The 53,917-nt window shown below is 51.1% G+C and overlaps 2 protein-coding genes across 4 annotated transcripts; both read right to left on the bottom strand.

The window, feature by feature from the left end:
- Window positions 1-13,823: 13,823 nt before the first annotated feature.
- LOC120499980 (interleukin-10 receptor subunit beta-like) lies at window positions 13,824-24,604 on the bottom strand. Of its 2 annotated transcripts, none has more exons than XM_039704307.1 (8): window positions 24,520-24,604; window positions 24,351-24,471; window positions 22,181-22,304; window positions 20,713-20,882; window positions 19,176-19,363; window positions 16,922-17,072; window positions 16,528-16,685; window positions 13,824-14,715 (listed from the first exon to the last, which is right to left on the bottom strand). In XM_039704307.1, the coding sequence occupies exons 2-8, from the start codon at window positions 24,397-24,399 to the stop codon at window positions 14,521-14,523; spliced, it is 1,035 nt and encodes a 344-aa protein (XP_039560241.1). In that variant the 5' UTR covers window positions 24,400-24,471; window positions 24,520-24,604; the 3' UTR covers window positions 13,824-14,520. The 2 variants fall into 2 exon arrangements, with proteins under 2 accessions (XP_039560241.1, XP_039560242.1); XM_039704308.1 differs by having other exon boundaries at window positions 24,573-24,601.
- A 762-nt stretch (window positions 24,605-25,366) lies between these two features.
- IFNAR2 (interferon alpha and beta receptor subunit 2) lies at window positions 25,367-36,583 on the bottom strand. 2 transcript variants are annotated; one of them, XM_039704305.1, is made up of 9 exons: window positions 36,440-36,583; window positions 34,832-34,928; window positions 32,372-32,413; window positions 31,955-32,084; window positions 30,833-31,002; window positions 29,390-29,562; window positions 28,969-29,131; window positions 28,172-28,290; window positions 25,367-26,812 (listed from the first exon to the last, which is right to left on the bottom strand). In XM_039704305.1, exons 2-9 carry the CDS (start codon window positions 34,860-34,862, stop codon window positions 26,129-26,131), a joined length of 1,512 nt encoding a protein of 503 aa, XP_039560239.1. In that variant the 5' UTR covers window positions 34,863-34,928; window positions 36,440-36,583; the 3' UTR covers window positions 25,367-26,128. The 2 variants fall into 2 exon arrangements, with proteins under 2 accessions (XP_039560239.1, XP_039560240.1); XM_039704306.1 differs by lacking the exon at window positions 32,372-32,413.
- Between the last annotated feature and the right edge of the window lie 17,334 nt (window positions 36,584-53,917).

Genomic DNA, 53,917 nt, shown 5'->3' on the forward strand with positions numbered 1-53,917 from the left:
GGAGAAACAACAGCCCAGGAGAAACAACACACCAAGGGAAACAACAGCCCCAGGGAAACAACAGCCCAGGGAAACAACAGCCCAGGAGAAACAACAGCCCAGGAGAAAGAACAGCCCAGGGAAAAAAAAACCACCAGGAGAAACAACACCCCAGGAGAAACACCCTCAGGAGAAACAACATCCACAGGAGAAACAACAGTTCCAGGAGAAACAACAGCCCAGGGAAACAACAGCCACAGGAGAAACAATACCCCAGGAGAAACAACAGCCCCAGGAAAAACCATAGCCCAGGAGAAACAACAGCCCAGGAGAAACACCCCCAGGAGAAACAACAGCCCCAAGAGAAACAACAGCCCCAGGAGAAACAACAGCTTCAGGAGGAACAACAGCCCAGGACAAACACCCCCAGGATAAACCACAATCCCCAGGAGAAACACCCTGGAATAAACACCCCCAGGAGAAACAACACTCCAGAATAAACAACACCCCCAGGATAAACAGCCCAGACAAACAACACCCCAGAATAAACAACACCCCCAGGATAAACAGCCCAGATTAAATAAAACTCCCCAGAATAAACAATACCTCCAGAATAAACAGCCCAGACAAACAACACCCCAGGAGAAAGAACAGCCCCAGCACAAACAGCCTGGGATCACCCTGTGAGAAGCAAGGCTCACTCTTTAGGACTCTGAGAAGTGGAACAAGGGACGAAGGCAGTTCCCAGTGTGGGGTGCCTGGCACACTGCCCGGAGCACAACATGCATATTCATGAGGGTTGTACATATTCAACATTCCCTGGAGTTCACAGGCTCCAGGAATTCTTTACCCAGTTCGGCCCTGGCCTCACCTTCCCAGAGCACAATGAGATGGGGCTTGGAGAGCTTTGTGGTTTATTTCACAGATAGGACTTTGAGAGTTTTGTATTTTATTTCATATATGGGACTTTGACAGTTTTGTATTTTATTTCCTTATAGATGGGATTTTGAGTTTTGTGTTTTATTTCACATATGGGATTTTGAGAGTTTTGTATTTTATAGGACTTTGACAGTTTTGTATTTTATTTCCTTATAGATGGGATTTTGAGTTTTGTGTTTTATTTCATAGATGGGACTGGGAGAGTTTTGTGTTTTATTTCCTCACAAGGTTCCCTGGTCTGTGCTTTGACAGCTACTGATAGCCCAAGGGGCAGTGGTGGATTTTTCTTTGCTCTTTTGGTGTTATTTGCATGGTTCTTTTCAATATTATCTTGTCATACAGACATTTTAGCCCTTTTTACAAGTACTTTCAACCAATATTAGCTATTTCACTCTTGAATAGATATTGGTTAGATATTTTACTCTTGAATAGATATTTCACTATTGTCAGTTACAAAAATAAAGGCATTAGTTATTATTTCACAACTACAATTATTATTTTATTAATTTAATCGTTATTTTATTTTAGTTTTAATTATTATTAATTATTATCAATGTTAATAGTTATTATTACAAATTAGTTAGTTATTGTTAGTGTTATTACTAACTACTACAATTACTTCTGCAGAAGTTAGTGTTATAATACACAGCATAATATTTTGCAAAAGCCTAAACTATAATATATATTTATCACACTAAGATATACAATCCACACAGGGATTAGAGTATTAACTATAAAAGGCTGACAAATTATACTATATCAAAAGCAGTTAAAAAGAGATTACAAACTGTAGTCTATCAAAATAATTTACAAAAGCCAATAATAGCAAAATACAATAACTACCTAGTTATTTATAATGCATCCCAGGATAAATACCCTGGGATAAATCCAACCCACAACCACTGAAATTATTCCTATTTTCTTCTTAACTTTAATAAACATCACCCATTTTCATGCTGCTTTATCACCAGTGCAATCAGTGTTATCTCCTTATAAATTATCCTACAACTGCCAGAACACAGAATTACATCCTCAGGATTATTGTCCTTCCTAGCCTGGCAAAGGTTTTATAATTCATGGGAAGAAATTTTTAAAGTCTTGACAAAAGTGGTTAAAGGAGCACAAAACCAGCAGAACTCCACGAATCATAACATGAGCCAGGAATGGAAATTAAGGGAAAATAAAAACCACACAGGTGAAAAGTGGAGTTCAGCAATAATCAGGTTTTCAGCAGCTCTTTTTTAATCAACACACATCCACACCTCAGTAAATAAAGAGATTTATAGAGACGTTTAAAATTGTCCTGGCCAAAAAAAAGGAGGCACAGACTTGAAGCAGTAATTGTTTATCCTCAACTCCTACTTTGTGTTTCAGAGCAGTCTGATATTTTTTTAAATAAATCTATTTTCAAAGCAGCTGTTCTTATCTACATATTGGAAAATAAGAGCTATTTTTTTTAAATCCAAAATCCCAGAATGGTTTGGGTTGGGAGGGACCTTAAAGCCCATCCTGTTCCACCCTGCCATGGGCAGGGAACCTTCCATAATCCCAGGCTGCTCTGAATTTCAGTAATTTTATTTAGAAATGTTTTCCAAGATTTACTTGTCAGGAAAGTGCCACAAAATGCCTGTGCTGATGTGCACAAAAGAACTGGGATATGGAACAACTGAAGGAAACCAAGGAAATATTTAAGAACAAACCTTTAATTGTTTTGTCTGGGCATTAAACTGGCAGCTGAGAAATGTGGGTTAATGAACTCTGAGAAATTAGTTGGAAGTTATACTGACAATTCCCTCAAATGCTCTGTGTGTGGCCACAGCTGCAGAAACCAAACAAACCAGAGACTAAATTTGGGAAGGACCTGGGGACACTGAGCACGGCCAGAGGGGCAGCGAGGCTGGAGAGGGGCTGGGAACACAAACCCTGAGAGGAGCCCTGAGGGAGCTGGGGGTGCTCCCCTGCAGAAAAGGAGACTCAGGGGTGCCCTCCTCACCCTGCCCAGCTCCTGGAAGGTGCCTGTGCTCAGCTGGGGCTGGGCTCTGGCTGCAGCAGCACTGCCACAGCCAGAGCTCACAGCCTGCACTGCACCCAGGGAATCCAGGCTGCAGAGCAGCAAAGAGTTTTTCCAGCCAGGGGATAAAGCTCTGGAATGGCTGCCCGGGGAGGGGGTGCAGTCCCCATCCCTGGGGGTGTTTAAACAATGTCACCCCAGGCTCAGTGCCCTGTGACCCCAGTGCCAGCAGCCAGGGATGGCACCACTGGGACTGTGTGACAATGTCACCCCAGGCTCAGTGCCCTGTGACCCCAGTGCCAGCAGCTAGGGCTGGCTCCAGGGCTGGCACTCACCACTGGAACTGTGTGACAGTGTCACCCTGGGCTCAGTGCCCTCTAACCCCAGTGCCAGCAGCCAGGGCTGGCTCCAGGGATGGCACCACTGGAGCTGTGCTGACAATGTCACCCTGGGCTCAGTGCCCTGTGACCCCAGTGCCAGCAGCCAGAGCTGGCACCAGGGATGGCACTCCCCACTGGAACTGTGTGACAGTGTCACCCCAGGCTCAGTGCCCTGTGACCCCAGTGCCAGCAGCCAGGGCTGGCTCCAGGGCTGGCACTCACCACTGGAACTGTGCTGAGAACGTCACCCCGGGCTCAGTGCCCTGGAAATGCCAGCTCAGGGTGAAGTTGGTGTTCACCACGTGCACCCGAACGTCCTCTGGGCTCGGCAGGCTGCTCTGGCCTAGGGGAAACCAGCAGGCACAGAAAGCAAATGTTACAATCAGAAGAAAAGAAAATATAAAGAAAAAATTAAAATAAAATGTTAGAATAAAGCATTACGCCAAAAATCAAATAAAATATTAGGATAAAATTAAAATAAATAAAGTATTACAAAAAAGGCAAAATGAAGATAAAATATTACAATAAAAAAAATTAAAGTATTAAGATAAAATGAAAATAAAATGTTAAAATAAAATAAAGTATTACAATAAAAAGCAAATAAAATATTAGGATGAAATTAAGATAAAATATTACAAGAAAAAGCAAAGAATATATTAAGATAAAATGAAAATAAAATGTTAAAATAAAACAAAGTATGATAAAAAGCAAATAAAACATTAGGATAAAATGAAAATAAAATGTTAAAATAAAATAAAGTATTACAATAAAAAGCAAATAAAATATTAGGATGAAATTAAGATAAAAGGGAATGTTTGGAAAAACAAAATGACTGAATTCTACAAAATCCTTTTGGAGAATTAAGTGGGACCCAGAGGCTGCAGATTTTGGGAAATAACTCCTGCAAGCACAAACACATGAAAGCCAAATCATCCCATAAACCCTCGTGGCTCCCACTGCAGAATTTATTCCCACAAGGAGGAATTTGTTGCTCTTCTGACAGAGTAAGACAAACCCAGGGAATGCCAAAGGATGCTTGCGCAGAAAATAACAAAACAAAGGAAAAACCAGATTTTTTTTCCCAGATATTTATCCAACAGATGGCTACAATTCAACCAAAATCCTTGTGACAACAAAGGCCCCACAGACTCCAAGTGATAAACCCACTACTACATTCCAATTATTAGAGTATTTTTGTTTGCCTTGGGCAGAAATTCAACCATCTCGTGTGTTTTTCCCATTTTTTCATGTCCTTACTTTACAGAGCACGAGGCTTTCCAGGAGTCCCTGTTAGAGCTCAGAGGGCACAAAGGAGCAGTGGGAGCAGCAGGGAGATGCTGCCGTGCTCTGAGCAGAGATTTTCTGGGGTTTAACCCAGCCTATGTTTTGGACAGCTGGGAAATATCCTGTGTTGTCATTTCCAACACAGCTCCCAAGCAAGAGAAAGCTGAATGGCAGCAGCAGTTCCTTAAGTTTTCCTTTTAAGCCAAATTTCAGCTTCCTGAAGGAATTTTATTGTTCTCTTTTGTACTCATTCCAAACGGTTCAACTTGCTTGAAGCAGTGTAAAAAAATCACAATAAATGGCTGAGATTAATGAAAGGAGGTCTAATTTATGAGACATGACCTAATCTTTTCCTTCTAAGTGGCACTGCTGTGCCCTGAGACTTTTGGGGTTTCTGAAAACACCCAACAAAACAAGGCTGTGTAATTTATGGGTGGAAGTTTGGGGTTTTGCTGCAGGCCTGATATTTTAACCCTCCTCTCTTTGCCCTGCACCTTTTCCTGTTCAACACCACTGGAGTACTGATCCAGCTTCTCGGGATACCTCTGGATCCTCCACCTAGAGACAGGAATATGTGATCCAGCCATCCACCCTCTCACATATTTCCCTGTTTCCAATGAGTTTTGTGCTTGCTTCCCTAAATTAATTCCACAAATCATTAATTTCACAATGAATAGCTATGCAACAAGGAAGGAGCAGACTCAGTGATGTTTAATCAGCAGGGAAATTTTGTGATTTAGGTAGGAGCTCGATATGCAAAGAAAAGCCTAAAAATCAACACCTCTTCCTGGCTGATTTTATCAATGATTAAAAGGCAGACATTTAAAACTAATTCCTGTTTGTCCACCTGAGCATGATGACACTTTGGTTCTGAGAAACCATTACAAGGAATTAGATTTTTGTGGAAAGAAGAGATTAAAAACCAGAAATGCCTTTAGCACATCAGCCTGTCTCCCTCCCCTGTCAAACTCCAATAAATTAAACCAACCCAAACTGTTCTAAGACAGAAAAATCACTGTATTAGTAACACAGCAATTCGTTCATGAGATGCTCAGCAATGTTGACAGCTGAAAACAAGAATGATTATATAACAAAATCTATCCAGCAACAGAAGAAAGCAAGAAATGGCAACCCAGCAAAGCCCTGGCCAGGGGAAATCCCAGGAGGAGCACATGATGCTCGGTGCTTACGACACACCGGGGTGCAGGAGCCAGCGGAAAATTTCACTCAACATTTCAGCAGAAGAAGGAAGAGGAGGCCCCTTACATGTGACACCAGGAAAGGCTCTGAAGGACCTTGATATGCAAAGAAACTCAGAGCCAGAGTTTGAGCAGCAGCACAGAGAACAGCTGGGCTCGGCTCAGGGGAAGGGAGAGCTGAAGCAGAGCTGCTGGAACTCCCAGAGTTAGAATCAGCCACTGGTTGGGATCTCAGAGCCCACCCACACCCAGGCTGCTCCAGCCCCAGTGCCCAGCCTGGCCCTGGGCACTGCCAGGGATCCAGGGGCAGCCCCAGCTGCTCTGGGAATTCCATCCCAGCCCTGCCCACCCTGCCAGGGAACAATTCCTCATTGCCAAGATCCCATCCAGCCCTGCCCTCTGGCAGTCTAAAACCACTGTCCCTGCTCCTGTCACTCTCTGTACAAACAGTCTCTCTGCCCTCCTTTGTAATGCTTCGCAATCCTTCCTCTTCCAGCAACTGGTTTTGGGCAATAGTTGTTTTTTGCTGTGTAAGGACAAAAGACAAGGCACAACCTCCTGCCCTGCGAGCCAAGAGCCCCATCCTGCCATCTACCTCTCATTTCCTCATTCATCCTTTAGGCTCTGCCAGACTGTGACTTCCAAACAAACAACGGGAATCCAAAGCTGTTCCACCCACACCGTGGCTGCAGCCGCTGCAATCCCCAGGGATCGGGTGGGACTGGCGTGGAGGAGAGGGACAGTCCCCAGGGGCATGGGACAGCACCCAGGGAATGGCTCCAGTGCCAGAGGGCAGCAATGGATGGGATCTTGGCAGTGAGGAATTGTTCCCTGGCAGGGTGGGCAGGGCTGGCACAGGGTGCCCAGAGCAGCTGGGGCTGCCCCTGGATCCCTGGCAGTGCCCAAGGCCAGGCTGGACACTGGGGCTGGAGCAGCCTGGCACAGGGGAAGGTGTCCCTGCCATGGCAGGGTGGCACTGGGTGGCATTTGAGGTCCCTCCCAACCCAAACCATTCCATGATTCCATCACAACCCTGGGAACACGACACATCCTCACCGACACCGTTATCCCGCCCGCATCCCCGCAGAGCTCCGGGACCGCGCGGGCCCCGCTCGCCCCTCGGCCCCGGGGAGAGGCCCCGCACGGGCCCCGCTCCCTGAGGGCCCCCGGGACCCACCTGCGCCCGGCAGCGGGACCAGCAGCAGCGGCAGCACGGCCGCCAGCCAGCGCCCGCCCGGCGCCCACAGCCGCCGCCGCTCCGCCGTCCATCCACCCCACGGCTCCTCCGTCCGTCCATGCCCGGGCTCCTCCGGCTCCTCCGTCCGTCCCTCCCCGCGCCCCGCCGCCGCTCCAGCCCCGGGCTCCGCCATCCAGCGCAGCGCTGCCGGAAGCGCCGGCGGCCGCGCCTGCGCGGAGCGGCCCGGGCGCTGTGAGGGCGGCCGGGGCTGTGCGAGGGATGGAGGGCTGTGAGGGCGGTGTCGGGGCTGTGAGGGGCGGTGTCGGGGCTGTGTGAGGGATGGAGGGCTGTGAGGGCGGTGTCGGGGCTGTGTCAGGGATGGAGGGCTGTGAGGGGCGGTGTCGGGGCTGTGAGGGCGGTCAGGGCTGTGTGGGGACGGTGTTGGAGCTGTGTCGGGGCAGTGTCAGGGCTCTCTGAGGGCTGTATCGGAGCTGTGTCAGTGCAGTGTCGGGGCTGTGTGAAGGCTCTGTGAGGGCAGTGTCGCGTTGCTGTTAGGGCTCTGTGAGGGCGGTCAGGGCTGTGTGAGGGATGGAGGGCTGTGAGGGCGGTGTTGGAGCTAGGAGGGCGGTCAGGGCTGTGTGAGGGCGGTCAGGAGCGGTCAGGGCTATGAGGGCGGTGTCGGGGCTGTGAGGGACGGTCAGGGCTGTGTGAGGGCTGTGTCGGGGCTGTGAGGGCAGTGTTGGAGCTGTGTCAGTGCGGTGTCGGGGCTGTGTGAGGGCTGTATCGGAGCTGTGTCAGGGCTATGAGGGCGGTGTCGGGGCTGTGAGGGACGGTCAGGGCTGTGTGAGGACGGTGTTGGAGCTGTATCGGAGCTGTGTCGGGGCTGTGTCGGGCTGGTGTCGGGGCTGTGTGAGGGCGGTGTCGGGGCTGTGAGGGACGGTCAGGGCTATGTGAGGACGGTGTTGGAGCTGTGTCGGGGCAGTGTCAGGGCTCTCTGAGGGCTGTCTGTGGGCTGTATCGGAGCTGTGTCAGAGGGCTGTGTTAGGGCTGTGTCGGGGCTGTATCAGTGCAGTGTCGGGGCTGTGTGAGGGCGGTCAGGGCTGTGTGAGGGCTGGAGGGCTGTGAGGGCGGTGTCGGAGCTGTGAGGGACGGTCAGGGTTATGTGAGGACGGTGTTGGAGCTGTGTCAGTGCAGTGTCGGGGCTGTGCCGGGTTGGTGTCGGGGCTGTGTGAGGGCTGTGTCAGAGGGCTGTATCGGAGCTGTGTCAGTGCAGTGTCGGGGCTGTGCCGGGCTGGTGTCGGGGCTGTGTGAAGGCGCTCTGAGGCCGGTCACGGCGCTCTGGGCGCGGTGTCGGGACCCGCCGCCCCTCCCGGAGCTCCCCGTGCCGCCCCAGGCCCGGCCGGTGTCACCGAGGCACGGCCCGGGCTGGAGGCACGCGCGGCCATCGCCGGCCCCGCACAGCCCTGGCACAAACTGAGGCTCCTCCAACCCAAAGCATTCCATGGTTCTGTGATTGTCTGGGAAGGGAGGAATCTCTCTTTACCTGCAGTTTGTCCATTTCTCAAAGGTCCAATTGAATGCTGCAGTGAACATTACATGCAGTGTGAGTGTTACAGCTCTTGAGCTGGGGCTTGGGCTCAGCTCCCTTTTGCCAGCCACAAGTATCTGGGAAGGGAGCAATCTCTCTTTAGGTGCAGTTTGTCCATTTCTCACATGTCCAATTGAATGCTGTAGTGAACACTAAATGTGAGTGTTACAGCTCCTGAGCTGGGGCTTGGGCTCAGCTCCCTTTTGCCAGCCACAAGTTCTGACCACAAGGCCAGAGAGCCCCTCTTCTCTTTTTTGTGTCCTGTTTACCCTGGGCCAGCTGCAGGCTTGGGGAGGCACAGTCAGGTGTTCACCTTTCACTTCCCACCCCCCCAAACAAACACAGACCCCTCAGCGGGCAGAGCAGTGTTCTCAGAGAGGATTTGAAACTCTGGGGGGCAAAGGTCTGTGCCCTCAGCATCCTGGCTGTTACAATCAGGACAGGCTTTGCTTTCTAGGGGGAACACAGACTGACTTTTGGATTTAAATGTTCCTTAAATGTTCCATAAAAATGCCTGATGTGCCATGGGGTGCTGCATGTCTGCTGATCTCAGATCCCGGAATCCCAGGATGGGTGAGCTTGGGAGGGAGCACAGAGGGTCCCTGGTGCCACCTCCCTGCTCCAGCAGGGCCATCCCAGAGCCAGGGCACAGGGCTGGCTCCAGGAGGCTCTGCAATGTCCCAGGGAGGAGACTGCAGCCCCTGCCTGGGCTCTGCTCCAGCTCGGCCCCTGCCCAGGGCAGAAGTTGTGCCTCCTGGGAGGGGAATTGCTGGGCTCAGGCCCTGCCCGTGGCTCTGGGGCCATTGCTGGGCCTGGGGCAGAGCCTGGGCCTGCTCTGACCTCTGCACAGGGACAGACACAGGGACAGACAGGGACAGACACAGGGACAGCAGGGACAGCCAGGGTGGTGTCACCTCCTGCCCCAGGAGCTGTGAAGGGCATTGCTGGGGTGTCACCTCCTGCCCCAGGAGCTGTGAGGGGCATTGCTGGGGTGTCACCTCCTGCCCCACAGCGTGAGGGGCATTGCTGGGGCACTGCTGGGCCCGAGGCACGCTCAGCCTCGGGGGTGTCACCTCCTGTCCCCAGCAGCTGATCAGCAAACGTGATTATGCCATTTCTTTATGTAGCCACACCTCGGGGCCACCGTTTTGAACCGAAACTGCCGAACCAGTCTGGCACTGCTGGAAACACTTTATAATCCCATAAATATTTACAGTTTGTCTTGTGCTGAGTTTGAATGCAACTTCCTGAGCGGTGTCACAGAGGAAAGGAGCAGAAGCTGGCGCTGCCCAGCCCCTGAGCAGAGCAGAGCTATCTGCGGAGCACAGGCAGCCGGGGGGGACACTGGGTGTCCCTGTGGCCATTGATGTCTGTCCCAAACGCTCCTGTGACAGGGGAAACCAGGCCTGCTGCAGCCTGGGCTCTGCTGGGTTTGTTTCTGTTGGCTGGCAGACAATGCAGACATAATTTGGTGGGTTCTGCTCGTGTCAGCCCTGGAGCAGGATGAAAGGGGCACACGCAGCACTTCACTGTGTGAGAAGTGTAGGAACAGTGGTCCTGGAAGGAAGGACCCCGGGAGCCCAAGGAGGGGTCACATCTGTCCACCCTTCCCAACGGATTTGTGTCATATCCCCCTTCCCAGGCAACATCACCTGCGGGGTTTTTGTTTGTTTCACCCTTAGAAAACTTTCCTTGTCTGTGTTTTACTGCAGCCCCGAACTGCTCTCAGCTCCCTCAGGGACACAGAGCAGGGGTGATTCATCCCCTCCCTCAGAAGCCTTGCCCATTTTTAACACTCTGCCATCACACCTCTTTCCCCAGATCACAAAACATCTCCTGTCTGCTCCTTGTCTCCTCCTGGCTCCCAGCCCTGCTCACAGCCCTGCACAAGTGCTGAGCAGCAGGAGGGATCATCTTTTGGGTCAGGCATTGGAACAATTTCCCCAGGGAGGTTTGGAGTCACTCCCCTGGAAATGTCCCAGAGGTGTCTGGATGTGGCCTTGGGGACAGGGTTTGGGGTGCTGCTGGTGCTGAGGTGTGACTGGATGATCCCAAAGGGCTCTTCCAGCCTTGGTGCTGCTGGGATTAGGTTTGGAGGGACAGAAAAGTGCTGGGTGGCATCGACCAGGCTGAGAGAATGAGGAAAGCCTGCCATAAACCTCTTTTTACAGCCTGTGTGCTTTCCAAATGTGTAATTCTGAGCACATCTGCAAGTTCCATCTTCATGGAGAACATTTAGAACCCCAGAGTGGGTTGGGCTGGAGGGACCCCAAATCCCACCCAGTGCCACCCTGCCATGGCAGGGACACCTTCCCCTGTGCCAGGCTGCTCCAGCCCCAGTGCCCAGCCTGGCCTTGGGCACTGCCAGGGATCCGGGGGCAGCCCCAGCTGCTCTGGGCACCCTGTGCCAGCCCTGCCCACCCTGCCAGGAACAATTCCTCATTGCCAAGATCCCATCCATTGCTGCCCTCTGGCACTGGCAGCCATTCCCTGGGTGCTGTCCCTGCAGGCCTTGTCCCCAGTCCCTCTGCAGCTCTCCTGGAGCCCCTTCAGGCCCTGCCAGGGGCTCTGAGCTCTCCTGGAGCTTCTCCTCTCCAGCAGTGAATTCCACAGAGATCAGTGAGCTCTGCTCTGCTCAGGGGAGCTCCAGAGCCCGGGTTCACCCTGGGCCAGCAGGGCTGAAAACCCAACCCAGTGCACATCCTCTTGTCAGGGTGGGAGAACCTCTCTGAGGAACTGTACCATGGCCTCAAAAACTGGCACAGACCCAGAGGGGCAGAGAGGAGGGGTGGAAATCAGAGAGGAGAGTTGAGTGACTGCAGGCAGAGCTGATGGGAAATGGAAGCAGTTGTTCACCAGGTTCTTTGGTGCTCTCTCAGCCCTGGGGCTGGTGATGCTGGAGTGAGGATTTCCTCTCTCAGCCTCCCCCAGGGGCTTCTCTTCTGTCTCTGGGATGCCACCACCACTCCGTGCCCTCAGTGTCTGCAGTAATGGCCCGAGGGAATGCACAATGGACTTGGAACTCCAGTCCCAAGGAAGGAATATTTCCAGTGCATTGCTCACAGGTGGCCAAGGCCTGTGGGTTATTCTTCCTGTAAAGCTGCTTTTTGCAGTCCTGCTTTTCACAGCAGCACAGTCTCAAGGGAAGAGCCTTGCTCTGCACCCCACTTATTCAATAATAATTTTCTAGGATGAGGAATCCTAGAAAATGACATTTTGCCAGTGATAATGGATCTTTCCCAGTGTGGCTCAGAAGAAAAAGGCATGAAGTTACAAGCACAAGTGTTTCTGGTTAAGGATCAATGTAAAAGCTTCTCTAGAGCTTGGTATGGATTTTTCTGAAAGCCTCTCTGGCTCTGCTGTTCAGCTGGATTCCTTCAGGATTGGGGGGACCTGCTGGGCAGGGAAGACCCCAAAGTCCCCAACAGGGAGAGATGAAAATGTGGAGCTGGGGGGTGGCTGTGCCCCTGACCCCCTGGTGCCCCTGGGCTCTGGTTCCTCTTTCTCCCTGCACTCCCTGACTGGTGTTCTCTGAACTGCTCCTTCCTGCCTCCCCTCATTGCCCTCTCCTGGAATCTGCTTTGCTGACCACAAACCCAGACTCTCCTCCTTCCGTTTCCCCACTTCCCTACTCCTTCATCATTCTTTTCTTTGCATTTCAGGTCTGAAATCTTTCCCCAAGCACTCCCAGGCCTTCAAGGGCTGTGTTTTGTCTCTGCCTTTGCCAGAACACGCCGTAGCAGTGAGCAGCCTCCAGCAACCCTCTGCACTTCCAGTTTACATCAGCACGTGGTCAAAGTTCACCCCATTTATTGATTTGTGGTCATTGCAATGTCCACAAGCTCAGCTCGAGATGAACTCCCCAGAGAATTGCTGTTCCCCTCTAAACTACTGCTGCTCCTCTAAATGATTTCTCCCCTGTGGGGCCGCACAGCCCCTGTGGGGCAGGCAGAGGCTGCCCTTGTCCCCAGGCCTGGCTCATGCTGTGCCTCTGCACAGGAAGAGCCCTCACCTACAGAAGCTTTGCAGGAAGATTTCTGCAGCAAGCCAAGGTGCACGGCAGTGTTTGTGAAAAAACACACCTGGGTTGATTTTAGCAGCCTGGAAGTGTCCAAGGCTGTGGGGCAGGGACACCTTCCCTGTGCCAGGCTGCTCCAGCCCCAGTGCCCAGCCTGGCCTTGGGCACTGCCAGGGATCCAGGGCAGCCCCACTGCTCTGGGCACCTGTGCCATGCTCTCCTTGGAGAAATCCTGCTCCCATCTGAACTCCCCACACCCCTGAGCAGCCCGAGCTGCCCTTTCTGCTCTGCCCTGCCCTGCCCCAGCTGGAGTGGCACAGCCTTATCTCTGCCTTATCAGCCCCAGCAGGGCCTGGAGCTGCATTCCAGCACTGCCAGGAACTGTCCTGGGCAAAGCAGCTCAGCAGCACGGAGGGAGAGCAGGGATCCCCAGCCCCTCCTCAGATCCGTGTGCACTGGGCATTTGCCACTCTGAAAGCCAAAATAAAAGGGGAGAAAAGCAGGGAAAAGAAAATATAGAAAGAAGCTGTGGGAGGATGGACAGGGAACACACAGGGAGCTGGACTGGTGCCCTGGAGTGGTGATCCAGGCACAGGATCAGCATTCCCAGAGCAGCCTTGGGGAGAGGGGCAGAAAAGCACCAATGAAACAAAATACCTTGAAAAAAAAAATAAATTCAATGAATTCCATATTCCCCCTGAAAGCAGAGTGTGACCAAAATTAAAAAGTGCAGAAAAAGCAGGTACAGATTCCATAGAATCCCAAAATCCCAAATCCCCGGGGCTGGCACAGCCCTGCCAGCCCAGGCAGTGCCAGCTGTGCCCCATGGGCACCTTGTCCCCAGCCCAGGGCACTCAGTGCCACCTGCAGGGGACACCTGCAGGGATGGGCACTGCCAAGCTCCCTGGGCAGCCCTGCCAAGGCCTGAGCACCCTTTCCATGGGCAAATTCCTGCTGCTGGCCCAGCTGAGCCTGCCCTGGCCCAGCCTGAGGCCGTTCCCTCTGCTCCTGTCCCTGTTCCCTGGAGCAGAGCTGCTGTCCCCCTGGCTGTCCCCTCCTGCCAGGGACTTGGGGACACTGGGAGGGTCCCCCCGAGCCTCCTCTGAGGGGAGCTGGGAGATGCAAATGGATGGAGTCAATTCCTGATTTACTCCTGCAAGCACTCCCACAAAGGAGATATTTACCCATGGAGTAACCAACATCACCCCCCAAAACCAAATTCCCACATCAAGCTGAGACACAACTTCACTTTTGGTGGCAGAATTTAATTTAATTTCTCACTGTGATGCAGTGACACAAACCCAGTCCCTGCCCCTTGCCCCCTGTGCAGGCGAGGCTGCCTTTGGAGCAGGGAGTCACAGCTCCCTGCGTTGGGAAAATTAAGAACACACATCAGCAGATAATTAAAATGAACCTGATTTAACTCCCACTTCAGCTGCCAAGTTTCCCACAGACATCAGTTCATCCCACCCTAAAACTTCACAACTTTGCATCAGGGAAGAATAAATTCCATAGAAAGATGATGCCACTGGGATATCCTTAAAAATACAAAATTTCTCATTAGAAAAAAATAAACCAGATCAGGTCATTCCTTACAAAATACTATTTTCTTTTCTAAACGTTTTGATTACTTTTTGCAATAAATAGTTCATCAAAATTAAATTAATTAGTATTATATACAAATATGACATTTCCTTTTTAGTGTCATAATCAGTGCCAGAATTGCTACAACTCCTCAGGGAGCCACAACCAACAGTGGCAAAAGTTATGGATCTTTTAATTCCTCATTTAGAGCCAAGTTTCTTGTACTTATAAAAATAAAATGCTTCTGTCAAAAGTCTGTGACCCCGTGTTTGGCTGTGGGTTTTTCCTGCTGGAGAGCAGCAGTGAGATAAACCCAAAGTCCATTTGCTTCTCCTTTTCCCAGGAAGAACGAGGAGGATGTTCAGGCTTCTCCTGAGGCTGCTCCTGAGGTGGAGTGTCCTTGTGCAGGGTCCTGAGGGAGCCCTGGTGTCCCCTCAGCCCCTGTCCCTTCAGGGAGGGGGTGGGATGGCTCTGAAATCACTGTCAGCTTGTCACAAACCAGGAGCTCTTCTCGAGGAGGGAAGGGCTGCGGAGCACTGGGGGGCTTGCTCAGGAACTGGGAAACAAAGAGGAGAGAGGATTAGGGCTCTGCAGCTGTCCCATCCTGTCTGCCCAGAAACACTGGGATTATTGACAGCACTGGGGTTGTTCTGCACCCATCAAGTGGCTTTCCCAGGCCTTACAAGTCCCACAGGGCCAACAGTGTCACACCCTCCCTAAAATCCTGTTCCAGGCTTGGGAGCAACATGGAAGTGCCTCTCAAGAATAACCCCAGGGCTCAGAGTCTTCTTTGGGACAGAAAAATTTAAAAAAATCAAAGTTTTGATTGGGAACAAACACCAAATGGTAGCTGGAACGTAGGGGAAGAGAGATTTGTCAAGAACCCTGCCCTCTGGCACCCCTCTGCTCACCCCAGTGCCCTCAGATGAAACAATTCTGAGTTTGGAATGAGAAACCAGCTGCTGTCAGGACAAATCAGCAAAAATCAGCACAAATATCTTCAGAGAGATACAAAAATCAGCACAAATATCTTCAGAGAGATACAAAAACCAGCACAAATATCTCCACTGTCAGACCCTTTCCCACCACACTGGGATTGGGAATGTTGTGGCCCAAACCTCCAAGTGAAACATCCCCCAGTGAAAGCTCTGCCTTGGCCAAAGCACATTTTGGGGAGGCACAGCTGCCCTTTGGTTCCTGGACAGCACCAGCCCAAAGCTCTCCCTGTCTTTAGAGGCACCTGGAGCAAAGGAACCTCGAGCAGGTCCTGAGTGGATCTGGTGCTGCTGAGCTCCAGCATCTGCAAACCAAGGGCTGCAGGGACAGCACCCAGGGATGGCTGCCAGTGCCAGAGGGCAGCAATGGATGGGATCTTGGCAATGAGGAATTGTTCCCTGGCAGGGTGGGCAGGGCTGGCACAGGGTGCCCAGAGCAGCTGGGGCTGCCCCTGGATCCCTGGCAGTGCCCAAGGCCAGGCTGGGCACTGGGGCTGGAGCAGCCTGGCACAGGGGAAGGTGTCCCTGCCATGGCAGGGTGGCACTGGGTGGGATTTGGGGTCCCTCCAACCCAACCCAGCTGGGATTCTGTGATTCCAGGACACTCCTGGTGCTGAGCACACGTTCAGCCTAAAGCAGGAGCCCAAGTCAGCTGCAAACCTGGGGGTGCTGAGCTGACAGTGAAGTGAGAGCCCCAGAGGAACTGCAGGACTCAGGGAGCACAGGCTGGTACAGGAGTGGTTTGTACATGCTGGTTTGTGGGAAGGGACCCTGCTGCAGCCTCTGTGTCCTCTGGCTGTGTGACAGGAGCAGTGGGTCCCCATCAGCATTGGCTGCTGTCACTGCTCTCCTTTTAGCTGGAATTTTCAGACTCCACAGAATCACAGATTCCCAGAATGGTTTGGGTTGGATGGAATCCCAAAGCTCTTCCCATCCTGCCATGGCCAGGGACCCCTTCCACAGCCCAGGTGCTCTGGTTCAGCTGATCCAGCCCAGTTCCTTCCTCAGACACTTCCCTGAAGTTACAACTCGTGATTACACTCGTGGCAGGACTTTGCTGCAGGAGAAAAAAGGAGCTGGTTTAAGTCTGAAAGGAGGCAGGAGAGACAGAGATTTCTGTTGCTCACTGGCTAAATGGGGAACTGAAGTTGACACCTGGTACTCTCTCACTTCAAAATCAACAAACCCATCCTGTTTCTGAGCCATAAAAAGCTGGTGATTACAAATTACAGATCACTGACCATCAGGCGCCAGTGAAAGGAGGCAAAATAAAGGAAGCTCTAAATGTTTTGGCACTGAGAGAAAAGAACAAGTGAAAAAACAACTGGCTGTGTTGGAAAAGCTGATTTTCATGTGTTAGGCAGGAGACAAACCTCTTTCAAGTGTTGTGGGAAAACGTAGGAAGGGAAGAAAACATGTTTGGTGAGTCTGTACAGATAAAAACTGGAGAAGAAACAACCAGTGACAGCTGTGCCCACGACCAGCATGGACCCCACCAGAACAGTCACAATTATCCACACAGGGGTTACACCTGCCAGAAACAAGAAAAAAAAAACAATTAAAACTGTCACTATTAATTTCTGAGTAATTATTTTCAATTCTCACTTTCTCTGGGCTGCCCCTGGATCCCTGGCAGTGCCCAAGGTTGGACACTGGGCTGGAGCAGCCTGGCACAGGGGAAGGTGTCCCTGCCAGGGCAGGGTGGCACTGGGTGGGATCTGGGGTCCCTCCAGCCACCCCAGTGTGACTGCACGAGTGCCAGGTTACCATTGTGGGTTGTCTGCTCGCAGAGCTCCCTGCTCAGCTGGCCTGTCTTGTTCCACTCGGGCACCAGCGCCTGCACGCGCACGCAGTAAACCGTCCATGGCTGCAGGGGGGCCAGCACCTCCGAGCCGTGCCTGCTGTGCACCTCGGCCACCTGCAGGCACAAACACCGGGGAGGGCTGTGAGAGCAGCTGCCTGCCCCACAAAGCTCACACTGACATAACACTGTCGGTTAAGGAGGAAGGAGATGGGTATAGGAGGCAGCAGCCAGTGTCTGAATCAGGCACGGGCACTGTGCCCTTGGTGCAACAGCAGGATGGGGGAGAGGATTGTGAGTTAGAAATATGAGGAAAAGATGTGGACAGCTGCAACACAGTAGCCACAAGAATGCTAAGGTAGGCGTAGTTAGGTGATAAGTAACTAACCAATGACTAACCAATAATATTAACACCAATATAAATGTATGTGCCTGTCAATAAAGTTCTGAGATTTGCTGATCACTCATATTGAGTGCTGCATTTCTTCCACCGTTTACCACAAACAGCAAAGGGGAGAGGGGGATCAGAGCCTGGCTGTGGAATCAGCTGGGGAGCAACCAAGCATTTGCAGTTACAACTACAGTTACAATTACAATTACAGTTACAACTACAGTTACAATTACAATTACAGTTACAATTACAATTACAACCCTACTGAATTACAATTACTCACCGTACACCACTGAACTTTGGGCTGCTTCCAGCAGCAGGAACGAAGTTTTAGGCTAATGAGGGATGATAAGTGAGATCTGGTGGCAGGCAGAAACTGTCACCCAACCAAATGAGATCAGCTAGGAGCACAGCTACTCACAAACACCATCTAAGTTCAGAGGGAGCAAGTGGGATGGAGGAACAGCGCAGGAGGAAAAGGCCTCAGCTTGTGCCAGGGCAGTTTGAGATTAGGAAACATTTTTAAACATTTTTTAAACTGCAGGGGAGTTTTAGATTAGGGACATTATGAAAAATTCCTTCACTTGTCGAGCCCTGGAATAGGCTGCCCAGAGAAATGGTGCAGCCCCCACCCCTGGAAGTGTTAAAAAATGTGCAGATGTGGCACTTGGGGCCAGTGGTGAACACAGGCTGCTGGGCTAATGCAGGAACTGATGACCACTGAGGGCTCCTCCAGCCTGCCCAACTCTGTGATTCTGTGGTCTGTCATCTAGGCAAAACCAAAAAAAAGGAAATAAATAAAATATTTCTGGGAGCTGTGAGGTGGCTGAGCAGATGAATCTGCTGCTCAGGATCAGTTATGTCCCTGTAACTGCAGAGCATCCCTCAGGAGCAACAGGAGCCTCCCCAGGCAGGTTTCAATGCTGGAGAAGCACCCACCTCACACAGAACCTGTGAAATTCCCCAAGCTCTGCCTCTGGGATGCCCAGGGACTGTCCCAGACTTGCACTGGGAAGACTCCAAGTGCAGTTTGTTCCTCTGGTGAGTGCACTGGGAGCACCCCAGGTGCAGGGACACCTGCAGCCCTCAGGAGCCCGGGAGTGCAAAGCTGCTGGGTGGGAAATGGTGGCCCCTGACTTCTGGAACTGAATGGCAAAGCACTGAGCAGGTAACAGACACAAATCAGAATTACACCTGGGGGACTGCATTACATAAAACTGCACTGATGGACAAAGCACTCATTAACTGGGACTGGGGCCTGCTGGTCACAGGCTTCCTGTTTGCCTGAAACAGAGGCCAAAATGCCCTAATTAATACATTAATAATGATCTTTCTCCATGCACTGTGCATGGAGGAGCACAACTGCCTGTGGAAGAGGCTGTGCATGACAGGGAGAAAAGGAACTGCAGTGGATACAAACTGCAGGGCTGCACGTGGCCACAGTGCATTTTTAGTATTTTAGGGGGTAAAAAGCCCAAAGGCCCACTGCGAGGGAAAAAACAGAGTTATTGATAATTATGGAAAGATAAAGTTCTGTCCATGCTGCTGTGTAACCACAGAGCTCCTGCATTTACTGAGTCCCAGCTGTAGTGAACAGACTTGATTAACTGTAATTAGTAGGGATCTATTTTTACTCTTAGAATCACAGAATCCCAGACTGAGCTGGGTTGGGAAGGGACCTTAAATGCCACCCAGAGCCACCCTGCCATGCTCTGCCAGCCTGGCTCCAGAGCTCTGTAACCCGTGCCAGACCCTGCAGGAGCTCCCAGGACATCCCCAGGATGGCATTTCCAGGAAAAGCACAGATGAAGGGCAGGGAAGCAGCATACCCCGGAAGCAGAGGCCGGGTCTGTGTCTGTGCTGCCCCTCTTCCAGTAGAGGATCCTGTACCTCCAGGAGCCGTAGTAGAGCCGCAGGGGCCAGCGGTCCTGCTCGTGCTCTGCAAAGGGCCCCGACACATCCACGTGCAGCGCCCCCGCGTCCGAGCGCAGCCGCACCTCGGGGGCACCGATGGAGGCTGGGGGGAGAGGGGAGAGGGGAGAGGGGAGAGGGAAGGCAAGGCAAGGCAAGGCCAGTTGGATATTCCCCCACAGCCCATAAGTCACCTTGTAAATCATGCATTAGAAAGAAGTAACTTCTTTCCCTGGGTCAGTCATAAATTAATGCTTTCCTCACAAAACTGCTCTGCAAAGGGATTTTATTTTTGCAGCTAAACACCAGGTACCAAAGCAAGCCCCATTCCCACACCCTCTAAAGGAACTCAGTTCCCTTTGGCCAGCTGTGGTGACTCCAGGAGAGGAAGGACCATTTCCATGGGTGTCACTCACTTCCCCTTCTGGGCCAAACTGCCACAACATCTGTCTGTCCTGAGCACACCCTCTAGAAAAGTGGTTTTTTCCTTTCTATGTGAGAGTGGGTTTTTTGCCTTTTTTGGGTTTTTTTTTGGTTTTTTTGTTTTGTTTTGTTTTGTTTAAGTAAGAAAAAACAGAAATTAAATTTTTTGTCTGGCAAAGCAATGAATAGGGAAGTAACTGAATTTATATACAGGAAGTCTGGCTCCTTGAAGACAACTTCTCCCTGTCTGGAAAATAGAAATGTTCCTCATTTTAAGAGAAAATGATGCTTTGTTTAAAAATCTCCTCCAAAGAGGTGATCAATACTATGACAGTGAATTTACCCTGCTTTCTGTCAGTGCTACAACTAAGATTTTATAGTTCAATGTTGTTGGAACCCTGGAACTGAGAATTCCAGACTCTCTGTGCTGCCAGGCTCTGACCCAAGGAGAACACTGAACTGACTTGAGGCACTGGAGAAGCTTCCCAAATGGAATGACAGAGCTGGGATTGTGGGTGTGCAGTTTGGATAGAAGTGTGTGATATCACAGGGTGGGGAACTCAGAGTTTGAGGGTTTAGAATACGGGAATATGGAGGTTTTAGGGTGGAGGCTCCTCCTTCTTCTTCACCTTCTTCTCCATGGGTTTGGGTGGTTTTGTGTAATTGGATAAAGAACCCATTGTGGGCATGGGTGGTTGGTTATTGGGTTAAAAGTGGAAATAATTTAGGTGTCACTTCTTAACTGGGTAGTTTAGCCTTAAAAGACCTTGTAGAGAAAGACAGTGAGCCATTTTGTACCTTGTTAGTGAAATACTGCACATTATTCTCACTGCTGTGAGTCTAACACAGATAAGAAAAAATAAACATCTAAGCCTGAAACAGCACCTCGAGTGCCTTCAATCCCAGCCTAGACAGAGGTAGAAAAAAGAAGCCAAGCACCGGCACAGCATCATTAAATGATAAAACACTCTCTATCCTCCAGCGTCCCTCCCAGAGCAGGCAGTATTTTGGGAAGAAGAGGGAAAGGCTCACTGTCATCCATGGGCTTGAAGGCGAGGGTGACCCAGGGGGAGCGCAGCCGCCCCGCCTCGGCGCGCAGCCGCAGCACGTAGCTGCCGTAGGGTGACAGCGAGGACACGTCACACTGGGGCAGCCTCAGCTCCGTCCTCAGCGTCTCAAAGGTGTCCCCGGGGTAGTAGATGCTGCAGGGAACAGAAACAGAGGGTAATTCCAACTGGATACATGGATTTAAGGCAGCAGAGCTGTTCATGCAAGCAGTTTGCACTGGTGGGTGTAAAAATGTTTCCTGTGTAAGACTCGCACTAGGGATTTTACACCCATTCATAATTCCATGATAAACTTAATGATAAATGAAAGGATTAAATTATAAACTTAGGGATTCTAACTCTGTAAAAAATGCCCATTTCCTGGCAGGGTCCCCAGAGTGCACTCAGCAGGCAGGAGTTCAGAGAACCAGCAAACACAGCCAGGGCCACGCAGGGCACGGCTGTCCCAGGGGACTCTGCTCAGAGCTGTGTCCAGGATCTGACACGAGGAAAAGCCAGAGGAAGCAGGGCTGGGAGTGACCAGGAGCTGCTCATGGAACAGAACCACAGAGGGACCCAAATCCCAGCCAGTGCCACCCTGCCATGGCAGGGACACCTCCCCCTGTGCCAGGCTGCTCCAGCCCCAGTGCCCAGCCTGGCCTTGATCAACACATGATTTAATAGATGATATTAAATATATTTTCTTCTTTCTGCTCTGCATCAAAAGCCTGCCCAGAAATGTACTGAGCAAGGGACCATGGCTACAGAACCCAGAAAAATCTTCTCTCAACTAAGCATGAAGAGAAGGCTCTGGGCAAGGCTTAGAGCTCCTTCCAGTGCCTGGAGGGGCTTCTAAAGAAGAGGGAGAATTTTTATATGGGCAGAGAGTGCCAGGACACAGGGAATGGCTCCAGTGCCAGAGGGCAGCAATGGATGGGATCTTGGCAATGAGGAATTGTTCCCTGGCAGGGTGGGCAGGGCTGGCACAGGGTGCCCAGAGCAGCTGGGGCTGCCCCTGGATCCCTGGCAGTGCCCAAGGCCAGGCTGGGCACTGGGGCTGGAGCAGCCTGGCACAGGGGAAGGTGTCCCTGCCCTGGCAGGGCTGGGATGGGATGGGACGGGATGGGAGCATCTGAGAGATCAGGGAAGGACAAACACTCAGCACAGCCAGGTCTCTTCTATCACAGAAGAGAAAACCACACACAGAGCCAATAAGACCCAGTGTTAGAATGTGTTTGTGGTTCCAAACCAAACAGGACAAAGCTGCCTTGGGTGTGAATGCCCAGGAAATGCCTCTGCCCTGTCCCTCAGCTCAGCAGAAAGCTGAAATAAAGGGACAGCTCCTGGGACAGCCAAGTCCCTGAAATAAAGGGACAGGCTGTGCTCTGCAGAGGACACCAGTCCCAAGCACACAGAGCTGTGGGGGAGTGAAAGCCAGCCCAGCCCAGCCCCACCTCTTGGACTGCACGGTGTAGGTGAGGTTCCCTCTGGGGAAGCTTGGTGCATCCCACTGCAAGGTGCTGTGAAGGTTGACTGAAGTAATCCTCACGTTCTGGGGAGCTGGGACCATTCCAGAAACTGTGGGAGGAATCAGAACCAACATTTCAGGGTTTGCTCCAGCACCTGTCACTCACCCAAAAGTTAAACGCAGCCTCTGCCTTGCCTTAGGTGTGTATTCAAAATATTCAAACCAGAGCCCGATTAAATGAAATTAAATCCTGATGCCTCTCCTGCCTCCTTATGCAACAAAACAAATTACTGGCACCAGTGACTTCCAGTAAGTGCCTGTGACACCAGCATGTCTTGTGCATGACTGAGCTGGTGCTGCCCATGAACTCTCCCCAAGACTGTCAAACCCCAATTTTTGTAAGCAGCACTGTGGGAATAACAAGGGCGTGGGCACTGATAAACTTCAGCACCTCAGAAGGCAAGAGTTATTACATATAATTAAATGTAATTAAGTATTATTAATCAGCATTATTCAGAAGTGACAAAACCCCAGTTGTGTTCCTTTCTTGGAAGTGAATAAAAGAAACCCTAAACCTGGGTGAAGCATCAAGGAAAAGCCTATTACTGTTATGATTTAATTATTCTTACATAACTGTAGGTATTGAGACCAAAATAGCAAAGATTCCAGCTCATTACTGCACCACAAATGAGCAATGCAAACAAACCCCACCACAACAGAGTGCTTAAATGTCACAGGAGGCACACCTGATGAGAGACTCTAAGATAAATAACACATTTTCCACGTCTGTGGTTCACAGAATCATCAGGGCTGCAAGACACCTCCAAGGTCACCCTGTGTCACCCCAGCAGCCCACAATCACCCCTGAGCTGTGTCCCCAGCTGATACAGAAATGAATGAAATTCCTGTGTCAGTCACCCCCCTCTGGCAGGCAAGAGTTTAAAATCTGAACCTGGCTTAAACAAAACTGGTTTCAGACTCTAGTCCTACAGTGTGACCCTTGCACCCAACAAATAAACCAAACACAGTGCACATTACAAATACAGAAGTTCAAAACACAGCAGGGTTTGGGCTGGGAGGGACCTCAGAGCCCACCCAGTGCCACCCTGCCATGGCAGGGACACCTTCCCCTGTGCCAGGCTGCTCCAGCCCCAGTGCCCAGCCTGGCCTTGGGCACTGCCAGGGATCCAGGGGCAGCCCCAGCTGCTCTGGGCACCCTGTGCCAGCCCTGCCCACCCTGCCAGGGAGCAATTCCTCACTGCCAAGATCCCATCCAGCCCTGCCCTCTGCCACTGGGAGCCATTCCCTTGATCCTGGCATTCCACTCCTTGTCCAAAGTCCCTCTGATTTCTCTCAGAGCACTGCCCCTGCTCTGAGGATGAGGTCTGAGGCAGGCATGCAAATTCCCAGGAAAAATCACATTTCCTTGCCAGGCTCCCTTTCCTCACAGTGCTGCCTACCTGAGGAGCCTCCAGGTAAATTGCTTCACTGGGCACTGTGGATCCAAAGAGATGAGGAAATATTTCTGGGGTTTCGGGTTTGTGCACAGCCCTGCCAGCCCAGGCAGTGCCAGCTGTGCCCCATGGCCACCCTGTCCCCAGCCCAGAGCACTCAGTGCCACCTGCAGGGGACACCTGCAGGGATGGGCACTGCCAAGCTCCCTGGGCAGCCCCTGCCAAGGCCTGAGCACCCTTTCCATGGGCAAATTCCTGCTGCTGGCCCAGCTGAGCCTGCCCTGGCCCAGCCTGAGGCCGTTCCCTCTGCTCCTGTCCCTGTTCCCTACAGACAGTGACACGGAGCTTTCCGGCCCCGGTTTCACCCCCACGCCCGCCTTTCCTCGCCGGCACCTGCAGTGTCCCACTCCCGGCAGGACCGGCCCCGTTCCCCATCACAGACTGAGCCCCGGGCCAATAACACCCGCAGAGCCGGGCGGGCTGGCCCCGCTGTCCCTTCTGTCCCCACAGGGCTCTCCCGGGGCCGCTCGGCTCCTCACAGCCCCCGAGGAGCCGCGCCGGGCTCGGGGCAGCGCGGAGGCGCCGCCGCCTCAGGCGCCCCTCGCTGCCGCTCCCCCCGAGGGCACCGCCGCTCGCCGTGCCCGCGGCCCGGCGGCACCGGGAGCTCGCTCGGTCCCTCCCCGGCAGCCCCGGTGGACTCACCGAGGAGCAGCAGCCCGCTGCAGAGCGCGGCCCGCAGCGCGGCGGCCATGGCGGCTCCCTCAGCCGCGGCGGGGCGGCCGCGCCATGGCAGCGGGAGCGGGGCCGCCCCGGCACCCCGAACCTTCCGCTTCCTCACGGGGCGGGCACCGGGAACCCTGGCACCCCGAACCTTCCGCTCCCTCACGGGGAGGAGCGGGCACCGGGAATCCCGGCACCCCGAACCTTCCGCTTCCTCACGGGGAGGAGCGGGCTGCGGGCACGGCGATGGCCCTGGGCCTGAGGGTTCCCCCTCACACGCCGGTTCTGTTCCCCCCTCACATGCCTGCTCTCTTTCCCCCCCTGACACGCCGGCTTTGTTCCCCCTCACAGCCGGCTCTCTTTCCTCTCACACACCCGTTCTCCTTCCCCTCACACACCGGCTCTCTTTGCCCCCTCACACGCCGGTTCTGCTCCTCCCTCACAGCCGGCTCTGCTCCCCCTCACAGCCGGCTCTCTTTCCCCCGCACACGCCGCCTCTCTTTCCTCTCACACACCGGCTCTCCTTCCCCTCACAGCCGCCTCTCTTTCCTCTCACACACCGGCTCTCCTTCCCCTCACAGCCGGCTCTCTTTGCCCCCTCACACGCCGCTCTGTTCCCCCTCACACACCGGCTCTCTTTCCCCCTCACAGCCGGCTCTTTGCCCCACACACGCCGGCTCTCTTTGCCCCTCACACGCCGGCTCTGCTCCCCCTCACAGCCGGCTCTGCTCCCCCCTCACACGCCGGCTCTCTTTCCCCTCACAGCCGGCTCTGCTCCCCCTCACAGCCGGCTCTCTTTGCCCCTCACTCGCCGGCTCTCTTTGCCCCCTCACACACCGGCTCTCTTTCCCCTCACACGTCGGCTCTGTTTACCCCTCACACGCCGCTCTGTTCCCCCTCACACGCCGGCTCTCTTTGCCCCCTCAAACACCGGCTCTCCTTCCCCTCACACGTCGGCTCTGTTCCCCCTCACACATTGTGGCTACTCACGGCGGGGATTTTAAATGTCATAAAAAAATTTTTAATATGAATCAGTAATTGTACAAAATTATATAAAAATAAATTCAATAAGTGCATTAATGCCTCGATCTGCTCTTTTGTCAGCTGAGTATTCCTGTCTCTGCGCCCATTATTCCACTTGATCAGTGTTCTCTGTACAAATACAGCATCCAGCCAGCAGAACAGGTTTCACAAAAATCCAGTAAGAGAGATAAAGAATAAAAAAACTGTAAAAGTGGCCTGGATGGGAGACCAGCCTTCCTCTGTGCCAGGCTGCTCCAGCCCCAGTGTCCAGCCTGGCCTTGGGCACTGCCAGGGATCCAGGGGCAGCCCCAGCTGCTCTGGGAATTCCATCCCAGCCCTGCCCACCCTGCCAGGGAACAATTCCTCTTTGCCAGCCCTGCCCTCTGGCACTGGGAGCCATTCCCTGGCTCCTGGCCCTCCATCCCTTGGAAACTGTCTCTTCCCAACCTCACAGGGAAAAATTTCTAATTTGAAAGTGCCCTCTGTCAGTTTGATGCCATTTCCTCTTGTCCTGTCCCTCCATCCCTTGTCCAAAGCCCCTCCTTTGGAGGCCCTTTAGGCACAGAAGGGGCTCTAAGGTCTCTCTGGATCCTTCTCCAGACAGAGATGCCCAGCTCTTTCTGCAGGAGCCCACACTCACAGGATGTTAACGAAAGGACAAGATCTGTGCGTTCAGTCCAGAAATAAGAGTTGAACAGCACTAGTTCCCAGGTTATAAAGTAAAAGCAGTTCTCCCTTCATCTCCTCATGTACCCCGTTACTTGCTCTGTGTCCGAGTCCAAAGAGTCGCTCTCCTCAGAGCAACAGGAGGAGTTCTGCCACTCATGGAAGTCATTGGAGCAAGGCGCTCCCTGCCCGCTTCCCGTGTCCTCCAGCAGCTTTTCCCCCTCAGCATGAGCACAGTGCCAGTCACCCGCATCCTCCTGGGCTGGGGGAGCAGCTGCAGGGCCGTGCCCGTCCTGCTCCAGGGCTCCCAGCAGCACCGTGTCCAGGCTGATGGTGAAGCACTCGCTGTCCCCCTGGGGCTCACAGCTGTCCCCAGACAGAGGGCTCAGGAACGTGCTCCTCGTGTCTCTGTCCCCTTCAGGGTGTCCCTGGGGCTCCTGTGGCTCAGCAGCTGGCGTGTCCCCAGCCTGGCTGCTGCTGGGCTCACAGGTGCTGCCCACTGAGTACTGCCCCAGGCTGCTGGGGGTGTCACAGCCCTGGGGGACACTGGCCCTGCCCAGCCTGTCCCGCCACGTGTAGTTGTGGTCATACAGGGCACTGCTGTCACTGTCACTGCTGTCGCTGTCACTGTCATCACTGGCAGTGCCTCTGCAGCCCCTGGCCTTGCTTTTCACCTCTCTGGGGATGATCTCCACAGAGGCCACTGTTTCTGACTCAGACACCCAAGGGGAGTAGGCCAACTTCCTGATGTATGCCTGGAAAAGTAAAAGGAATTAAATCAATCAGCCACTTTGCACATCTGCACACAACACCATGAAAAAAACCCCAAATAACCTCCAGCCACGAGGCTGTCAAACATATGACTCCTTCTGTGCCACAGTTTGGGCTTTTTCTGCAGAGTTCAGGGTATCTAGGATGTTCCTTCTTTTCCATTCCTGAACATCACAGAACTCCTGAAAGGTTTGAGTCGGAAGGGATCTTAAAAAAACATCCACATTCCAATCCCCTGCCAGGGCAGGGACACCTTCCCCTGTGCCAGGCTGCTCCAGCCCCAGTGCCCAGCCTGGCCTTGGGCACTGCCAGGGATCCAGGGGCAGCCCCAGCTGCTCTGGGCACCCTGTGCCAGCCCTGCCCACCCTGCCAGGGTGAGCCGGGTCTTGTCACTCTCACAACTCCTGCAGTCACCTCTATTAAGGCTGAGCCATTTTCACGTCCTTTAGAAATGATCTTTTGAAGCAATTTTCACCATTTTAACATCCCAAGCCCTCTCCTCCCTCTGCACTTCACAGGATTACTCAATATTTGAAGCATTCATCATGTTGACAATAAAAAATAAATAAACCTCAGACACTCCTTAGTAACTGTCAGCAATTGTTGGGATGTGAAAGCGACACAGCAAAGGACAGAAACATGAGGAAAAAGTCTTAGAAAAAAGTGATACCCATCTGCTCTGGCTATGTTTGTAGAAAATAAAAAATATTTATGCTGAAAAACCCTAAAGAATTAAATGTAAAAGAAGTCAGAGACTGTAAAAAATAAAACAACCAAAAAAAAAGGATAAAATAGGGAAACAAGAAATCTTGTTATTTGTGGTTGAATTTAAATGGATAACTGTATTCACAAATAATTGTGCCACTAAATTGCAATCTATGGAAATAAAAAACTGGCTCTGGACTGGCTCCCTCTGTGCTTGATCACAGAGAAAGTCCAAGAGAGATTATTTTATTATTATTAAACAGTGGACAACTCCTCCTCCAGTCTCTCCTCACAGGGCAGCTTCTCCAGCCCTCTGTTCCCACCCTGGCTCTGCTCTGGGCCACACCTTTTGTGCCCTGTGGGGACCAGAACTGGGTGGGATGTTCCCCCTGAGCAGGGTGGGATGATCCTCTCCGTTAGTAACTTGTCACAGAAATAGCAAGAAATGGTTTTGAATATTTGTTCTGAAGATCAGACAAAACTCAGCAGCCTAGAGAGCATGTTTGCCTGAGGTAAACTGCAAATGCAAACGTTCTGTGCTCCTAGAGAACTTGTAGCTGAAGCACAGGATTGGAGGTTGCAGCTGTTAAACTTGCCCCTGCCAGCCAGAAAGGGCAGATCTGAGAGCTGTTACATACCAGGGTCTGAGGAAGGGAAAACTTGGGGAGGATAAAACCTGCTGCATGCACACACTTCAGGACTGCAGCAATTATCAGTGAGACACAGACAGCACCTGCCACTGCAGCTTCGTGATACCCTGGAGAGAAAAAATCAAATAAACACACATGGAGGAAGGGTCCCACCACCACATTTCAGATCTCACAGTCACAACAGCTATTAGGAATCACCAACAATTTTGGTTAGAAGGGATCTGTGAAAGTCAAATTCAAAACAAGACCAAATCCCAAATCAGCTTCAGGAATTACAAAAGAAGTGACTCCATCTTTCTGCAGATCTGTATGGCTCAGGGGATTGCCAAAATATTTGCTGCCCCAAAGTGCTGGGGTTTTATATTTCACTCCTAAATACCCACAATGGTTCTCTCTTGGAATGTTTCTCTCTGCCAGGGAGGCCCTGAGGGACAGCACCCAGGGAGCAGCTGGAGCTGGGCCTGGAGGGATTTAGGGTGGATTTTAGGGAAAGGCTCTTCCCCAGAGGTGCTGGCACTGCCCAGGCTGCCCAGGGAATGGGCACGGCCCCGAGGCTGCCAGAGCTCCAGGAGCCTTTGGCCAGCGCTGCCAGGGGTGCCCAGGCTGGGCTTGGGGGGTCTGGGCAGGGCAGGGCTGGCACTGGGGGGTCCCTGGGGGTCAATCCCACTCAGGACATTCCATGACTCTGTGATCACTTGCTTTTTAGGACTGAACTCTACATGTCCCTACAGCAAAAGAACACTTTGCACAGCCAGCCCAGCCCCCCTGCCCCACAGCCCCATTACCTTGCTGAACCTCTGAGTCTGTAGTGACACATTTCCAGGGGGAGGGGACAGAATTCTTGTTCAGGGATGCAGTGACCCCCACAGACACACAGTAATTCCTGCTGGGATACAATTCCTCAATGACAACACTGAACACCTCTTCAGTGGTTCTCTGCCGTGGCCTCTGCCATGAAAAACAATGGTTTGAAGTCAGTGATTGGCTGAAAAGAGCCCCTGCTCACCCCTCCAGACCTGCACCCTGCACTGAAAGCAAGCTCAGATTCTGCTGCCCATGGTCTCTCTTTTCTTCTAAGAAATCTGTTTCTAGGTTTGCTTTTGCTTCCATCCACATATTTGTTTTTGGGAACCTGTTAACCATCAGAGCCATTTTATACCCTCTGTGTTCCTCCCCTAAAGCACAACTATTCCCAAATTTCCTGACCTTGTGCTCTCCGTCCTGTGATTTCAGGGTGATATCAAAATCCATCTCTTCATAGATATCAATTAAAGACAGCAGCTTCCCCTTGTGTCTGAAGTGAGAGGCTGGCAGCTTTATGGTGACATTGAGGCAATTTGGACAGGAAGTGATATTCACTTCTGGTGGTCCCAGAAATGCTGTTGGAAAACAAGAAAGAGGAAGAAATTATGGAAAAAATACACATTTTATGCAGCACCAATTCCACTTGTGTGATGCACACAGAGCTGGCTCAGCACACTCCAGAGAGGTCAGTGCTGTAAATCCACAAGGCCTTACAACATTTAACTTCCACACCCAAATCATAATTCCCCACATGGCCAGACTTTAAATGAAAAGGAGTGGAAGGAAGAAACAGAAAGGGAACAGAGGCTTTGCTCCAGCTTCAGAGATGGGATCTTTGTAGCTACACGAGATTAAAGCTGAGGTTAAAGTACAGAATAGAATCCTGGAAGGGTTGGGTTGGAAAGGACCTCAGAGCCCACCCAGTGCCACCCTGCCATGGCAGGGACACCTTCCCCTGTGCCAGGCTGCTCCAGCCCCAGTGCCCAGCCTGGCCTTGGGCACTGCCAGGGATCCAGGGGCAGCCCCAGCTGCTCTGGGCACCCTGTGCCAGCCCTGCCCACCCTGCCAGGGAACAATTCCTCACTCCCAAGATCCATTTAAGCCTGCCCTCCTTCAGCTGAAAGCCACTGCCCCTTTTCCTGTCCTTTTTGCCAAACCAACTGCTGAGGGACTGCAGGGCTCCTCCTCAGGATGTTCTCCTTCAGTTTTCCTTGTCCCACTCTCCTCATTCCCTACAGCATTCCCTCATTTCTGACTCTGGAAGGGGACACAGCATCTGCCTCTCCTGAGCCCAGAGGAAACATCATCAGCTCATCCTCCACAGCTCTCCAGCTGTTCCTCAATATCTGTTAGCTCCAAACTCTATTTTAACAGAGCCAAGGGTGAAGCCACCTCTGGCAATAAAGACAAATATCTTCAGCAGGGAAAAGGGCAGACTGAGGGAGAAACAATCAATCTCTTCCCTACACCTGGTGCAGACCTGGCACTTTTTAACTTAACATTCACTATCTGAACACACAATGCTGTTCTTTAAGTTATGTACCTTATACAGTCAAGAGATTTTTACTTGCTGTTTGTCAATGCACAGCTGTATTTCCTTTATAATTATAATGCATTTATTTCAAAACCAGAGCCTCATTCCTTTACCAGAGCTACTAATCAGGACTACTCATTCTAGAAACTTATGTATGTACTTAGGGCTTTGCAACAGATAGATGAAACACTACACACAAATAGCCACCAACACAGTCACTGTGGAGTCCTACAGCAAAGACAGCAGAACATAATTCAGGATCAGCTGCTAATGAAAACTACACAAACAAGAAAAGCAGAGAGAGAACTTACTCTCAGTGAGTGGCACAAAACGCAGCACAGAAGAATTGAGCACCTGAGCTCCTCCAATTCTCTGAACAAGTGCAGAATACTCAGTGGATGTGTCCTTGAACTCCTCTGTCAGCTCACAGGAGAGCTGGGCAATGCCCAAACACTGCTGAGCACTCATCCAGTTCTGGCTCCTGCAGAAAAGAGCAAAACTGTCTCAATTCTCTGATGTGAGAAGGCATGGGAGTGTGAGGACAGCATTTCTCAGGGGAAAACAAAACAAAACAAAACAAACCCACCAAAAAAACCCCCAAAACAAACAAACAAACAAAAAAAACCCACCCAGAAAATCAGAAAAACTAAGAAAAAAAACCCCAAGATAACAGAGAAAAATCTCAGCCTTACTATTTTCACAGAATCCCAAAATCCCTGGGGCTGGCACAGCCCTGCCAGCCCAGGCAGTGCCAGCTGTGCCCCATGGCCACCTTGTCCCCAGCCCAGAGCACTCAGTGCCACCTGTAAACCTCCCCAGACAGCTCTTTCCAATGCTGATGTGTTTGTGTTGTGCTTCCTGACCAAACTGCAGCCAAACTGTTGAAATTTCAGTTTGAGCATTCAGAATTTCTCAGGTGAACTGGTGGGATCTGAGCTGGTTTCACTCTGCTCCTGCTTGTCACTTGTGACAGATTTTGGATTCCTTGCTGAGAGAGGGGGAGAAGGAGGAGAACTGCAGGATTGAAAAGACTTCTCAGGGGAAAAAAAATCCAAAACATAAAAACTAAGGAAAAACCCAAGACAACAGAGAAAACCTCAGCCTTACTATTTTCACAGAATCCCCAAATCCCTGGGGCTGGCACAGCCCTGCCAGCCCAGGCAGAAAATCAGAAAAACTAAGAAAAAAAACCCCAAGATAACAGAGAAAAATCTCAGCCTTACTATTTTCACAGAATCCCAAAATCCCTGGGGCTGGCACAGCCCTGCCAGCCCAGGCAGTGCCAGCTGTGCCCCATGGCCACCTTGTCCCCAGCCCAGAGCACTCAGTGCCACCTGCAGGGGACACTGCAGGGATGGGCACTGCCAAGCTCCCTCCTCTTTGGGTCAATAAACAGTAAAAGCAGAATTTGTGCCTTATTTTGTGTGACTTGCCTGCGGTCTGTGTAGAGAACGTTGTAGGATGCTGGCACAGCTGGGTCATGTTCTGCCTGCCAGGACAAAATGTGCTGGAAATTGTGGGAGTCCATCTGGAGGTTGTAAGGAAGCCCCTCCAAAATTCTTTCTAGAAAGGAAAAAATAACAAACCACCCCCCCAACAAACAACTCTGAGTTTTGCAACCATTGTAATAAATAAACCCCTTTAGAGCAGCTCAGGATTTGCCCCAAAAAGCAGCCACAGGGGAGAGCTCAGCACAACAGACACAGCAATGCAAAGCACTGTGCACATGGACTACATTTCTCTAAATTCTTTCTCCAAAAAAGCATGAAGTTCCAAAATGATGATTGGTGAGGATGTGCAAGCTATGAAATGTGTTAGGAAAAGCATTTCAAAGATGGTAACACTCTTACCAGGCAGGCTGCAAACAGCTGTAGACAGAAAGGTGAGGCACACTGGAAAGTGAAACTCTGTATTAATGCACTGCTGGAGCCACAGGACCTGACTTGTACTGCAAGTATTCATTTGCAACAATTGGGTTCATACCCAGTAAGCCCTGGTGGAACTGTTCATTTCTTCCACAACTTCCTAGACTTTCCTACACTTCCCTCCTCCCGTGTGTGTCCATGAACCTGGGGCTCTGAGGAGAAGCTGGTTCTGGATCCCTATGCTGCTCCCTCCATGTGAGGTTCAAGACTCAGTGTCAGCAGAAACACCCAAGATGTTCCCATCAAATGATGTCCCAGAGGACTCTGACTATTTCAAACACCTTTTCAAGCCATCCCAAGAATTTTAGAACTGATCTGGGGAAATATTCCATTATTGCTTGACTCACCCTCATAGATCCCAGACTGGTTTGGGTAGGGAGGGACCTCACAGCCCACCCAGTGTCACCCCTGCCATGGCAGGGACATTTCCCACTGTCCCAGGCTGCTCCAAGCAGGCCTTGGGCACTGCCAGGGATCCAGGGGCAGCCCCAGCTTCCTAGGGCAATCCTGCCATTCCAGAGGTTCCTACATCCTCCTGTAAAACCTCCCAGGAGGCTGTGATCCACCCTGGCTCTCACTGACCCAGGATTCTTTTCCTTGACCCACCCAGCTTCTCATTGCTCCCATCTTTTTACAACACTGCTTCAAAACACTTGGAGTTTGTGTTCTCACTCTATTTTTTTTCTCAAGACCCTTCAGCCTCCCTTCTGCTTTGAGTGCAACAAGGAGAAACTTCCTGTTCTTGTTTTAAGGCACTTTGTGGTCATGCCTCTGACTCAGGAGATGCTGACTCCCACACTCAGTTGGCCAGAGCAGCCATTACTTTAATTCCAAACACATTTCTTCTCTGTTTGACATGAATTCCATGGGAAAATCTGGAGAGTTCCTTGTCTTCCCTAAAACTCTCTTTTGTCTCGACCTGCTGTGTTAAAAAGATGTGCCACAGTCAGCATGACTGTGAAAAGAAGAGAAATCTGGGCCTTGAATTAGAAAATTTAAACAATCTTTATGGAAATCCACAAATAATGGATTTAACTGCAGCTAAATGTAGAACAATGGATTTCTAACGAGGCAGGAAATCACCCATTTGAAAAAAACATCCAGTGGGGATAAATAAAGCAACATTTTAACTATTATTATCTGAACACAAGCTCAGATTTGTAATAAATTGTGTCTGCTCAATTGCTGCTGCATTCCAGTTAGCATTATTTGATTTTTCAATGCCCCTTCTCTACCCAAACCAAATTCCTTTCAGTTCAGAGCTCAAACTGCCTCTGAACTTTGTTTCAACAAACAAGTTTAGCAAAGGAAGTTGAACAGTTGCAAAACTGTTTGTGTTGCACTCTTCAAAAGGAGACACAGCCAAGACAAATAACTGAGAACAAGTCACTGGGAAGACTCAGCCTGGGGAAATACACATGGTCTGGGAACTGCATGGGGAATATTCTTCAGCATCTTGGACCATTTGGAGTCTCCACTGCCCCTGGCAGTGCCCCAGGCCAGGCTGGACAGGGGCTGGAGCAGCCTGGCACAGGGGAAGGTGTCCCTGCCCTGGCAGGAGGGATGGGATTTCAGCTCCCTCCCAGCCCAAACCAGCCTGGGGTTCTGGGATGATGATCTGACCCTTTTTACAGAATTAAAGGATCCCAACCTAACAAAGCCCTTCTCACAACAAGTACAGCTCAGCCAAACTGAGCTTGTTTCACCTGCTAACCCAGAAACTGAGGAGTGCTGGAAAAACTCAGAATAAATTAAAAACCCTCACATCTAACTAAGAGTTTCTGAATGGGCAGGGAGGCAGAACCATGGAATGGAATGGCCTGGCAGGGACCCCAAATCCCACCCAGTGCCACCCTGCCAGGGCAGGGACACCTTCCCCTGTGCCAGGCTGCTCCAGCCCCAGTGCCCAGCCTGGCCTTGGGCACTGCCAGGGATCCAGGGGCAGCCCCAGCTGCTCTGGGCACCCTGTGCCAGCCCTGCCCACCCTGCCAGGGAACAATTCCTCATTGCCAAGATCCCATCCATTGCTGCCCTCTGGCACTGGCAGCCATTCCCTGGGTGCTGTCCCTGCAGGCCTTGTCCCCAGTCCCTCTGCAGCTCTCCTGGAGCCCCTTCAGGCCCTGCCAGGGGCTCTGAGCTCTCCTGGAGCTTCTCCTCTCCAGGGGAGCCCCCCCAGCTCTCCCAGCCTGCTCCAGCCCCTGCTCATGGTTTAAGCACAGAATGGAGCATGCAGGGGTAACACAAGAGATCCTCATTTGGGAATTACTCTGGGGAGATGTCCACAACACCATGATGGTCTCTTACTTCATTAACTCAGCAGGATTATTAATGAATTAATGAGCCCCCTGCAGTGCTGCTCTCTACCCCAAAGGCTGAGGTACTTACCAAGCTGACAGAGAGGCATTGGCACATCCATTGGGGTTCTCGTGGGGATTAACAATCAAACCTCTCTGCTTGCAAAAGGAACATTTTGCTTCTGTTCCTACAAATACATGAGAAACAAAAACATTTTACTAAATGATCACAGCAAATTAGCTCAGTAAATCACTTTTAATTAACCCAAAGTTTCTGTACAGAATTGTTTTACTCTCTCCAGTGTCTGAGGGAAGGCAATGGTACTGAAAGAGTTACTGGGAGACACCAATCTTTATCATTTCATGGCATTTTTAAGGCAACAGCACTTTCCTTTTTCCACATGGAATGGGCTCCTACCGTTTCAAATAAAGCAGAAACCACTGTATAATTATTTCTATTAACTTTGCATTTAGATAGTACCTGAAAATTCAAGTGGCTCTCAGGTTCAGGCTGGATTGAGTTATATTTGCTTCCAATCAGAAAAGAAAAAAAAAGCATCTTTGAGGTTTTGAAAGTCAGTGGCTCATACTTCAGAAAAGCTCTCCCCCACTTTTCTGAAACAAGCAGATGGTCTATCTACTTAAATAAATCAGCTTATGGGAATACTGGGAGAGGCTGACAGCAGGCAAGTCTGCAGAGGAACATTCTGAGGGACCTGTGAGCCCAGCCAGGCCAGGCAGGGCCACCTGCAGCAGTGACAGGAACGTGCCCAGGCTTTGGGATGTCCCCAGACAGGGAGACTCCAGCCCCTGCCTGGGCAGCTGCTCCAGGGCCCTGCCCCTGCAGGGAAGGAAGTTCTTCCTCAGGCTGGGCTGGAATTGTTGTGTTTTAGCTCCTGGCCATTGCTCCTTGTCCTGCCACTGGCGCCACTGAGCAGAGTCTGCACCATCCTGAAACCCCTGGAGCGCCACAAAATCCTGAATCCACCCGAGCCAGGGAGCCACACTGTGCCTGTAGCATTATTGCCACCCTCAGACTTTAGATAAACCACTTCTAAGGATATGGCAATCACTTAACCTCAAAAACCCAAGGCCACTACCAACAGCCCTTTTCCCAAGGGCTGCCACAGTGCTGGGGAGGAAACAGCCTCAGGCTGGGCCAGGGCAGGCTCAGCTGGGCCAGCAGCAGGAATTTGCCCATGGAAAGGGTGCTCAGGCCTTGGCAGGGGCTGCCCAGGGAGCTTGGCAGTGCCCATCCCTGCAGGTGTCCCCTGCAGGTGGCACTGAGTGCTCTGGGCTGGGCACAAGGTGGCCATGGGGCACAGCTGGCACTGCCTGGGCTGGCAGGGCTGTGCCAGCCCCAGGGATTTGGGATCTGCCCGAGGGACACATCGCTTCCCCCATCCCCAGGCACTCCCAGGCCATCGCCGGGGTCAATGCAGCGAGCGGGACGCTGCCAAGGGCGAGCCCGGCGGGGTTTTGGGGCTCCATGTGCGGTTCAAGGAGCTGCACCCGGGCCCAGCAGAGCGCTCCCGGGAGCCGCGGAGCCCCGCAGCAGTCCCGGGCAGCGGCCCAGCCCGCTCCCCTCAGCGGGGCAGGGAGCGCGGCCCCGCTCCCCTCAGGGAACCGCGGCACTGTCACCGCAGGGCCGCGCCCGGGGGGACACGACAGCGCGGACACCGCCACCTCCCAGCCGTACCTCGCGGCGGGGAATGCCCAGGGGCTCCGCTGCGGCTCCTCATCGCTGCTGACCGCTCCTATCGATGCCATCGAGCCCCATTGAGCCCAGCGCTGCCGCCCGCTCCTCAGCCGAGCGCAAAATGGCGGCGGCAGCGGCGCGGCATTGGCCACGCCCCCTCCACGGAGACCACGCCTGTTTGTCACTAAACCACGCCCATATCCAGTCAAACCACGCCCCGACCAGGCTCAGGTCACGCCTCCTTTCAGCAAGCCCCGCCCCTTTCCCCGCAGGCCACGCCCAGCGGCGCCAAGGCGGCGTCTGAGGGCTGGCGCTGTGCCCAGGGTCTCCGAGAGGCCTTTGCTGCCTTTAGTTCGATTGATGCCCTTTATTTCGGTTTCTACCTTTAGTTCGGTTTCTGCCTTTGTTTCGGTTTCTATCACTCGTCCGGGCCCGCTCCACCCCCGGCTCTGCGGTGTTCGCCGTGCGAGAGAGCTGTGGGAGCGGTGGCTGCTGGCCTGCCTCGTTTATGGAATCAGGGTTGGAAGGGACCTGAGATCCCACCCAGTGCCACCCTGCCATGGCAGGGACACCTTCCCCTGTGCCAGGCTGCTCCAGCCCCAGTGCCCAGCCTGGCCTTGGGCACTGCCAGGGATCCAGGGGCAGCCCCAGCTGCTCTGGGCACCCTGTGCCAGCCCTGCCCACCCTGCCAGGGAACAATTCCTCATGGCCAGGATCCCATCCATTGCTGCCCCCTGGCACTGGCAGCCATTCCCTGGGTGCTGTCCCTGCAGCCCTTGTCCCCAGTGCTGTCCAGCTCTCCTGCAGCCCCTGCAGGGCTCGTTCCCCCCGGTGTATGCCAGCCCGGGCTGTGCTGTCCCTGGGGGCTCAGTCCCTCCCAGGCCCTTCCCTGCCCATCCAGCTGGGTGAGAGCAGCTCCAGCCCTGGCAGTGCCCTGCAGAGGTGTCTGAGCAAACAGCTGAAATGCTCAATTTCCTCTCCTCTGCAGCCTCTGCCCTCTGTTTCTGCAAAACCAAGCTACAGAAAACAACCTGGAGAGCTCACTGCGATTTCCCTGGCGCAGTGAATCCAGATTTACAAGCAGGAATTGTGGAGTTGTTTTGCTGGGAGGGTCCCTGGAGCTCAGCTCAGCCTCCCCGCAGCCCGGGCTGCTGCCCTGGCTCTCACAGGCAGGGTTTGCTCTCTCTGCAGGGCAGTGGCACAGGCGTTTCCTTCTGTGGTTTAGTATCTGATGTCTGAATTTGGAGCAGGCGTCTGATTTCTGCTGAGAATGTCTTCTTGCACAGCCTGAAACATCCTGTTTTCTGCTGTTCCTGCACCACACGGGCCTTTTGTCTGTGCTGGTGTCACTGGGGAGTTCAGCTTGCAGAACAATTGCCACAGTAGTTGGTAAAAGTGGCAAAGAAATGGAGAATTAAAATTACATATTTATATTTTTTTGATCTTTTCTGTGTGGGCTCTTCTTAAGCTTCAGTGCATCCAAACCTAGGAGAGACTGTTCCTTCCCACTAATTTTTAAATTGTGTACGGTGCTATTTTTAATTTTTTTTTGCATGTTCATGTTTTGCAATCTTGACTCAGATAGAAGTAAAAAATATGCAAGATTTGAGAAGTATTTCTCTTAAGTTTTCCCAATTAAAAAAACTGGAATGTGTCTTTTTTTTGGCCAGAAGGTGATGCTGTTTCTCTAGGAAAAAGTACTGGAAAAGCCATTGGGAAGTCTGGTGGGAAATACTTGTGTTAAAGTTCAGTATACACCGATTTATGCTCTTTGTCTTGGCAAGTTTTCATCAACCCTTTGGAAGATTATTTAATAAACTCAGTCTATGAAACCTCCCAGTATGTCATGGATCAGCACAGTGAAAATGAAAGCCAGTAATTAAATAATAAAAATAATAGTAGCAGTAGTAATAATAATAATAATGTTTTTATTTTATTTTATTTTATTTTATTTTAATTTAATTTTTATTGTTTTATCTTTTATTATTTTATTTTATTTTTTTAATAAGAAATATCCTCTCACACACTGAATCCCCACCCTGGCAAAAAGAAGTTAAGGCTCCAGTGGTTTCCAGGGCTCTCAGACAAATATAAACCCAGGAAGATGCAACCAGTGTTACCCGAAGCAGATCCTGCCCAGCTGGGATTTCACAGCCTGTGGGCTAAAACCCCCACGGGTTAATCAATACGGATGGCAATTGTTCTCAGTGCACACAGCAGATGAAATAATCATTTCTATTGCTCCTGCTCTGCTCTGCCTCCTCTCTAAGGTGGAGCACAGAGACAGCAAAATGATACAGTGGTGCTGGTGGATTTATTTTGTTCCATAAGAGAATGTGGGAAATGAATTTGTAGAAAAATTGAAAAAAAATTGTAGAAAGTCAAAAAATAATTTAATCATGACTGGGAGGAGGATGCTGGAAAATCCCAAACACCCTGGTTTGGGGGACATGTGAAGATGGACATCAGGGGGTTTTATTTCTGTTTTCCCTTCTGTGAGCTTCTGGGAAGCTGGTGGATTTCCTGTCCTGGGAAGGTTTTCCTCAGGATTCGACAGACTGACATGGAATGCACATGAACCAGCCCGTGGAGGCTGAATAAAGGGGATGGAATTTCAGAATTTCAGCATTTCTGTAGCCCCACAAGCATTTCCTTGATCTTACTCACAGGAATAGTCCCAGTGAAATAAATGAGATTATTAAATGAGTGTGAGAAAAGGGGCTTGGAATGGTAGGGAAAGCGTAGAGAAAGGTGCAGAAGGGGTGGAGAACTTTAATTTCCAGTGGGAATTTCAGCCTCCAGAAGCTGCTGGGCCCTGGGCATGGTGTGGCACGAGGATTTCTGCCTCTCCTGGTCTCTGGCTGCTCCTGCTCACTTTGGGGCTGGGTCAGGCTTTGTGCCCCACAGGAGTTTGAGCAGATGGGAAATGAGCTGTGAGCAGGGCCCTGTCAGGATCCCAGAATTCCAGAATCAAGGTGGGAAGAGCCCTTCAGGACCATCCAGTGCCACCAGCATCACCCCAAACCCTGTCCCCAAGGCCACATCCAGACTCCTCTGGGACAATTCCAGTGACTCCAAACCTCCCTGGGCAGCTCAGCCCAAGGCCTCACCACTCTGAAAGGGAAAAATAGTTTTTAATCTCCAATCTGCCCCTCCTTGTTGTCATTTCAGGCTTCTCCTTTGTGCTGTGGTGGCCTGGCAGGAGCTGCAGGGGTGTGGGCACGGGTTTCATTTCTGTGGCCATCTCCTTCCTGGGAGTGGAACAGGAACCTTGAGCCCCCCTGTTTGAGCTGTGCCCTCCCTCGATGCTTTCCCGGCTGTAAATAACCAATAATGACCCGGCAGAGCCTTTTTTCCTGAGGAAATCATTGTCAATATTCTAATAATGTCATTAACGACGCCATTTGCAGCTCAGCTGGCAGCAAACAACTGCTGCCCTCGTCTCTCCGTGGGATGGGAACATCCAACTTGCCATGGAGATGAATTTCTGTCAGCTCTGCAATGGGAATTCCAGGAAAGAACAGGTGGGAGTGTGGAAAGAGCCCCAGGGATGGCAGGAGAGGGGTTGGTGTTCCTCCCCCTGGCCAAGCCAGGGCAGCCTCAGCCTGCTGAGCACACACACCCTGAGCAGGGGGTTTCATTTCTGGATGTGTCTGACCTCGTCCACACCCTGGAAAACATCCCTGAGGGGCAGGGCTGCCATGGGGGGATCTCCCCTCCAGCCCTCGTTTCTCTGCAGTGGCTCTGGGCTTTGGATTTTTGGTTGTTTGTTGGGTTTTGTTGGTTTTTTGTGGGTTTTTTGGTCTGTTTTGGGGGTTTTTTGTTTGTTTGGGGTTTAGATTTTTTTGTTTTTTGTGTTTTTTGTTTGTTTGGTTGTTGTTATTGTTGTTGTTGTTGTTGGGGGTTTTTTGTTTGTTTTTTTTGGTTTGTTGGTCGTTTTGGGTTTTTTTTCCTTGCAGGTCATTATCCCTTTATTCCCCCCAAATCTGAGGTCTTTGCCACCCTTTTAAACCTTGTAGCCCCCCATGCTTGTGGAGAGCAGCAAACTCCCCACTATGGCAAGATCTGCTGGTTTCCCCTTCCCCTTGCTGGGTTTTTTGGCTGGAGGGAGCATTTTGTGTTTTTTGGTCTGTTTTGGGGGTTTCTTGTTTGGTTTTTTTTTAGATTTTTTTGTTTTTTGTGTTTTTTGTTTGTTTGGTTGTTGTTATTGTTGTTGTTGTTGTTGGGGGTTTTTTGTTTGTTTTTTTTGGTTTGTTGGTCGTTTTGGGTTTTTTTTCCTTGCAGGTCATTATCCCTTTATTCCCCCCAAATCTGAGGTCTTTGCCACCCTTTTAAACCTTGTAGCCCCCCATGCTTGTGGAGAGCAGCAAACTCCCCACTATGGCAAGATCTGCTGGTTTCCCCTTCCCCTTGCTGGGTTTTTTGGCTGGAGGGAGCATTTTGGCCACAGCAGGACCCAGACTGCCCTGGCCTTGGCTCTCAGTGGCTGCAGTGATCCAGAGAGTGACCTGGGAATTTCACCTTTCCCTTTTTTTAACAAAACAGGACAAACACTTACAGGCCTTGAGTGGAAAATCATTGTTTAGCCTGATCCCACTCCTTATTTTGAGGAAATACTGCAGACTTTTGCCAGAAGATGGCAATTGGAAACACTCATTGTAAAACCCCTCCTTTAATTTCACAATCTGAAACCCCTCCTCATAAAAGGATTTATTGTAGCGGGGAGGTGTTGCTAATTATCATTAGACCCCTGCTTTTGATTAATGCTGCTAATTAGTTTCTGCCCTTGACTTTTTCCAATTAAGGGGTGGATGCCTTGGTGCTGAACACGTGGGCAGATTCTCTAATTAGAGAATTTTCTTTGTAGGTAATGACTGGAACTTTCAGGAGTTGCTCTGGGGCTGCAGGGAGCAGCAGGTGGGGGGCTGGGAGCCTTCTGCTGCTGCAATTTGTGAGAAATGCATTTGTAGAGATGTTTTAGGGTTTAATAGAAGGTTCACACAGTGGGTATTCATATAAAAATTCTGAGATGAGGAATGTTGATTTAGAAAAGCCATGGGATAGGAAAGATGCTGTTGAGAGAGAAATAAACTTAAAAAAAAAGTTTTAAAGAATGGTCTTAGAAATAAGAGTAGGTACTTTGGAGAAATAGAACTATGAAAGGTGCATTGTAGTGGGACCCAGGAGGGGTTGTTTTAGATTATTAACTTTAAGGCATTTACAGAATGGTGTGGCTAAAGCTGATAGGCCAAGAAACACTAATAGTGCATTGTAATTAGGAAATAATTGGCTTCTGATTGTGATGGCATGAATTGTAACATCGGTGTTGTCTCACCCTGAAAATGAGACTGAAAATGGAATAAAAGTTTGTAAAACTCCTCTCAGTTGCCCCATCTCTGGGGCAGAAAGGGTGTTATCCCAGAAATTGGTGTTTGTGTGAGGATAGAACTGGAGTAATTGTCTTGATTTACATGAGCAGGAAGTGAAATAATCTGTGATTCTGTGAGAGAAGGAATTCTCCTGTTCTGCTCTTCCCTTCCCTTCTGGAGGAGGGGCTGGGGGCACTGCTGGTGCTCTGGGGGGTCCTGGGGGTGCTGGGGCTGGAAAAGGGGCTCAGGGGGGGCACAGCTCCTGACAGGAGGGGCAGTGAGGGGGGCAGGCTCTGCTGCCTGTCCCGAGGGAAACACGAGAGGAAACAGCCTCAAATGGCACCAAGGAGGGGCAGATTGGAGACTGGAAAAGAGAAAATGGCACAAAAGAAAGGCCAGGCACTGGGCTGAGCTGCCAGGGAGGTTTGGAGTCACTGGGATTGTCCCAGAGGAGTCTGATGTGGCCTTGGGGACAGGGTTTGGGGTGGCACTGGGTGATCCTGAAGGGTTTTCCCAGCCTTGATTCTGGGGTTCTGAGAAGATCCAGGACTTTTTAAACTCCACCTTTAGGGCAGGTTGGATAAGTCAAAGCTTGTGGTGCTCAGCCTGGAGAAAAGGAGGCTCAGGGGGGACCTCACTGCTCTGCACAGCTCCTGCCAGGAGGGGCAGGGAAAGGAGGAGAGGAAATGGCCTCAGATGGCACCAGGGGAGGCTCAGGTTGGAGACTGGGACAGAAAATTTCCCTGGCAGAGTGGTCAGGCCTTGGGCTGAGCTGCCCAGGGAGGTTTGGAGTGACTGGAATTGTCCCAGAGGAGTCTGGATGTGGCCCTGGGGACAGGGTTTGGGGTGATGCTGGTGGGGCTGGGGTGGCACTGCTGGCTCCCTGGAACTGAGAATTCCAGAATTCCAGACTCTCTGTGCTGCCAGGCTCTGACCCCAGGAGAACTCTGCACTGACCTGAGGAGCTTCCCAAATGGAATGCCAGAGCTGGGATTGTGGGTGTGCAGTTTGGACAGAAGTGTGTGATATCACAGGGTGGGGAACTCAGAGTTTGAGGGTTTGGAATGCAGGGATAGATACAAGGCAAGATGGAGGGTTTGGGGTGGAGGCTAAGAAAAACAATCCATTACTGGGGTGGCACTGGGGGATCCTGGAGGACTCTCCCAGCCCCAGTAATTGTGGGATTTACACCTTTAGCAAGACAGCCCTTAACTGAAATTTCCCTTTCCACAATCCACTGAGCTCTGGGGAGCAGCTGGAAAGTTGTACCCAACTGTCCTGGACTGAAAGCCAGGCTTCTGCTGAGGAAGGCAGGAGACCCCCTTGAGATGGAAAATGTAAACCCCCTCTGAATTATTATAAATACGAAATTAAGGGGCTCTCGGGCAAAAATATGGGAGCAGGAATAACAGGTCTTTACTAGGACAATTAAAAATATAAATGGAATAGTACAAAAAAAGGAAAGGAGGATTGGCTGTGGGGGAGATGAAGAAAACTGCCCCATGAACAGCAGAGAACTGCCCCAGCTCAGAAGTTGAAATAGAATTCACAGCCCCATTTCCAGCCTAGGACACCAACTTCCCGTGTGGCAACAACAAGTGGGAGCTGCAGGGAACTCCTCTGGGATTTTTGTTGATTTATGTTGAGGATTTATTAAAAAACAAGCAGGTTTGGGGCCAGTTATAGTTATAAAGCAGTTATCATTCTAAAGCATTCACATAGTTATAATTTATTTTATAATTATAATTATAATTATAATTATCATTTTATATAATGTATATTATATAATGTATATTATATATTGTATATTATGTATTATATATAGTATATAATATATTATATATTTTATCATATATATTATATATTATATTATATATCATATAACATATAACATATATTATTTATTATATATATTGTATATTGTATATTATATATAATATATTCTATATTATAATTATATAATATATAATATACTATATATTATCTATTATATAATTATGTGTATACATTATTATATTTATGTATCTATATATTATTTACTATATAAAAATATTACGTATTATATTGTATATTATATTATATAATATACTATATATTATCTATTATATAATTATGTGTATACATTATTATATTTATGTATATACATATATTATATTATATATTATGTATTCTATAATTATGTATAAAATTATTACGTACAATTATATATAAATTTTATATATTATAATTATGTATTAAAATAATTCTTATATGATTATTTATTTTCATAATTATAAAGCCTACGCATCATGCTAAATGCACTCTGTTTCATTTAGTGCAGTCAGATGTTGCAGACATGCATTTTCACAGCTGATTTTGGTGATATAAATTTGGGTGGGCATTCCTTCAGAGCATTTGGAATTCTGCGTGTGGAATCCCCACGTGCAGAGTGCTCCTGAGCTGATGCTGCCCTGCAGAGGAATTTCTCATCCTGACACAAAGCCAGGAAGGCTCCTGGTCCTTGTGTGCACAAACACCTCCCTTCACTCTTCTGCATAACGGGGGAAATCCAGAGAGGATTAAAATAAATGAAGGGACAGATCGTTTCCAAAGGCTGGAGCTTTGCAGATCCTGCACTTCCAAAAGCATAAAATAACCCCATTTCTTAATCTTCATTTTAGAGTAACCCTAAGAACATCTCTTTGCTTTGAAAAGAAATTTTCCCCTAATTTCTGTTTACTTTTGGTGTTGTGTCCTTGGACTTGGAGACCTTGGGCCTGTCCTTTCTCAGTTTCTCCCCAGTTTCTCCCCAATTTCTCCCCAATTTCTCCCTAATGTCTCCCTAATTTCTCCCTAATTTCTCCCTAGTTTCTCCCTAATTTCTCCCTAATTTCTCTCTAATTTCTCTCTAATTTCTCTCCAATTTATCTCTAATTTCTCCTAATTTCTCTCCAATTTCTCTCCTTCCCTGTGCCCCAAATTCCTCTCTGGGATATGACAATGATAATTGTGCCTTTCAAAGAGGACTTTTCTCTTTCAGCACAGTTTGATCCCAGTTCTGCTTCGTAAATAATTTTTTCAGCTGTTCCGTCAGGTGAGGTCTGCCTAAAAATGTAAAAATTTGGTAGAAATAAATAGGATAAAAAAGGGGATAAAAAAATGGGATAAAGGTATTTCTCAGAGTCTGTGGGAGAGTTACCCTGCACGTGTAATCAAGGCATTATATTTATAATCTGTTTATTTTTAATCCTCTCCACATCTATAAGTGGCTCAAATAACTGTGGCCTCTTGAGTTGTTCAAACCAAGGAAAATTTATCTCAGATTATCAATAATTTTTTCATCACTGAAACTGTCACAACACATTGTGAAAGCGTGGATTCAAAACAAGCCACGCCAGGTGTTTGGGAAAATGGGTTGGGATGGCTTTGTACTTGGAATATTTCATAGGATTCAAGGAAAAAAAGCTCTTTTTGGAGGGAGAATATATTAATTTCATTAGCTGTATTTCATTTTTGGGCTTATTTCTGGATTCAAGAAATAAAAGCTCTTTTTGGAGGGGGAAAATATTAATTTCCTTAGTTGTATTTAATTTTTGGGCTTATTTCTGTTGTGAGATTGAATTCTGTTCTTGGGAAAAAAATGTGCTTTAATTAAAAGATAAAGTAGAAATAATTTTTATTGCATTATTTCTTGTTGTGCTGTAACTACTGGAACAAATCGTGCTCAGCATTTGTGTTTCCTGAAAAAGTTACCTGGCTTTAACCTGGAGGTCTGTTAAAATGCAGTTACTCCTGAAAAATCACCTTTTTTCGTTCCTTTATTCTGTTTTCCATGGATCAGTCTGATAGTTCTGTCTTAGCTTGGATTTATCAGAGGGATTTGATGCAATTGATCTCAAACATTTAATGCCAAATGCCAGATTTGAGCCTTAGCAGAGGATCCTCAGCACTTCTGCTGTCCCAGAGCTTTCATTCCAAGCTCTTGCCTGGGTGAGTTGATTTGACAATAAAAGGGACAAAGTTCACGTGCCTTAAACCAATTAACCTTGATTAAATAGATTTTTATACCCAGATTTACCTGTTTCTCCTTGATTTTCCTTTTCAGCACCTCTTCCCAGTGGGATACACCCAACCTGCTGCTGCCAACCCTGGCTAAAAGCCTTGAATCCTCTCACAGGAAATCCTAAATTCAACCTTTGCCAAACTCTGCCTTCGCTGTGCCTGTGGTGCAGCCCGCATTTCCAGGGGTGAAGGCAGAAAATGGGAAATGAAGGTGCTAGTTTGATTTTCTCCCAGTGAAATAGCACCTTACTGAGGTGCTGTTGGGTGTCTGGCTTAGAAATTAAATTATTTCCCTTCTCTCAGCCTGGAATCATTTGACTGAATGAGAGCAGGATCCAATCCACTCCACAGCAGGGTTTGGGGTTTGTGTGGGGACATCCCTCTGGTGCTGGACATTTCATCCCATCCTGGACATTTCATATCATCCTGGACATTTCACCCCTTCTGGACATTCCACCCATTCCTGGACATTTCACCCATCCTGGACATTTCACCCTTCCAGGACATTTCACCTTTCCTGGACATTTCACCCCCCTCCTGGACATTTCACCCCTTCCTGGACATTTCATATCATCCTGGACATTTCACCCCTTCTGGACATTCCACCCATTCCTGGACATTTCACCCATCCTGGACATTTCACCCTTCCAGGACATTTCACCTTTCCTGGACATTTCACCCCTTCATGGACATTTCATCCCTTCATGGACATTTCACCTTTCCTGGACATTTCACCCCTTCATGGACATTTCATCCCTTCATGGACATTTCACCTTTCCTGGACATTTCACCCCTTCATGGACATTTCATTCCTTCCTGGACATTTCACCCTTTCCTGGACATTTCACCCATTCCTGGACATTTCACCCTTCCAGGACATTTCACCCCTTCTGGACATTTCACCCATTCCTGGCCGTGCTTCCCCTGCACAACTCTTGTGTCACTTCCACTCCAGCTGGTAAATGTCCCTGGAAGCCTTGGGAGGGCTTGATCCCCTTTTTATCCCGCTGGGCAGGGCATGGAAAAGAGAGAATTCAGCAACAACTTCTGGGTTCTGTTCTCTCTGTGTCACTCTCTTTGACTCATAAAATCATGGAATCACGGAAAGATTTGGGTTGGAGGGACCCCAAATCCCACCCAGTGCCACCCTGCCATGGCAGGGACACCTTCCCCTGTGCCAGGCTGCTCCAGCCCCAGTGCCCAGCCTGGCCTTGGGCACTGCCAGGGATCCAGGGGCAGCCCCAGCTGCTCTGGGCACCCTGTGCCAGCCCTGCCCACCCTGCCAGGAACAATTCCTCATTGCCAGTACCCCATCCTCTGGCACTGGGAGCATTCCCTGCTCCTGTCCCTGCATCCCTCACTGCTGGAGCTGCCCTGTGCCCCTGGGCTGTGCCCTCCTGCTCCTTGGCACTGCTCTGTCCCGGGGTTCGTGGCTGGGTTGTGTCCTGCAGCTTCTCTCCTGCTCAGGAATTCTCTTTGTCACCCTGTTCTTCGAAGTTCTGCTAAGCCTTCTGATGTTCACATTTCTGTAATGGAGTTTCTCACGCATTTTTCATGTCAATAATGATTGCTGTTCCTTCCTTTCTGGAGGAGGAGACATTTGATGGGCTGTTGGTTTCACCAGTGTGGCTGGAGAGGTGGCAACTTCATCCTCCAACCCATGGCCAGTTTTAAAACTCTGTAAATATTGGAGACAGAAATAAACTACACTCTTTTTACCTTGAACATCCCAACTTCTGCTTGTCGCTCATTTTGTGTCCTCTTGTGACAGAGCCTCACCTTCCTCCCGTGAGCCAAAAGCTCCCCTAGAGGCTGGCAGTGCCACCAGAAGGTTCCGTGGAGCTGGCTGGGTTTCCAGCCTGGCAGAGTCGCCCCTCACTTCCATCCAGCCCCGTTAAATGCAGATTTTCAGGAGGGCTGAGCGGGAGCTGGAGCACAAATCCCGGAACAATGGGGTGGGATTTGTGCGGCTCGGGAGCTGTCCCCTCGGCGGATGGCAGAGCATTAACTGCTCCTGCCTGAATGTGTTATTGACTCGGGGCAAACAGCTCCTTTCAAAGGCCCTACAAAGTGTTAGTGGCCAATAATCCACGGCAAACACACAAAGAACGACACTGTGACAGTCGGGACAAAAGGGACAGAGAGGGGTACAGATAATGAATCATTAATGACCTGTGCTGCTCCCAGGAGCTGCCTCAGGGACACCAGGGAGGGCTGCAGCTCCTGCTCGGGCTGGGGACACCAGGCTGGCTCTGGGGAAGCTGAGGAGTGGCTCCTGTCCCTGGGGATGGTTCCTTTCCTTTCTCTGGGGATGGTTTCTCTCCCCAGGGATGGTTCCTTTCCCTGGGAATGGTTCCTGTCCCTGGGGATGGTTCCTTTCCTTTCTCTGGGGATGGTTTCTCTCCCCAGGGATGGTTCCTTTCCCTGGGAATGGTTCCTGTCCCTGGGGATGGTTCCTTTCCTTTCTCTGGGGATGGTTTCTCTCCCCAGGGATGGTTCCTTTCCCTGGGAATGGTTCCTGTCCCTGGGGATGGTTCCTTTCCTTTCTCTGGGGATGGTTTCTCTCCCCAGGGATGGTTCCTTTCCCTGGGAATGGTTCCTGTCCCTGGGGATGGTTCCTTTCCTTTCTCTGGGGATGGTTTCTCTCCCCAGGGATGGTTCCTTTCCCTGGGAATGGTTCCTGTCCCTGGGGATGGTTCCTTTCCTTTCCATGGGGATGGTTCCTTTCCCCAGGAACAGTTCCTTTCCCTAGGAATGGTTCCTCTCCCTGGGAATGGCTCCTCTCCCTGAGAAGGGTTCCACTCCCTGGGGATGTGGCTCCCTCCTGCACTCCCAGATCCAGAGATCTTCCCAAGGCTCCAACCATGGCCTGGAAAGGGGAAAGGAAATCCTTCCTTCCTTCCTTCCTTCCTCTCCACCCTGCTGTCCTCTTCATCCCATAAATCTGGGCTCTGCTCACCTGCATTTAACAGAGGAGAGAAGGGAATATTCCTCATTTTTAAATAGCACAAAACATCAGCAGCTAATTAATTTTTACCCAGCATGACAGAAATGTCCTGATCTAGCGTAACAGAAAACCCCAGACACTCCAAGGGAGTTGGCAATTCCTCAAAAGCAAAGGTCAGCCCCAATCCCCAATGCCTGTTTTGTAGGGAAAACAGAATCCTGAGCCCATTATGACTCTGAGCCATCCCCGAGGGAGACTGGAGCTGCCACATTCCCACATTGTGGAGAGCAGTGCAGAATCCCAGAGAGGAGAATCAGGGAATCACTGAAGGTTTGGGTGGGAGGGACCCCAAATCCCACCCAGTGCCACCCTGCCATGGCAGGGACACCTTCCCCTGTGCCAGGCTGCTCCAGCCCCAGTGTCCAGCCTGGCCCTGGGCACTGCCAGGGATCCAGGGGACCCCAGAGCTCCCTGGGCAGCCCCCCAAGGCCTGAGCACCCTTTCCATGGGGAAATCCCTCCTGAGATACCCCCTGTGTAACTCCTGGCTGCTCCCTCACATCCGTGCCATTCCTTCATCATTTCCAGTTTGTAAATTTAGGATTTCTGAGCTGGCCAGCGTGAGGTGAGTGCAGGAAAGGACTGAGGGCCGTTATTTGAAGGCAAACCCACGCTGGTTCCCTTGTTTAGGAATTCAGATGTGCGAGGGATTTTGAGACTCTCCTAAAAACGATTTTATTTAAGCTGAGAAAAAGGTGAAGGACAAAGGCGAGACAGAGCCTGCGAGTCTGAAAGGTGGCAGATGCTCAGTGTGAAACAGGGGCACCGCTGCAGCCAGGGCTGACAACCAACAGCTCTGCAGTTTTGGGATGAATTGCCAACGGTGCTGGAGTGCCCATCCCTGCAGGTGTCCCCTGGGGGTGGCACTGAGTGCTCTGGGCTGGGGACAAGGTGCCCATGGGGCACAGCTGGCACTGCCTGGGCTGGCAGGGCTGTGCCAGGATCCTCAGGGATTTGGGATTGTGTGACAGGGGCACAGGGGGACTCTGGGGCTGTGGGCTGGGAGAGGAGGAGATGTCCTGTGCTGAGGAGAGGAGCCCCTTGCTCCACCCCTGCCCGTCTGCCTTGCAGCTCCTTGGTTCACTTTGCAGCTCCTGGCTCCTGCTGGAGCAGGGACAGTGCACAGCCAGGCCACTGCAGGTGGCACCTCCCGGCAGCCTTTTCCTGGCAGCATTCAGCTGCACAGCCACCCCTGCTGTGTCCCCTGTCCTCGTCCTGAGGGGTGTCCCCAGCGCCGGGGACACTGCGGTGGCAGCAGCGATGGGAGGGGCACGGGGCAGAGCACGGTGACACCCCGGGCTGGGCACGGGGACAGAGCACGGTGACAGCCCGGGCAGGACAGAGCACAGTGACATCCTGGGCTGGACAGAGCACGGTGACACCCCGGGCTGGACAGAGCACGGTGACAGCCCGGGCTGGACACGGGACAGAGCACGGTGACATCCCGGGCTGGACAGAGCACGGTGACAGCCCGGGCTGGACACGGGACAGAGCACGGTGACAGCCCGGGCTGGACAGAGCACGGTGACATCTAGGCTGGGCACAGCACAGGTGACAGCCCGGGCTGGGCACGGGGACAGAGCACAGGTGACACAGCACAGGTGACATCCTGGGCTGGGCACAGCACAGGTGACACCCTGGACTGGTGCAGGGACAGAGCACAGGTGACACCCCGGGCTGGCCATGGGGACACAGCACAGGTGACATCCAGGCTGGGCACAGCACAGGTGCCACCCCGGGCTGGGCACAGGGACACAGCGCAGGTGACATCCTGGGCTAGACACGGGGACATAGCACGGGTGACACCCCGGGCTGGCACAGGGACAGAGCACAGGTGACATCCTGGGCTGGCCATGGGGACAGAACACAGGGACACAGCACAGGTGACATCCTGGACTGGGCACAGCACAGGTGACATCCCGGGCAGGCCATGGGGACACATCACAGGTGCCACCCCGCCTGGCACAGGGACACAGCAGAGGTGCCACCCCGCCTGGCCGTGCCCCGCTGATCCCGTTTTTCCGGGCTGGCTCCTGGCCAGAGCGGCCCCGGGGCCGTGGGGCGGCTGCTGAAGCTGAGCCCAGCCAGGTCCATCTGTTCTGGGGACATCGGAGCTGTCCCCTCCCCTCGGCAGGCGGGCACAGCTCCCACGGCTGTGCCAGGGGATGGACGGGCAGTGCCCGGTGCCAGGGAACATTCCTGCTCCTTCCCTGCCCCCTGGAGGCACTGCCAGGGCTGCAATAAACCTGGATAGCGGGTTTGTAAAGGAAATAAATAATAAAGAAACTGGGTAATGCGTTTGTAAAATAAAGAAATAATAAATAAACTGTATAATGGATTTGTAAAATAAAGAAATAACAAAGAAACATGGATAACGGGTTTGTAAAATAAAGAAATAATAAAGAAACTTGGATAACAGGTTTGTAAAATAAAGAAATAAATAAACCTGGATAACGGGTTTGTAAAATAAATAAATAATAAAGAAACTGGATAACAGGTGTATAAAATAAATAAATAATAAATAAACTGGATAACGAGTTTATAAAATAAAAAATAATAAAGAAAAGGACCAGGATTTGGCCCATGTGCCACCAGAACATGGCAGTGGCTTGGGATGGCACCCAGTGGCCACACGAGATGTGTCCTCATCCCTTTCCCTTGCAAAGGGAGTGGGGTGGAAGCTTCCACCTTAAACCTCGTGCTGGTGAATTATCAAGGATCAAGCTGCCTTTTCAGGAAGGATTTTTTTTACTCGGGTAGAATTTGCCTCGTAGAAAGGGTGCTCAGGCCTTGGCAGGGGCTGCCCAGGGAGCTTGGCAGTGCCCATCCCTGCAGGTGTCCCCTGCAGGTGGCACTGAGTGCTCTGGGCTGGGGACAAGGTGGCCATGGGGCACAGCTGGCACTGGCTTGGGCTGGGAGGGCTGTGCCAGCCCCAGTAATCCCAAAGTGCCTTTTCTTCTACACTTTGCCTGGATATGGAGAACAGGAATTTAGCTCGGTGTCCCTTGATGTTTCATACACCCTCATCCTCGGTGATCTGGCAGGAAACAGAAGCAAAGCCCAAGAGCTCACCTGATCCTGCCCCATCTTAGCTGTGATTCCTCAGCACCAGAACAACCCTGAGACTGAGAAATGGGGAGCGGGAGAAGCTGAGAGTGTGGCTGAAGTAATTTTATGTATATATATATATATATGTGTGTGTATATATATATGTGTGTGTGTGTGTGTGTGTATATATATATATATTTAAAGTACTTCTATTTTGAGGAGAAGCTGAGAGTGTGGCTGCAGTAATTTTATGTATATATATATATATGTGTATATATGAGTGTGTATATATATATATGTGTGTATATATATGTGTGTGTGTGTATATATATATTTAAAGTACTTCTATTTTGGAAAAGTGTTTTCAAATCACTGTCTGAGGAAGACTCTTTAAATTCTTCACATTGTTTTACTCAGGTGATTACTTCTGACCAGGGCAGACTTGAAGGAAGCTCAGATGTGTTTTGTGGGGGTTTTTTTGCTTCCTTTTAGGTAAAAGCACTAATCAAGACTAATTACAGCTGCCTCAAAGGCAGAGGCTCAGGAGCAGCCCTGTTTGCAGCCAGAGCATCCCTGGATTTCCCCCGGGGGGCTGCACCAGTTACACACGGATGATGGTCTGGAGGCTGGGAAATTTGGGGATGTGCCCCGGGAGCTCCCCCTGGGCTTTGGCTCTCACACTCTGCTGTTGCAGTGCCCGATTTAGCGCTGCTTTGGGGCTCTCGTTGCTGAGGAAAACGTTCTTTCGTGTCCCGGGATTGCTGCCCGTGCCAGGGCCCTCCCCGAGGGCCGGGCAGGGAGTGCCCAGCCACAGCCCGGGGTGACCCCAGCCCGATCCCACAAACCCTCCTCGCTCTGCAGCACCGGCGTCCCCCCTTTCTCTCAGAGGGCCGGGCAGGAGGTGTTTGCCCTTCTCTCCAGGGATTCCCGTGTCCCTCGGGCACGCCCCAGCCACCGACCGCCGTGCGGGGGGCGCGCTGAGCGCCGCGGGTCCCGCCGCCGCCCGCTGCTAGAGATGATTTATTTTTAATTAAAAGCGTCTTTTCAAGTGGCTAAGGGGCTTTTTAGCCTGGTCTCAGCCGTGCCCTGCCGCGGGGCCGCTCCGGCGGTGTGCGGGATCCCGGAGCTGTGCCCCGCACCCAGCGCTGTGTGCGCAATGCGCGGAGCGGCGCGGATCTGATCAACCCGAGCTGACAGAGATTATTTACTTGCAATTAAAAAAACAGCTTTCAGGTGATTTCAGAGGGCTTTTGGCCTCGTCTCAGCCGTCCCCAGCCGCGGGGCTGCTCCGGCAGTGTGCGGGGCCCGCGGAGCCTCACCCCGCACGGAGCGCTGTGTGCGCAACGCGCGGTGCGGATCTCATCACTCCGCACTCCTAGAGATGATTTATTTTTAATAAAAACTCTGCTTTCAGGTGATTTCAGAGGGCTTTTAGCCCGTGTTCCCCCTTGAGATGCCGCAGAGATGCTCCGACTGTGTGCGGGACTCCCGGAGCCGCATCCCTCACTGCGTGCGCAATGCGCGGCGCGGATCTCATCACTCCGCGCTGCTACAGATGATTTCTTTTTAATAAAAACTCCGCTTTCCGGTGCCTGCAGAGCGCTGCCAGCCCCGTGCCCCCGCGCCGCGGCTCCCGCAGCCGGGCCGGGCTGGCAGCTGGCGCTCAGCATGGAGCGGCGCGGAGCCCGGCCCGCGGCAGCTGCGCCTTCAGCTGCTCGCGGCGCGGAGCAGCGCCCCGGGCCGGGTCAGCCCGCAGCCCGGCCCGCCTGCCAGCCCCGTGCCAAGCTGCCACTCGCGTCCCTCTGCCTGCCAGGGCGGTGTCAAGGTGCCGCTCCGCTCCCGCTGGCTGTCCCCGCCCGCCCGCGGCATCGCGGGTGTCACGGATGCCGCAGTCGCACCGAGCTCCGCGGCCCCGGGCGCTTCGGCTTTTGGAGTTTAAGGCTTCACTCAAAGCTCTTTCTTACGGGGGAAAAAAAAAAAAAAAAAATTAAAAAAAAAAATTAAAAAAAAAAAA

Source organism: Passer montanus, unplaced genomic scaffold (genome assembly GCF_014805655.1).
Source record: "Passer montanus isolate IOZ18808 unplaced genomic scaffold, ASM1480565v1 scaffold171, whole genome shotgun sequence".
Lineage (NCBI taxonomy): Eukaryota > Metazoa > Chordata > Aves > Passeriformes > Passeridae > Passer > Passer montanus.

Excerpts from the sequence above, each read along its gene's own strand:
- LOC120499980 (XM_039704307.1), bottom strand. The coding sequence starts at position 24,399 with ATGGCCGCCGCGCTGCGGGCCGCGCTCTGCAGCGGGCTGCTGCTCCTC. Across the intron at positions 20,883-22,180 it reads TACACCGTGCAGTCCAAGAG|CATCTACTACCCCGGGGACA; the intron begins GTGGGGCTGGGC and ends TGTTCCCTGCAG. Across the intron at positions 16,686-16,921 it reads CGAGCAGACAACCCACAATG|GTGTAACCCCTGTGTGGATA; the intron begins GTAACCTGGCAC and ends TGTTTCTGGCAG.
- IFNAR2 (XM_039704305.1), bottom strand. The coding sequence starts at position 34,862 with ATGGATGTGCCAATGCCTCTCTGTCAGCTTG. Across the intron at positions 31,003-31,954 it reads GTTCTCTACACAGACCGCAG|GAGCCAGAACTGGATGAGTG; the intron begins GCAAGTCACACA and ends TCTTTTCTGCAG. Across the intron at positions 26,813-28,171 it reads TTTCCCTTCCTCAGACCCTG|GCATACATCAGGAAGTTGGC; the intron begins GTATGTAACAGC and ends TTACTTTTCCAG.